Raw genomic sequence first — 66,703 nt, 5'->3', positions numbered from 1 at the left:
CTGGGAAGGAAGGGGGTGAGAGTGCCCGGGAGGTAAGGGGTTAATATACATTTTATGATGGAATATCGGGACCGGTGATCTCACAACTCTGATTTCGGGAGGAAGTTTTTTCTTTTTTTTAGTCTTTCTGGTCAGACGTGTTCTGACGCTGAATACTGTTGTTACGGCAGAAGTGAGCGGCCACAACCCCGGTATTTCAGAGACGGCGGGCGCTTCTCTTTACCATAAAACTGGTCTCTGCCGCAGATTTGCCCCAAGATTACCTTTTATCAGGGGGGGCAGGAGAGGCCCTCCCACCGCGCTGCGGAGCCGTCAATACCGGCGGAGACGATCCGATGTTCTATTCTCAGAGGCTGGAAGTGGAGGGAGGGACCGATGGCTCCTCCCACTCGGCTCCATCCCATTGATGACGGAGGCGACGTCAAACGTCACTTCCGCCCAATGGTCCTAAAGGGGACATTATTATTTTATTGCATTTTAGTGTAAATATGAGATTTGGGGTCTTTTTGACCCCCCAGATCTCACATTAAAGAGGACCTGTCATGATTTCTATTACAAGAGATGTTTACATTCCTTCTAATAGGAATAAAAGTGACACCATTTTTTTTGATAAAGACAGTGTCAAAGTAAAAAAGTTAAATTAATCAGAAAGAAAAAAAATGTAAAGCGCTCCGTCCCGCCGAGCTCGCGCTCAGAAGCGAACGCATACGTGAGCAGCGCCCGCATATGAAAACGATGTTCAAACCACACATGTGAGGTATCGCCGCGATCGTTAGAGTGAGAGCGATAATTCTATTCCTAGACCTCCTCTGTAACTCCAAACACGCAACCTTGTAGATTTTTTTTTAAACGTCGCCTATGGAGATTTTTAAGTGTCAAAGTTTGTCGCCATTCCGCGAGCCGGAACAATGTTGAAGCGTGACGTGTGGGTATCAATTTACTCGGTGTAACATCATCTTTCACAATATAAAAAATTGGGCTAACTTACTGTTGTCTTATTTTTTAAATAAAAAAAAAAGTGTATTTTTTTTCCCCCAAAAAAATTTACGCTTGTAAGACCGCTGCGCAAATACGGTGTGACATAAAGTATTGCAACGACCGCCATTTTATTCTCTAGGGTGTCTGAAAAAAAAAGAAATATATATATATAATGGTTGAGGGTTCTAATTCATTTTCTAGCAAAAAACAAACAGATTTTAACTTGTAATTAAAAAAGTCTCAAAAAAGAGTCTCGGGGGGTGAAGGGGTGAATTGTGTCGGGTGGACTCCCTTGGTCATCGGGGACAGGAAGTGATAGGAAATCCAGATTTTAGTTGTCACGGAAACGGATGGTGACGATCGATCTTTCAATGGAGAAACCTGTTTTGGTGACAACTGATCGGGGATTTCTTCTCGTCTTCCTGTTGTGTCTCTGGGACAGGAAGTGACTGGAGATACCCAGAAAAAGCACACAGCGGGGGGAGGGGGATTACACCAGGGGGGAGGCAACCAGTAGCCCTCCAGCTGTTGTAGAGCTACATTTCCCATGAGGCATTGCAAGGCTGGCAGGTACAATGACTCCCAGAGGCATGATGGGACTTGTAGTTCTGCAATAGCTGGAGGGTCCCGGGTTGCCTCCCCCCCCCCTGCCCTTCACTATCCACAGCCAAAAAAAAAACATTTCCCAATAGAGACTTTATCTGCAGTGTGGTGTGCAGGGAGGTCCGGGGCCTTGGTTCACGTATCTACATCCGGGCATTCCTCCTCCTACGCCTGGCTATACTGTGCTGGGACCTGTAGCTCCTCCCCCTCCCCTCCTGATTGGTCAGTCCTCCTCCCTGAGCCAACGGGATCTCCAATCACAGCTGCCTCTTGTTGTTGTCACACTACTTCCTGGTTTCCATGGAGATGTCACATGACAGTGAAGTCTCCGCCCCCTCACTGTCCCCCCGGCGGCCATCTTTGTTAACAGTCATGCCAGTCTGAGCTTCTAAATCTCCTCATGATGTATAATAATATAATGTGATCTCATGGAGTCATCTATAGTGTGTGTACCCCGGAGAGCCACCATGGGGGGATATTATATTCTCATCACATCTGTACACAACATTAACACAGATCTCTATGGGGAGAGCGGAGCATGCTGGGAGATATAGTCCTCCATACACACAGAGCCCCCTGCTGGCCGAACTGGTCCATCGAGGGGAGGGGCTTCTGCAATCTGCTCCCTGATAGGTCCGATTCATCACATGGATGTCATAGAAGTTTTGTGTTCTGTGGAGAAAAGAAGATCTACAGAGCGGAATTCAGCTAAAAACATTTATTATACTTTAATGATTATTGATAATATTCTTCTTATTATTACTAATATTATTAGGTGTATTTATATTTACAATAATACAATTCACAATGTAAAATCACAGCCCCCCCTGTCACAGTGCCCCTAAAATCACAGTCCCCCTTCACAGTGCCCCTAAAATCACAGCCCCCCTTGTCACAGTGCCCCTAAAATCACAGCCCCTTGTAACAGTGCCCCTAAAATCACAGCCCCTCCCCCGTCACAGTGCCGCTTGCAATCACACACCCCCCTGTCACAGTGCCCCTAAAATCACAGCCCCCCTGTCACAGTGCCCCTAAAATCAAAGCCCCCCCTGTCACAGTGCCCCTAAAATCACAGCCCCCCGTGTCACAGTGCCCCTAAAATCACAGCCCCCCGTGTCACAGTGCCCCTAAAATCAAAGCCCCCCCTGTCACAGTGCCCCTAAAATCAAAGCCCCCCCTGTCACAGTGCCCCTAAAATCACAGCCCCCCGTGTCACAGTGCCCCTAAAATCAAAGCCCCCCCTGTCACAGTGCCCCTAAAATCAAAGCCCCCCTGTCACAGTGCCCCTAAAATCACAACCCCCCTTCACAGTGCCCCTAAAATCACAGCCCCCTGTCACAGTGCCCCTAAAATCACAGCCCCCCTGTCACAGTGCCCCTAAAATTACAGCCCCCCCCCTGTCACAGTGCCCCTAAAATCACAACCCCCCTGTCACAGTGCCCCTAAAATCACAGACCCCCTGTCACAGTACCCCTAAAATCACAGCCCCCCCTGTCACAGTGCCCCTAAAATCACAACCCCCCCTGTCACAGTGCCCCTAAAATCACAGCCCCCCTGTCACAGTGCCCCTAAAATCACAGACCCCCTGTCACAGTACCCCTAAAATCACAGCCCCCCCGTCACAGTGCCCCTAAAATCACAACCCCCCCTGTCACAGTACCCCTAAAATCACAGCCCCCCCTGTCACAGTGCCCCTAAAATCACAGCCCCCCTGTCACAGTGTCCCTAAAATCACAGACCCCCTGTCACAGTGCCCCTAAAATCACAGACCCCCTGTCACAGTGCCCCTAAAATCACAGACCCCCCGTCGCAGTGCCCCTAAAATCACATCCCCCTGTCACAGTGCCCCTAAAATCACAGCCCCCCCCTGTCACAGTGCCCCACTAGGGATTGCAAGGGGCATTTCAGTGAGAGAAAAACAAAAACATCATGGGTCTCAGTGGCAGCGATTTTTGTTTCTTTTATTTAGTTGTTTGATTAGATTTTTTATTCATGTATTTGTGTTTGTTTTTTTTCTTCTTTGATTTTCTTCTTTTATTCAGTTGATTTTTTTTTTTTGTCGTTTTGTTCGTTTCATTCTTTTACTTGTTTGATTTTCTTTTTTTTTAGTTGTTTGATCATTTATTTCCCGTCTTTTGGCTATAGCGCGGGCCTACTTTGCCGGGAGGGCGTCCATAGACGTCCTCCCGTGCTCGATCGGCCTGCGCGCCCCCCCCCCCCTGCAGGGCGCATGCGGCACGCTCTGTGATCAGCGAGTCTATGAGACTCGGCTGATCACAGATCGGAGTAAAGGGTCGATCCCGGACCCTTACCATGTGATCAACTGTCAGCCAATGACAGCTGATTGTGTGATGTAAACAGAGCCGGTAATCGCCTATTTTTTCTCCTCATGCTGGTAGCGTGAGAAGAAAAAAAAAAAGCCGATCACCGGCGACTGTGAGAGGGACATCGGTCCCGATCAAGAAGAGCCTCTGCAGAGGCTTCTGTGACCACCTGTGCCACCTAACAGTGCCCACCCATCAGTGCCCACAGTGCCACCTATAAATGTCACCAATCAGTGCCTCATCACCAGTGCCACCTATCAATACCACCCATCAGTGCCCGAGTGGCGATTAAATACCACCAAAAGAAAGCTCCATTTGTGTGAAAAAAATGATAAAAAGTTCATCTGGATACAGTGTAGCATGACCGAGCAATTGTCATTCAAAGTGTGACAGCTCTGAAAGCTGAAAATTGGTCTGGGCAGGAAGGGGGGTATAAGTGCCCGGTAAGCAAGTGGTTAAACCTAAGATCGAGGAATGCCGGGGAGCTGCGACATGCACCAGGGCCCTCCCCTCTCTATTTTACCATGGGGGGGGACTCGCTGAGGGTTGATGCTGCGCCCCCAGGACGAGAAGGTGGCGTCATTCATGATGCCGCGCGCCGACACGTTGTTTGCCTAACCGCATGCCGACCAGCCGCCTCAGTTGTACTGCGGCAGCATTGTTCGGCTGCGCGAATCGCCGTCATGTTACGTCAGTAACATAGACGGCCACTAGGGGGCGCGTGCGCGCCGCCTGCTCGCCAACGGAGCCGATGCGAGTGCCCGGCGGTCGCGATCACACACAGTCCCCTCCCCTTCAGTTAGAACACGCACTAGGACACACTTAACCCCTTCACTGCCCCCTAGTGGTTAACCCCTTAACTGCCAGTGACATTTTTACAGTAATCAATGCAATTTTATAACTTTTTTGCAAACCATGAATATACGCTTATTGCGAATTTTTTTTACCAAAAATATGTAGAAGAATACGTATCGGCCTAAACTGAGGAAAAAAAAAGTTTTTTTTATATTTTTTGGGGGGATATTTATTATAGTAAAAAATAATGCGTTTTTTTCAAAAATTGGCGCTCTATTTTTGTTTATAGCGTAAAAAAATAAAAACCGCAGAGGTGATCAAATACCACCAAAAGAAAACTCTATTTGTGGGGGAAAAAGAACGTCAATTTTGTTTGGGAGCCACGTCGCACGACCGCGCAATTGTCAGTTAAAGCGACGCAGTGCCGTATCGCAAAAAGGCTTCCGGTCTTTGACCAGCCAAATGGTCCGGGGCTGAAGTGGTTAATCTGCATACACCACGAGGAGGTTTGAGCGCCAATTGCCGCCTCCCCCTTTTGATTACGCTGCGTGACATTGGTGGTCATCTGTGGCTCATCGCTGGTACTTATAGTTCACCTTCACTCAGCTGACACTTCGGCTTGTTTTCATTCCTGAGACACTGCTGAACCTTCCTGGAGCATTCCCCGATCTTATGTTTAATGTACCTTGTGGTTTATCTCACCAGTCTCTATACTGACACTTTATTCTCATTACATATTCTTGGTGAGACTTAATATTGCCTTCATTCTTTTCATTGCTACATGTTTTTTTTGGGTCACCATTCTTTTTCTCACTCTGCTGCCACCTTGTGGATATACACTGGTGGTGCACCCCCTATATTACCATACATACATCACCATCACTCTGCTGCCACCTTGTGGATATACACTGGTGGTGCGCCCCCTATATTACCATACATACATCACCGCCACTCTGTTGCCACCTTGTGGATATACACTGGTGGTGCGCCCCCTATATTACCGTACATACATCACCGCCACTCTGCTGCCACCTTGTGGATATACACTGGTGGTGCGCCCCCTATATTATCATACATACATCACCATCACTCTGCTGCTACCTTGTGGATATACACTGGCGGTGCTCCCCCTATATTACCATACATACATCACCGTCACTCTGCTGCCACCTTGTGGATAAAACACTGGCGGTGCTCCCCCTATATTATCATACAGACATCACCGTCACTCTTCTGCCACCTTGTGGATATACACTGGCAGTGCTCCCCCTATATTACTATACATACATCACCGTCACTCTGCTGCCACCTTGTGGATACACACTGGCGGTGCTCCCCTATATTACCATACATACATCACCGTCACTCTGCTGCCACCTTGTGGATATACACTGGCGGTGCTCCCCCTATATTATCATACAGACATCACCGTCACTCTGCTGCCACCTTGTGGATAAAACACTGGCAAAGCTCCCCCTATATTATCATACAGACATCACCGTCACTCTGCTGCCACCTTGTGGATATACATTGACGGAGCTCCCCCTATATTACCATACATACATCACCGCCACTCTGCTGCCACCTTGTGGATATACATTGACGGTGCTCCCCCTATATTACCATACATACATCACGGCCACTCTGCTGCCACCTTGTGGATAAAACACTGGCAAAGCTCCCCCTATATTACCATACATACATCCCCGTCACTCTGCTGCCACCTTGTGGATATACACTGGCGGTGCTCCCCTTATATTACCACACATACATCACCGTCACTCTGCTGCCACCCTTTGGTTGAACCTGGTATGACATTAATGAATTTTCATACACATTTCTGTTAGACCCTTTTCACTGGGGCAGTTTCCAGGCGTTTTAGTGATAGAAACAGCCTCTGCTAAGCACCTGAAGACGGCCTCTCATTCACTGCAGTGTGTTCTTTCACATCGGGGCGGCACTCTTGTGGGATGTTCCGAAAAGTTCTGCAAGCAGCATCTTTGGGGCAGGTCGGGAGCGCTGTATTAAGTGCTCCCAAAACCCCCTGCCCATTGGAATGAGTTTTTAACCTTTTTTTCGGGTTAAAAGTGCCCCGCTAGCGGCCGACAATCAGCGCTTTAGCACTAACAGAGGGATGGCTCCGTATGAAAGGGATCTTACTCTGCTGCCATCCAGTGTTCGGAGGTGGAAGGACTCCCCTGTATTATATCATACACATAATAGTACCAGCACTGTGCTGCCATCTGGTGGTTGTGATTGGTCAGAGTTGAGGACAATAAATAATATGGAGGGAGTGCTGAGTATATTTAATAGTTGTGTAGAAATGGTCCACCCTGGCCGTCATTTGTTGAGGACCGCAGTGGTTTTCTTCTATGTGATTGGACAGCAGAGCGGGACACGCCCAGAAAGTGAAGATTGAGGATTGCAGCATTTCTCTCCTCTCTGTAGTCACAGCAGAGATGTTCTCTATGGCTGCCATTATCCGGAGGACCAAAACAACTTTCCCCATTGGAGAACGGCGGCGGACTAGGTTGTAGCGATGCATTTTGTAGAAGAGAAAATATGCTACGGTCCTCAACAAAATGGTAGCCGTCCAAACCCCCCCCCCCCCCCCCCCCCCCGAGTAACCTTTATGATGAGACATCAGCTGAGCTCAGCATTTTAAGTGCGATTTTCTCCACTCCAAAATGGCAGCAGAATGTATTGTGCAACGTACATCCACCATTGTGTTCAGGATCGCAGCCCATATTCTGCCACCTTGAGGTTAGAACTGGTATGACTCCCCCTATATTACCATACACATAATATTACTGGTACTCTGCTGCCACCTTGTGGTTAGAACTGATATGACTCCCCCTATATTACCATACACATAATATTACCGGTACTCTGCTGCCACCTTGTGGTTAGAACTGGTATGACTCCCCCCATATATTACCATGCACAATATTACCGGTACTCTGCTGCCACCTGGTGGTTAGAACTGGTATAACTCCCCTTATATTTTCATACACATAATAGTACCATTACTCTGCTGCCACCTTGCGATTAGAACTGGTATGACTCCCCCTATATTACCATACACATAATATTAATGTCACGGTGCTGCCACCAATGGATAGAAGTGGTAATTACCATAATACCAGGTAATCTGGGGACTGGGGGCAAACAGCAGTAACCAACAAGCAGCAAGAATGCAAACCTATAAAAGAGGTCACCTGACAGGTTGCCATGGGTTACCGCTCTCTGCTCATAATCTGGCCAGAGCCCGAACATCTCTCCACCATTTATAATTCATTTCTAATAACAGAAACAGAAAATATCCCGAGACAGAAATCATCTTTGATTCACAAACTTTATTCCCGGCAATACTGACCCAAGTCCAGCCTGACATTCGGCTCAAACCATGACGGGCTACATGAGGACCCGGATCTTTATTTTCAGTCATGTGACGGTAATTCTCACCTCTCATTGGCTGAGCTCAGCTGAAAATACGATCACTTCTCTGGAAATAATATCTTCCTCCGGGTCTTACCTTTGAGAATTGAACCCATTGTGCTTCACTGATTAAAAATATAAAATATTTCCATTTCCCGAGTTTCCTTATCAATAAAAAAAGTCAATAAAACTGAAACAGAAAATGATTCTTCTCTGCAGAGCGCAGCGATGGCGGGAACGGCTTTCGGACACCTCTGTATAAATACCGATCGTAAACCCCGCCTCCTGACGCTGAGAATTCTGGGTAGAATACTGACCTTCACCCATAAAACCTGAGCAAGCATGGCTGACCCATAGGAGCTGATACTTCATGAATAAAAACCCTTCAATGTGGTAAAAAATAAAACCTCATTACCACTAACTGCTTCTCGTCTGTGCCCGCCCCCTCCAGCACCAGCAACCAATAGTGCAAAGCCCCTCCCAGACTGAGGAGGCGATACCCTTTCCATAATGCCATATGAAAGAATACCAAATGGCGCTGGAAGGAAGGTCTCTCCTCCCACACCCAGCGTGTGTCGCCCTCTACAGGAGAGCCAAGGGAGGGCAGTCTAAGGCACTCTGCAATGTCTTCGGGCCATGACCAGAAATCAGCGCACATTTCACGCCTCATCTGGGGGCTGCGAGCCGAGTGCTGGTTCTGAGGAGTCCAGGGTGTAATAGGGGTGAAACAGTCTCTGATGGCTACATAAGCGCATGAGAAGGTAAGTGTGCAGCAAAAGTCCTGAGAATTGGGAGGTAAAATAGTGGACAAAGTCGTCAGGGATGCCCCCAGAGTATCCTGCACCTCGGGCGGTAATTCTCTGTAGTTATGTTTCTGGAAATAGAAGAAGGGAGGAGAATTATTCCAGCAGCTCACCTTCTACTCGCCGTCCTCCACCCCCTCTGACCACCCCTCCCCCGGCTCTGACGGCCACTCACCTTATCACGTAACGTCCACAGAGGATCCCTCACCGATCGGTCCTTGTAACTGCGGAACTTCCTGAGATCTACAACAGAAGAGAGCTTATCTACTGGATATCGGCAATGACTGTTCACTTCCTACCTACCTCTAAGGTCAGTCATAATCTTGTAGAGTCGGGCCCTGTACTATACTGCAGAGCTGGTAGAGTCGGGCCCTGTACTATACGGCAGAGCTGGTAGAGTCGGGCCCTGTACTATACTGCAGAGCTGGTAGAGTCGGGCCCTGTACTATACGGCAGAGCTGGTAGAGTCGGGCCCTGTACTATACGGCAGAGCTGGTAGAGTCGGGCCCTGTACTATACGACAGAGCTGGTAGAGTCGGACCCTGTACTATATGGCAGAGCTGGTAGAGTCTGGCCCTGTACTATACGGCAGAGCTGGTAGAGTCAGGCCCTATACTATATGGTAGAGCTGGTAGAGTCGGGCCCTGTACTATACGGCAGAGCTGGTAATCTTGTAGAGTCAAGCCCTGTACTATACGGCAGAGCTGGTAGAGTCAGGCCCTGCACTATATGGCAGAGCTGGTAGAGTCGGGCCCTGTACTATACAGCAGAGCTGGTAATCTTGTAGAGTCAGGCCCTGTACTATACGGCAGAGCTGGTAGAGTCGGGCCCTGTACTATACAACAGAGCTGGTAGAGTCGGGCCCTGTACTATACCGCAGAGCTGGTAGAGTCTGGCCCTGTACTATACGGCAGAGCTGGTAGAGTCAGGCCCTGTACTATATGGCAGAGCTGGTAGAGTCGGGCCCTGTACTATACAGCAGAGCTGGTAATCTTGTAGAGTCAGGCCCTGTACTATACGGCAGAGCTGGTAATCTTGTAGAGTCAGGCCCTGTACTATATGGCAGAGCTGGTAGAGTCGGGCCCTATACTATACGGCAGAGCTGGTAATCTTGTAGAGTCAGGCCCTGTACTATACAGCAGAGCTGGTAGAGTCAGGCTCTGTACTATATGGCAGAGCTGGTAGAGTCGGGCCCTGTACTATACGGCAGAGCTGGTAATCTTGTAGAGTCAGGCCCTGTACTATACAGCAGAGCTGGTAGAGTCAGGCCCTGTACTATATGGCAGAGCTGGTAGAGTCAGGCCCTGTACTATATGGCAGAGCTGGTAGAGTCGGGCCCTGTACTATACAGCAGAGCTGGTAATCTTGTAGAGTCAGGCCCTGTACTATACGGCAGAGCTGGTAGAGTCAGGCCCCGTACTATATGGCAGAGCTGGTAGAGTCGGGCCCTGTACTATACGACAGAGCTGGTAGAGTCTGGCCCTGTACTATACGGCAGAGCTGGTAGAGTCAGGCCCTGTACTATATGGCAGAGCTGGTAGAGTCGGGCCCTGTACTATACGGCAGAGCTGGTAATCTTGTAGAGTCTGGCCCTGTACTATACGGCAGAGCTGGTAATCTTGTAGAGTCAGGCCTGTACTATATGGCAGAGCTGGTAGAGTCAGGCCCTGTACTATATGGCAGAGCTGGTAGAGTCGGGCCCCTGTACTATACGGCAGAGCTGGTAGAGTAAGGCCCTGTACTATACAACAGAGTTGGTAGAGTCGGACCCTGTACTATACGGCAGAGCTGGTAGAGTCAGGCCCTGTACTTATAGGCAGAGCTGGTAGAGTCGGGCCCTGTACTATACTGCAGAGCTGGTAGAGTCGGCCCCTGTACTATACGGCAGAGCTGTAGAGTCGGGCCCTGTACTATACAACAGAGTTGGTAGAGTCGGACCCTGTACTATACGGCAGAGCTGGTAGAGTCTAGCCCTGTACTATACGGCAGAGCTGGTAGAGTCAGGCCCTGTACTATATGGCAGAGCTGGTAGAGTCGGGCCCTGTACTATACGGCAGAGCTGGTAGAGCCAGGCCCTGTACTATACGGCAGAGCTGGTAGAGTCAGGCCCTGTACTATATGGCAGAGCTGGTAGAGTCGGGCCCTGTACTATACGGCAGAGCTGGTAATCTTGTAGAGTCAGGCCCTGTACTATACGGCAGAGCTGGTAGAGTCAGGCCCTGTACTATATGGCAGAGCTGGTAGAGTCGGGCCCTGTACTATACGGCAGAGCTGGTAATCTTGTAGAGTCAGGCCCTGTACTATACGGCAGAGCTGGTAATCTTGTAGAGTCAGGCCCTGTACTATATGGCAGAGCTGGTAGAGTCGGGCCCTGTACTATACGGCAGAGCTGGTAATCTTGTAGAGTCAGGCCCTGTACTACACAGCAGAGCTGGTAGAGTCAGGCTCTGTACTATATGGCAGAGCTGGTAGAGTCGGGCCCTGTACTATACGGCAGAGCTGGTAATCTTGTAGAGTCAAGCCCTGTACTATACGGCAGAGCTGGTAGAGTCAGGCCCTGTACTATATGGCAGAGCTGGTAGAGTCGGGCCCTGTACTATACAGCAGAGCTGGTAATCTTGTAGAGTCAGGCCCTGTACTATACGGCAGAACTGGTAGAGTCAGGCCCCGTACTATATGGCAGAGCTGGTAGAGTCGGGCCCTGTACTATACGACAGAGCTGGTAGAGTCGGGCCCTGTACTATACCGCAGAGCTGGTAGAGTCTGGCCCTGTACTATACGGCAGAGCTGGTAGAGTCAGGCCCTGTACTATATGGCAGAGCTGGTAGAGTCGGGCCCTGTACTATACGGCAGAGCTGGTAATCTTGTAGAGTCAGGCCCTGTACTATATGGCAGAGCTGGTAGAGTCGGGCCCTGTACTATACGGCAGAGCTGGTAATCTTGTAGAGTCAGGCCCTGTACTATACAGCAGAGCTGGTAGAGTCAGGCCCTGTACTATATGGCAGAGCTGGTAATCTTGTAGAGTCAGGCCCTGTACTATATGGCAGAGCTGGTAGAGTCAGGCCCTGTACTATATGGCAGAGCTGGTAGAGTCGGGCCCTGTACTATAAGGCAGAGCTGGTAGAGTCGGGCCCTGTACTATACTGCAGAGCTGGTAGAGTCGGGCCCTGTACTATATGGCAGAGCTGGTAGAGTCGGACCCTGTACTATACGGCAGAGCTGGTAGAGTCTGGCCCTGTACTATACGGCAGAGCTGGTAGAGTCAGGCCCTGTACTATATGGCAGAGCTGGTAGAGTCGGGCCCTGTACTATACGGCAGAGCTGGTAATCTTGTAGAGTCAAGCCCTGTACTATACGGCAGAGCTGGTAGAGTCAGGCCCTGTACTATATGGCAGAGCTGGTAGAGTCGGGCCCTGTACTATACAGCAGAGCTGGTAATCTGGTAGAATCAGGCCCTGTACTATACGGCAGAGCTGGTAGAGTCAGGCCCTGTACTATATGGCAGAGCTGGTAGAGTCGGGCCCTGTACTATACGACAGAGCTGGTAGAGTCGGGCCCTGTACTATACCGCAGAGCTGGTAGAGTCTGGCCCTGTACTATACGGCAGAGCTGGTAGAGTCAGGCCCTGTACTATATGGCAGAGCTGGTAGAGTCAGGCCCTGTACTATACGGCAGAGCTGGTAATCTTGTAGAGTCAGGCCCTGTACTATATGGCAGAGCTGGTAGAGTCGGGCCCTGTACTATACGGCAGAGCTGGTAATCTTGTAGAGTCAGGCCCTGTACTATACGGCAAAGCTGGTAGAGTCAGGCCCTGTACTATATGGCAGAGCTGGTAGAGTCGGGCCCTGTACTATACGGCAGAGCTGGTAATCTTGTAGAGTCAGGCCCTGTACTATACGGCAGAGCTGGTAGAGTCAGGCCCTGTACTATATGGCAGAGCTGGTAGAGTCGGGCCCTGTACTATAAGGCAGAGCTGGTAGAGTCGGGCCCTGTACTATACGGCAGAGCTGGTAGAGTCGGGCCCTGTACTATACGGCAGAGCTGGTAGAGTCAGGCCCTGTACTATACGGCAGAGCTGGTAGAGTCGGGCCCTGTACTATACGGCAGAGCTGGTAGAGTCGGGCCCTGTACTATACGGCAGAGCTGGTAGAGTCTGGCCCTGTACTATACGGCAGAGCTGGTAGAGCCAGGCCCTGTACTATATGGCAGAGCTGGTAGAGTTGGGCCCTGTACTATACGGCAGAGCTGGTAATCTTGTAGAGTCAGGCCCTGTACTATACGGCAGAGCTGGTAGAGTCAGGCCCTGTACTATATGGCAGAGCTGGTAGAGTCGGGCCCTGTACTATACGGCAGAGCTGGTAATCTTGTAGAGTCAGGCCCTGTACTATACGGCAGAGCTGGTAGAGTCAGGCCCTGTAATATATGGCAGAGCTGGTAGAGTCGGGCCCTGTACTATAAGGCAGAGCTTGTAGAGTCGGGCCCTGTACTATACGGCAGAGCTGGTAGAGTCGGGCCCTGTACTATACGGCAGAGCTGGTAGAGTCGGGCCCTGTACTATACGGCAGAGCTGGTAGAGTCGGGCCCTGTACTATACGGCAGAGCTGGTCGAGTCGGGCCCTGTACTATACTGCAGAGCTGGTAGAGTCGGGCCGTGTACTATACGGCAGAGCTGGTAGAGTCGGGGCCTGTACTATACGGCAGGGCTTGTAGAGTCGGGCCCTGTACTATACGGCAGAGCTGGTAGAGTCGGACCCTGTACTATACGGCAGAGTCGGGCCCTGTACTATACGGCACAGCTGGTAATCTGGTAGAGTCAGGCCCTGTACCATAGGGCAGAGCTGGTAGAGTCGGGCTCTGTACTATACGGCAGAGCTGGTAGAGTCAGGCCCTGTACTATACTGCAGAGCTGGTAGAGTCAGGCCCTGTACTATACGGCAGAGCTGGTAGAGTCGGACCCTGTACTATACGGCAGAGCTGGTAGAGTCGGGGCCCTGTACTATACGGCAGAGCTCGTAGAGTCGGGCCCTGTACTATAGGGCAGAGCTGGTAGAGTCGGGCCCTGTACTATAGGGCAGAGCTAGGAGAGTCGGGCCCTGTACCATAAGGCAGAGTTGGTAATCTGGTAGAGTCAGGCCCTGTACTATACGGCAGAGCTGGTAATCTGGTAGAGTCTGGCCCTGTACCATACGGCAGAGTTGGTAATCTGGTAGAGTCAGGTCCTGTACCATACGGCAGAGCTGGTAATCTGGTAGAGTCGGGCCCTGTACTATATGGCAGAGCTGGTAATCTGGTAGAGTCAGGCCCTGTACTATACGGCAGAGCTGGTAGAGTCAGGCCCTGTACTATATGGCAGAGCTGGTAGAGTCGGGCCCTGTACTATACGGCAGAGTTGGTAATCTGGTAGAGTCAGGTCCTGTACCATACGGCAGAGCTGGTAATCTGGTAGAGTCAGGCCCTGTACTATACGGCAGAGTTGGTAATCTGTTAGAGTCGGGCCCTGTACCATATGGCAGAGCTGGTAATCTGGTAGAGTCAGGCCCTGTACTATACGGCAGAGCTGGTAATCTGGTAGAGTCGGGCCCTGTACTATACGGCAGAGCTGGTAATCTGGTAGAGTCTGGCACTTTGTACGCTCCATGTCCCGTATGGCACATCTGGTACCTATGGTGGTGGTGTGGTGGAGTTGGTTACCTGTCTGCAGTGGAAGGGTGATGTGCTCTCTCCAGTCCAGCCTCACCACGTCTCTTCCTCCTCTCTCCAGCTGTCTGGCGATCGCTCGATTCAGAGCCTCTTTCTCTATTCGGTTGCTGACGTCCTGCAGGAAGTGGAGAGAATGAATCTATTTTTGTTACAGACGAGTCACCGAGAGGCGACACAGCATTGTCCCGGTGAGCTGTGTCCAGGGAGACCAGTAATGGCCGCTCATTGGATCCAACATTCCACCAAATAGGGGGGCAGCGAGACTCCAGAGCTGGGGAACCCACAAACTTCGATGGATCAGATGTACACAATCTAATACTAGCGCGCTCCCTCTGCCCAGATCTATACATACGGGGGTGGGGGGTGTCACACATACAGCTTCTTCTCCATGGTCAGTACAGTGGCTGCACTTTGCTGCTCCTCTGTTAGAGTATATTACAATATTATTTCTCATTGCAGTCAATCAGCAGAGATTCTCTCACACCTACTAATGGGAGAATCTGTGTAGGTGACCAGTCATGGTGACAGAGAACAGCGCGTATATACAATGTGAGCGAGTGGAGCCTGGCTGTTCTGTGATGGTAGGACGCTCTGAGTAGGGCTCCTCGGGGGAGAGGGGGTGGGGGGGCGGCGGACGGGTGTGTCTGAGGGTCCTTGTCAGTCATCTGCTGGATCAGGTGATGTGCTACAATGACAGGAAACAGCCATGTGATCAGATGGGAAGACCCCTCCAGCGTGGTGCCCTCACCCTTGGGTCAGGAGTGGTGGAACTCACCGTGGTTGTCTAGGCTCAGACAGTCCAGGTTTGAAGCTCCCAGTAGAATGTTGGCTTGCCGCTGCAGGGACTTGCCAAAAGGGCGTTTCCCCTCTGAGACCACACAGCCAGCAGAGAAGATATACACAATATAAGTCTGAAATAAAGACACCACCTATAGTCACAATAAACACTAATGGAGTCCGCTCAACGAGGACCTGATAATAGAGGACTCTACTCACCATACATTCCTCTTCTTCACTGAGTGACACAGGAGATCTATTTTTCAGTCCTGTCCACTGAGAGACAACAAAACCCTAAAAACAGGTTCACCGAGGACAACAGGACTGGGACTGCCTACAGATCAGAGCCAACCGAACGATCTTGCACCAGAAGCTGGCATCAGATGGGGCCACAAGCCCACCGGGGAGAACCTGGAAATCATGAACAAAGAACCAGGTGGCGGTCTTACACATCTCTTCTTCACTGAGTGAAACAGGAAACCATTAACTTCTGGGTTGTACTGCCTCCTACAGGACAACTGGACAAAAACAAAAAAGAGAAGGCTGATCCAAGATGACCCCTCCTGTACCCAGCATCCCTCAGCCTGGAGGGAGCTGTACCGAAAGCCCAAAAACCAAGGTGGAACCTGTGTCCCTCAATGTACTCCAAAAACAGAATTTTACATTCAGTACTATATTCTATTTTTCAGTCCTGTCCATTGAGAGACAAGAAAATCCTAAAACAGGTTCACTGAGGACAACAGGACTGGGGAAAAAAATCGATTTTAATCTTGAATCGAGTTGAGAGGTCAAATCGATTCAAAAATTTCAGCAAATCGATTTTTTTAGATTTTTTTTTTCCACCAGCACCAGGACCGGCGCTGACACCGCGCCAGTCCTGAGGACAGGATTTTTTAGTTGAGGCCGCGGCTTCTGCCTAGTCTGCGGCGTCCGGACTGGCGGAAGCCGCAGACTAGGCCGAAGCTGCGGCCTCGCCCAAAAACTCCGGGCCGCAGCTCCTCAGGACCCACGCGGTGTCCAAAAAAAAAAACACTCGATTCGAATCGTGAATTGAGTTTGTTTTAAAAAAAAAAAAATCGCATATTTTTTTTTTTTTGAGAAAATCTCCCAGCCCTAGCTGGGACTGCCTGCAGATCAGAGCCAACCGAACGATCTTGCACCAGAAGCTGGCATCAGAGGAGGCCACAAGCCCACTGGGAAGAACCTGGAAATCATGAACAGAGAACCAGGTGGCGGCCTTACACATCTGGGAAGAGCAGTGTGATGCTAAGAGCCCAAGAAACACTCAGATCTCATAGAGACCCCTGGATGGTAAACGAAGGAACCCGATTCATAGGATCAGAAGCCCGGATAATGGACTGTATGAGCCACCAAGGACCGGTTCACCTTCCCAAGGATCATCTGGAATGACCAGGAGAGAGTCAGTCTGAAGTAAGCAGTGGACGCTAGAGCTATCTCCCGCAGACTGAATCACATCCAGACAAGGAGGAGGGATCCTCTCGAAGAACCGGAGTTGGACCTCAGAAAGTTGCTGGCAGAAAGGATCACCACCATGTGGGTGAGAGGCTAAAGGGGAATACACCCCAATGGGTTCAGTGGGTACCACAAACCAGACTCAGATCCCTTGGATCACAAGGGAGAGAACATATAGGTCTCTAGAACTGGTGAGAGCAGAGCCTTGACATTGCTGAGGGCCAAATGCTGGTCCAAACTCATCTGTAAAGGAGGTAAAGATCCTTCCCATGGAGAATTTACCTCACGTCAATCCTTCTATGTATGGTGATAGTCATGGTGAGAAGGAGAATTCCTGGCTTACAGCATCAGGGAATGAAGACTTCAGAGATGTCCCTCAGGACTTGGGCTTAGAATTATGGTTACCCCAACCCCATGCCATTGAATCCAGCAATCCCGAAGCAGGATACAAAAATTGGTCAGTAAGAAAAAAGACCCAGGCAATCCGACCAAATCACAGTGTCCTCCTTTTCAGGTCAGAGTACTACATCCACAAGGGTCAGTCTAAGACAATGAGGATCACCAGAATATCCTCCTTCCCCTTCCTGCAATGCAAACTAGGAAGGAGTCTCAGGGAGGAGAGGCATAGATGTGGGTATACTGATCCCACCGAGCCACCAGAGCATGCACTCTACTCTACTACACCATTCCTGGAATTGGAGATAAACCTGTATAGTAACTTGTTCAACTGTGAGGTTATGAGGTCTAATCCATCCTCCTCCTCCAGGGACACCCCCAGGTCCGGGGACACCTCCAGGTCCGGGGACACCTTGGGGACACCTCTAGGTCCGGGGACACCTCTGGGACACCTCTAGGTCCGGGGACACCTCGGGCACACCTCTAGGTCCGGGGACACCTCTAGGTCCGGGGACACCTTCAGGTCCGGGGACACCTCTGGGACACCTCTAGGTCCGGGGACACCTTGGGGACACCTCTAGGTCCAGGGACACCTCGGGGACACCTCTAGGTCTGGGGACACCTCGGGGACACCTCTAGGTCTGGGGACACCTTGAGGTCCGGGGAAACCTCTAGGACACCTCTAGGTCCGGGGACACCTCTAGGTCCGGGGACACCTTGGGGACACCTCTAGGTCTGGGGACACCTCTAGGACACCTCTAGGCCCGGGGACACCTCTAGGCCTGGGGACACCTCTAGGTTCGGGGACACCTCTAGGACACATCTAGGTCCGGGGACACCTCTAGGTCTGTGGACACCTTTAGGTCCGGGGAAACCTCTAGGACACCTCTAGGACACCTCTAGGCCCGGGGACACCTTTAGGCCTGGGGACACCTCTAGGTCCGGAGACACCTCTAGGACACCTCTAGGTCCGGGGACACCTCGGGGACACCTCTAGGTCCGGGGACACCTCTAGGACACCTCTAGGTCCGGGGACACCTCGGGGACACCTCTAGGTCCGGGGACACCTCTAAGACACCTCTAGGTCTGGGGACACCTTGAGGTCCGGGGAAACCTCTAGGACACCTCTAGGTCCGGGGACACCTCTAGGTCTGGGGACACCTCTAGGACACCTCTAGGTCCGGGGACACCTCTAGGTCTGGGGACACCTCTAGGACACCTCTAGGTCTGGGGACACCTCTAGGACACCTCTAGGTCCGGGGACACCTCTAGGTCCGGGGACACCTCTAGGTGCAGATAAATGGTGGACAATCCTGGAACATGAACGTCTGCCCAGAACAGGGTTGGCTCTATACCTCTCTTACCACAGCGAGATTTCTGGTGTGTGTATATATTATATATATTACACACACACTAACTCTCCTGTATGCCCTGCAGGAAGAGCTGTGTGGTATATAGTGGGGGGAGGGGAGTATACAGATAGTATATAGGTGGGGAGTATATAGATAGTATATAGTTGGGGGAAGGGAGTATATAGATAGTATATAGTTAGGGGAAGGGAGTATATAGATAGTATATAGGCAGGCATGGGAGTATAGATAGTATATAGGTGGGGAGTATACAGATAGTATATAGGTGGGGGAGGGGAGTATACAGATAGTATATAGGTGGGGGAGGGGAGTATATAGATAGTATATAGGTGGGGGAGGGGAGTATACAGATAGTATATAGGTGGGGGAGGGGAGTATACAGATAGTATATACGTGGGGGAGGGGAGTATACAGACAGTATATAGGTGGGGGAGGGGAGTATACAGATAGTATATAGGTGGGGGAGGGGAGTATACAGATAGTATATAGGTGGGGGAGGGGAGTATACAGATAGTATATAGGTGGGGGATATATATACTGACTCTTGAAGGCCTGCAGGAAGAGGCGGTGTGGGATCTGCTCCATCTTGGTCCCCCGGGGGTGGTCCGGTGTTGGAAGGGCTGTCATGTTTCTTATGTGCCATGGGGGGGGTCACTCTTTCTCCTCCGCGACACTCATTGGCCGTCAACCTGCTCCTCCGCGCCGCTCATTGGCCGACAACCTGATCCTCCGCGCCGCTCATTGGCCGCCATGCTGCTCCTCCGTGCCGCTCATCGGCCGCCACGCTGCTACTCATTAGCTCGCCCACCTGTCCGTCACCCGCGGGCACGCTCTAAGCTTCATTATAGCAACTGCGGGAAGAGGAGCGTGAGGCATGCTGGGAGAAAGGGGCGGGGCCGAGTAAAGAGCGCAAATCTGACAGACTCCTCACAGGATTTCCCGGATATGGAGGTGTGACGTATGTACTCTGTATATACTATATATCCACAGTCCTATATATATCTCTATTTCCACTGACACCAGTGCTGGGGGTTAATAGAGCGTCCGCTGACACCAATGCTGGGGGTTAATAGTGCGTCCGCTGACACCAATGCTGGGGGTTAATAGTGCGTCCGCTGACACCAATGCTGGGGGTTAATAGTGTGTCCACTGACACCAATGCTGGGGGTTAATAGTGCGTCCGCTGACACCAATGCTGGGGGTTAATAGTGCGTCCGCTGACACCAATGCTGGGGGTTAATAGAGCGTCCGCTGACACCAATGCTGGGGGTTAATAGTACATCCGCTGACACCAATGCTGGGGGTTAATAGTGCGTCCGCTGACACCAATGCTGCGGGTTAATAGTGCGTCCGCTGACACCAATGCTGGGGGTTAATAGAGCGTCCGCTGACGCCAATGCTGGGGGTTTTAATAGAGCGTCCGCTGACACCAATGCTGGGGGTTAATAGTGCGTCCGCTGACACCAATGCTGGGGGTTAATAGTGCGTCCGCTGACACCAATGCTGGGGATTAATAGTGCGTCCGCTGACACCAATGCTGGGGGTTAATAGAGCGTCCGCTGACACCAATGCTGGGGGTTAATAGTTGTTAGAGAAATTATACTTTAAATGTCAGTTATTAAAGACGCCATTTGTTTATCATGGCCTAGAAATAAGCTATGAATCTAGGATTGAGCTAAAACTAGTAATAAATGGAGTCAGCAATATAATATGCTTGGATATGCAGTTTTCTGAATATATCCTGTATTTTTGTGTTGGCTTGGGGAGTTTTCAAGTCAGTATCCTGTAACCATTGTTAGATGAAGATAACAGTCTGTAACAGACACTTCCACCTTTCCTGTTCTGTCCAGAATAAAGTTGAAAATACATGAGACTGGGCATGTTTTATGACAGGAAAGGGGGGTGTCCAGGGCTTATAAAAAAAGACATGTACCACAGTATTTTCCTTAGAAATGACAATGACAGCATGAAGATGTAATGCTATTCATTTCTCTTGCATATGCAATAAATATTACCTTGATGCCCGAGGACGGTCTGAGATGGTGAATTATTTCGCTAACAATTTGGTCCTTCGAGGAGCCGGGAGTCCCCCGAGAAGCACTGGCCAACAGTGACCGATGACCGTACGGCAAAACTGTAAGTCCTCCGTCTTAAATTAGATGTTAAAAAGAGGCCGGTCCGCTGAACTAGTGCCTCCCGGGCAGCAACTTACCGGATCAGCACAAGAGACCGCTCTCGGGACAAGGTAAGATTTTTATTTTTATTTTATTATTAACCTTTTGTGTTAGACTTGATTAGGAATTTGATGAATAAGGGATCTGAATATATACATACAATATAGAGATTGATTGAATGTTTATCTGTTTCTGTCCTATCTGCTTTACTCTTGTTGAGGGGAAATAAGTGGTCACGTATTCCCCATATAGATCCGTCTGTGGCCATCCTGGATGGGCAGACCTAGTGACTAGCCCGCGTTTTGGGAAGACGCGCTCAGGGCGACCTGGCGGCAGTCGAGCACTGCGGGTGTTCTCTCTTGTGTGTTCTTGTTTCTTCTGGTTAATTGTCATTTGATATAGGGGTATGGTCCCATACTAATATCCGGGTGCAGATAAAGGAAATTTGTCGATTGGATCTTAGATCCAGACAGCCTTGTAAACTGCAGAAAATCCCTTGGGGACACATAAATACTCCTAGATCAAAATCTAAAGAAGCCCCTGTTGATACAAGGGTGTGGCCTGATAGATTTCTAGGCATATAAATACCCTTGGATCAAAAATACTTCCAGATAAAGAACCCCCCGTTGATACAAGGGTGTGGCCTGATAGCTTTCCAGGCATATAAATACCCTTGGATCAAAAATACTTCCAGATAAAGAACCCCCCCCCCCGATACAAGGGTGTGGCCTGATAGATTTCCAGGTAACAAATAGAGGACATTTGGCGGACCGCAGTGTTCATGCCAGCCTCATATGTTGTATTAATCCTGAGCAGGCACATAAATACCCTTGGATCAAGGACTGAAATATTAAATGTTTTGATAGGATGAAAGAACAGTCGGGAGAATTCAGTCTCCTCGTAATTCTGTAAATTCTCTCTACAAGTTAGTGAAGTAACGATGAAGGAACAGTCGGGAGAATTCAGTCTCCTCGTAATTCTGTAATTCTCTAAGACACCAGTGTTTTAGCAATACACAAGATCAGTAATCTAGAAGTGATATATCATGACTAGAAAGTCTGTGAGTGATTGCAAGTGATAAGATACTGTGTGCGTGTGTTGTGTCATTGTGAGAAGACATTAACAAAAAAAGAGCTCCGTGTGCACGATAAACAAAGTAGGTATGATCCATGGAAAATCTGTTGGTGTGAATGAAGATGTTAAGTATATGTGTAGTCTAGACAAAGAGAATGTGACATTTCTTTAAATGTGGAAAACAAAGTATGATTTTGATGCGTTTTTAAATAAGGATTATTGTGTAATACTGTGTAGAAAGCTTAAAAATGATGCCGGCATGAAAATAAGAAAACAGAAGAAATTAAGCCTTTCCCAGGCAAAGAAATGGCTTGAAGAGGCTAACCATAGCAAAGAGGAGGACAATAATATGACCGTCCTCTGAAGTTTAGTTCAGCAAGTATTGACTGAACAAAACGTAACAAACCAAATGCAACCTGACTCTCCACTGTTTGTTGTTCCCCCATGGTCACCTGGGTCACCCGCAGATGCAACCGATTCTCCTATGGCTGCAGCTAAACCCCCTCTCAAGATGACTCTTGCTGTCCAGAGGAGTCCACAAGGGACCCCCTTTACAGCAACTGTTACAAAATTTTTCGGGGACCTGGTGAACCAATTGATATCCCCCTCAGCAGGGGAACAAACAGAATGTGGAGAGGAAGAATTTCCACTAATTGAAGTTCCCAACCCTAGGGCAGGACAAAATGTAGGTGGTATAGTAGTCCCCAACACTATGATGGTATATCGCCCCTGGACCCTCGAGGATGTTAAAAAAAAACTACTGAAGGGGTACCACATCCCAAGGTCAACATAGCTCAAATCAGGGATGGTATCATGGGAATGATTGCTAACTATCATCTTATTGGGAGGGAAATAGAGCAGAATATCAGACAGATCCTGGGTCCCGACTGGCATCATGTAGTGGGAGAATTGGAGTGGATTAAACAATCAGGGAGTTGTGTTGCCTCATGATGATGCAGCACTAGAAAACAGGAGAAATGTTCTTATAACAAGGATAGAGAACAGAAGGATGGGAAACACCTGAACAAGGCCCCGCATTCAGGACTATGAAAACAAAAAAAAAACAAAAAAAAGAGAAGGGAGTGTTTCCTGTGAGGTAAAAGAGGTCATTTGGTAAAAGAATGTAGGTCAAACAGAGAGGAAGAAGCATGACTAGAAGATGTTAGTATGTCTGCAGAGAGAGATACAGAAGAAAATGATGAGAAAGAATCTGAAATTTTGGATGTGTGCGCTGTTGAAACTTGTTTGCATGCTAAAGTCAAGTCAGAAATAATCTTGGTTGTGAAGGGTAGATGGCTAACATTTCTCTGTGATACTGGGGCTTGTAGGACCCTAATACACCCGCTGGATATGAAAAAGGTAAAGAAAAAGGTATAGTATATGTAGAATCTGCAAAATGGGTTGATGCACCAGGAGGTCATGTCTGAAGGCCTTACTGTGGAAGATCCACAGACAGGTAAATAGGCTCAGTGAAAAATTGTCATTATGACTAAATGTCCTGTTAATTTGTTGGGTAGAGACATGTTGCACGCTCTTGATATTTCTGTCGTACCAGTGGAGGGAGGTCTCAGAGCCCATCGGCTGTGTGAAAAACAAATCACAGCCGTGGATAATGAGCCCTGATACTGGTACAGCCTGGAATTTGCAAACTGAGGGATTAAATATACCCAAAACCCTGGCAGAAATAATTGATGAAGAGTCTGTGAGGAAAAGGTATAAGGTCCAGGCAAACCTCTATTGCACCATGTACTACAGAAAGATCTCTGGGCCTGATAAGTTCTATGAGAAACAGTTAATGAGTCTCACTAACACTGAAGTTCTATTAAAATGTCTGTACTGTGATAAGGAAGGAAATAGCGTGGCTACTTGTCTCCTACCATAGCCTATTCTGCAAATATACAGGCAGGATACTGTACCTCATGTTTCGGTCACCCGGAACCCCAAGGTATCATGGCATGAGCTAGGAGAACTTATCACGAACTGGGTCCAACTGACAGATGAGAAACTAAAATCCAGAGGGATTCAGAGGTATAGGAGGCATAAGGGAGAGAAAGATGGGTGGAGACTCGTGCAGGATTTACAGGCAGTCAATGGGGCCATATTACCGAGGGCCCCGGTGGTCCCAGACATGCATGTCCTCCTGAACAAGCTCTACCCAGAGAACGAGGTATTTTCTGTCATCGATAACAGTAATCCTTCTTTTCCATTCCCTTACACAAAGACAGTCAGGTCTGGGTTGCATTTATGTACATGGAAAAAAAAAAGAGGTACACATACACTAGGTTATCCCAGGGATATTGTGAAAGTCCAACTATATTCTCACAAAGAATGTCCAATAATTTGTCTCGGTTTGTACCTCCCAGTGTGAGTTAAATTCTCTTGTATGTGGATGACATTCTGGTAGTAATGTATGTAAAATTACCATGGTTCTGATGCATTTCCTCGCAGACCAAGGTCAAAAGGTCAGCAAAGACTAATTACAACTGTGGAAAGAAAAGGTGAAATGCCTGGGTTACATTTTATCTCAAGAAGGTAGACTTTTGCATGAGATCCGAAAAGAGGCCATCCTTCAAGTCCCCAAATCACATACCAAAAAATAAATGATGTCATTTCTTGGCATGGCAAATGTCTGTAGAGCATGGATAGCAAATTATGCTATGGAGGTGTAGCCTCTTTCTGATCTCATCTATGGTTCACTAATGTCTGCAAAAGATTCCATTCAGTTGAATGTGTAAGCAGAGGATGCATTTACGAAGGTAAAGCACCTCATTGTGGGTTATGCTTAGCCTTCCTAATTAAAGTAAAACCTTTTATCAGACTGTAGATTGTAAGGAAGGATCTCACGGATGTTCCCTTTCTAGATGCTGACATTACCTTTTGTGTTGATGGGTCTTGTAAAAAGGACGATAAAGGGGTACATCAAACGGCATACGCTATAGTAACACATGACCAGGTCATTGAAGCCAGACCCCTTCCCAGTTCCTACTCTACACAACAAGCTGAAATTATTGCCCTATCCAGGGCCTGTAGTCTAGGGGAAGGGAAGAAAATAAATATTTATACAGACAGCCAATACGCTTTTTCTACTATACACATATTTGCCCAGCAATGGAAAAATAGGGGTATGATTAAGTCCACAGGTAAACCAATCTCACATAGAGATCTTATCCTGGCCCTTCTAGAAAATGTACAGAAACCAACACAAGTGGCTATTTGTAAATGTACAGCACACAGAAAGGCAACAGATCCAATTACTCTAGGGAATGCACTAACAGACAAAGATCGCAAGGGAAGCTGCTACAGGACCGCAAAAAAAACACACACATATACTATACAGGTCCCCAAGAAAATGGTGAGGTACGGAAAGCTATTGATAAAACATGGTTATCAGAAATGCAGAAAACATCACCGGCAGGTGAAAAACAAAAGTGGTTATCTAAAGGGGCAACGCTGGTCAATGGTATATACACAAGTACAGAAGGTAAACCCATCTTACCTACATCACTATTTAGATATGCTGCGTTATTGAGCCATGGGCAAGCCCATATCTCAAAAGGAGGGATGGTGCAGGTGATCAATAAGGTGTTCACAACATATGGGTTTATGAATGACTCTAGAGATTTTTGCCTCACATGTCCGCTTTGTACCAGATACCATGCTCAAGGTGCCCTAAGACCCTTAAGAGGTCATTTCCCACAACCCTCTTATCCCTTTCACACGATATGCATGGATTTTATGATTATTGTTGTTTATAAAGTGGGCGGAAGCTTTTCCTATGACACACCCAAATGGGCAATCAGTAGCCAAAGTACTTATTAAAGAGGTGATTCCATTTCATGGGATCCCCTCTGTGATTTACAGTGACAACGGCTCCCATTTTGTAAACCGAACAATACAACAAATTGGTAAATGGTACAATATTGACAAAAAAAAAAAAAACAGTGTCTACCACCCACAATCTGTGGGCACAGTGGAGAGACACAATGGTACCGTAAAGAGTAAACTAAGAAAATTGTTGAAGGAAACAGGGAAAAATAAATGGGTTTAGTGTTTGCCAATGGCATTGTTGAGTATAAGAATTACCCCTACTGCTAAGGACTAACACCGTATGAAATGCTGTATGGTAAACCTTATTATATTCCACAACTAGCCACCGTTCCTCTCCCTAAAGAATAGACTTGACTTGTATAATAAGAATGTTTTCATAAAATATTACTGGGTCAGAATGTGTAAATGAGAAAAAGAGCTACTCTAAGACTAAAATGCAAAGTATACCCCCATCAGTACAAGCATTACCAGGAAATTTTACTTGTTTCTCTAACAATGACAGTAATGGTACAAATGTTGGCACCCTATCCCCTGAATATTGTGTAATTACAACCCTTACTACAGACATTAAGTACCAACTAAAATGGTTTCAGGAACAGAAACGGCAATTGGCTGATGTTTGGTATTTGTGTGGAGATAAGAGTCTAATGCCGCGTACACACGGTCGGACTTTTCGTCTACAAAAGTCCAACGGACGCTGACGGACTAAAGCTGGCTGGTAATCCGATCGTGTGTGGGCTTCTCCGGACTTTCAACGGACTTTTTCAGCCTCAAATCCGACGGACTTTAGATTTGAAACATGCTTCAAATCTTTCCGACGGACTCGAGTCCGGTCGAAAAATCCGCTCGTCTGTATGCTAGTCTGACGGACAAAAACCCACGCTAGGGCAGCTATTGGCTACTGGCTATCAACTTCCTTATTTTAGTCCGGTGTACGTCATCACGTAAGAATTCGACGGACTTTTGTGTGATCGTGTGTAGGCAAGTCTGTTCGTTAGAAAGTCCGCCGCAAGTCCGTCGAAAGTCCGTCGAAAGTCTGTCGGACAGGCTGTCGGACTTTTGTAGCTGAAAAGTCCGACCGTGTGTACGCCCCATAAGGCCCAGACTGCCACCTAGATGGGAGGGTAGTTGTGCCCTTACCCGATTGCTGCTTCCCTTTTATATAGTTCCTATGAGTGATAAATCAATGAAACTACCAGGTAAATACTTTTTTAAAGGAATTAAGCGAGAAACACCACAAGGATCATTTGACAACCGAGTGTATATAGGTGTTCCATGAGGAGTTCCAGATGGAATTAAAGCGCAGAATCAAATAACAGCAGGACTCACCTCACTCTTCATATGAGTCCAGCCCAACAAGAACGTCGACTGGATAAACTACATCTACTACAACCAGCAGAGGTTTGTGAATTACATTAGAGATGCTATCAAAGGTATAGCAACACAATTGGACGCCACCTCTTTGACAGCGTGGCAGAACAGTATAGCGTTGGATATGTTGCTGGCAGAAAGGGGCGGGGTATGCAAAATGTTTGGCACCTTCTGCTGCACTTTTATTCCAAACAATACGGCACCTGATGGAAGTATCACCAAAGCCTTACAAGGCCTACAAATGCTATCCGAAGAATTAGCTGAGAACTCTGGTGTAGAGAACCCCCTGACAGGACTCTTTGAAAAATGGTTTGGTAAATGGGGTGATCTTGCAAAAAGTTTGCTTATCTCTATTGTCATGGCAGCCGCAGTTCTTACATTGTGTGGATGTTGCTGCATTCCCTGTATTAGGGGAATTCTTCAGAGACTGATTGACACATCTTTAACAAAAACTATGCTCCTCCAGAGCGACACGGAACTATACTCGGAACCTGATGATGAATTTACAACTCTCGCTAAGGACTTATCTGTCTAAATGATAATACCTGGTAAAATGAAAAACCTGGATATTTGAATTATTGACATTATTAGTATAAAAGGGGGGAGATGTTAGAGAAATTATACTTTAAATGTCAGTTATGAAAGACGCCATTTTGTTTATCATGGCCTAGAAATAAGCTATGAATCTAGGATTGAGCTAAAACTAGTAATAAAATGGAGTCAGCAATATAATATGCTTGGATATGCAGTTTTCTGAATGTATCCTGTATTTTTGTGTTGGCTTGGGGAGTTTTCAAGTCAGTATCCTGTAACCATTGTTAGATGAAGATAACAGTCTGTAACAGACACTTCCACCTTTCCTGTTCTGTCCAGAATAAAGTTGAAAATACATGAGACTGGGCATGTTTTAAGACAGGAAAGGGGGGTGTCCAGGGCTTATAAAAAAAAGACATGTACCACAGTATTTTCCTTAGAAATGACGATGACAGCATGAAGATGTAATGCTATTCATTTCTCTTGCATATGCAATAAATATTACCTTGATGCCCGAGGACGGTCTGAGGTGGTGAATTATTTCCCTAACAATAGTGCGTCCGCTGACACCAATGCTGGGAGTTAATAGTGCGTCCACTGACACCAATGCTGGGAGGTAATAGTGCGTCCGCTGACACCAATGCTGGGGGTTAATAGAGTGTCCGCTGACACCAATGCCGGGGTTAATAGAGCGTCCGCTGACACCAATGCTGGGGGTTAATAGAGCATCCACTGACACCAATGCCGGGGTTAATAGTGTGTCCGCTGACACCAATGCTGGGGGTTAATAGAGCGTCCGGTGACACCAATGCCGGGGTTAATAGTGCGTCCACTGACACCAATGCTGGGGGTTAATAGAGCGTCCGCTGACACCAATGCTGAGGGTTAATAGTGCGTCCGCTGACACCAATGCTGGGAGTTAATAGTGCGTCCGCTGACACCAATGCTGGGGGTTAATAGAGCGTCCGCTGACACCAATGCTGGGGGTTAATAGAGCTTCCACTGACATCAATGCTGGGGGTTAATAGTACATCCGCTGACACCAATGCTGGGGGTTAATAGTACATCCGCTGACACCAATGCTGGGGGTTAATAGTACATCCGCTGACACCAATGCTGGGGGTTAATAGAGCATCCGCTGACACCAATGCTGGGGGTTAATAGTGCGTCCGCTGACACCAATGCTGGGGGTTAATAGTGCGTCCGCTGACACCAATGCTGGGGGTTAATAGAGCGTTCGCTGACACCAATGCTGGGGGTTAATAGTGTGTCCGCTGACACCAATGCCGGTCACTCCTCTGACATACACCTGGATGACAAACCCCCAACAAGCATAGCGCCCCCCATTGATTTCCGTGCATTACCCTATGCCCCACAAGCCTGACAAAGTATCTCATGATGCGTTCCGCTTTTTTTATTTCCCGTGCATTTTGCCACATTTCTTGTAATGGGGTTCTCACATTTTGGGGGGACATTTACAATAAATGGCACTACAAGCGTGAGGCAGATATTTTTGCGTGTTCCGGGATTGCGTGGAAACGGGCATTTCTGTGTGCATTAACGGAACGCATAGATGTGACCGGAGACTGATATGGTGGAAAGTTGTCACCGCGGCATGCCGTGTTCCACCATATTTACATTTATATTCCTTTGTTCCCTGTTCCAATTTTTCCTTTTCCCCAAGTATGGGGCATGAGTGATTGTCCATACAGAGCAGGAGATCTATGGGGGAGGGGGGTGGTCAGTAGATCAATAGAGCATATGACTGGAAGCAGGGGGCCAAGACAAGAGGGGGGTCACATGACCCAGGCATTATGCTCGGGGGCAGGGCACAGGTGACAGGCTCCCTCTCCTAGCACCTCCTCCACAACATTACATCATACTCCTTTGCCCCGCCCCTAACTATTCTGCTCCACCCACTCCTCAGTCTGAATTCTCCTACACCGAGAGATTAGATGAGTCTCCCCCACATAAAGTCCCTGGCTCCGCCTCCTGCACAGGCTGATAGGTTCATGGAGCCTTCACTAACATGGTGGACCGCCCATAAGTCCTGGTCCATTGAGCAGCAGTCATTGGTTGCTAGAGATGCCGGCATGCCTAGCAACCAATGACTTCACGTGCCTGCCGTGTGCCCTGCAGCACATTTCTCTTGCCAGCTCCCACCTTCTGCCTGCCAGGCTATAGGGAGTTCTCCTACAGGTACACTGAGCTCTGTGATGGAGGCAACTAATCTATGGGGACACGATGATGAGGCAACTAATCTATGGGAGCAGTTTGATGGGGCAATTAATCTATGGGGACACTGATGGGGCAACTGATCTATATATGTACTCTGATGGGTGCAGCTAATCTAAGAGGACATTCTGATGGGATAACTCATCTATTGGGGCACTCTGATGGGGCAAGTGATTTGTGGGGGTACACGGATGGGGCCAACTGATTTATGGGGGAATCCGAAATACAAAAATGTACTATACTTCAGCTGAGCAGTCCTTAGATATGGTGGCTGCATTTGTTTTCTTTTCCCTTTGTCTTTGATCCTGCCAGTAACTTCCTGTCCTAGGGTGACAACACTCGCTGTACTGAATCTATGTTGTCACCGTAGGACAGAAAGTGTGTTTGGACTACAGAATACTCCCCCATGTCTATAACATAGTGAGGTGATGTTTTGTAGTCCACATAGAGAACTGGGACTGAAAACAGTCCAGAGACAACAAGAGCAGAAAGTTCTGAGCTCTGTATATTTCCGGCAGGATGAAAAGTGACATTTTTGCACTTGTAGAAGGGATAGAAGAATACGGTATATTCTATTTCTTCATGCAGACGTAAAGTTGCTGAGAGGTCCACTTTAAGGTCTGCCTGGAGTCCTGCTATGAAGCCTTGATTGCTGAGCTCTTCTTGTCCAGGATAGGGATTCTTACATCTTCCCTTCTTCTTGTCACAGGAAGAATACCTCAGCTCCTTGTTAAGTGAATATCAAGAGAAAGATGAAGTGAAGCAACAAAGAGCGCTGTGTGCCAAAGCCTGCCGAAGATCCTCCAAGGGTAAGTACTAGCAGATAACAGCCCCTGCTTCACCACAGCGACACACTTTAATCACCTTGCCTTAAGTGTGGACCCCCGAGCAGAGGAAATATTTTAGCACTTACTGGGCATGGACACGCCGTGGCCTCCCCTTTCCAACCCTCTAACCACCCTATTGGTCTGTGTAGCTTCCTGTCATACACGTACTGCATTATGACCACTAGATGGAGCTGAGGATCATCCTTATTTTCTTATTCCTGCTGGGGGGATGTCAGTGTCAGGATGGGGGGTGTCGGTGTAATATTCCTGGGGGGACGTCAGTGTCAGGATGGGGGTGTCGGTGTAATATTCCTGGGGGGTGTCAGGATGGGGGGTGTCGGTGTAATATTCCTGGGGGGGACGTCAGTGTCAGGATGGGGGGTGTCGGTGTAATATTCCTGGGGGGGACGTCAGTGTCAGGATGGGGGGTGTCGGTGTAATATTCCTGCTGGGGGGACGTCATTGTCAGGATGGGGGGGTGTTGGTGTAATATTCCTGCTGGGGGTTATGGGTGTAATATTCATGTTGGGGGTGTCGGTGTAATATTCCTTATGGGGGAGTATGGTGTAATATTCATGTTGGGTGGATATGGGTGTAATATTCATGTTGGGGCTTGTCGGTGTAATATTCCTGATGGGGGAGTATGGGTGTAATATTCATGTTGGGGGGGGTATGGGTGTATTATTCATGTTGGGGGGACGTTTGTGCAGGAAGTTCTTGTCGTATGATGGACACGGCGAGGATTTGGTCACACCTAGGTGTTCTGGATTCCCGAATCGGTGCAAAACGCAGCACACGCTTGCGATCCCTTTACTTTCAATATCACCCTAATCGAGGCCTGATTTTGCCGCGATTGTTGCCTGATGGCCTATGGGAAATAGGCGTCCCGCAATTTTTTTTGTGTGATTTGTCAGGTTACAATATTGTCCCATGATTGGTGTGCCATTGAAAATAACTGGATCACAATCTGGAATTCCGCCCGCGATCCGGAAGGCCTAGGTGTGATCGCAGCCTAAGCGTCTTCTATCAGTTGCTGGGTTCACCTTCTATAGATTCTGGGGGAACATTTTCTTCCTCAAACATTCCACACATTCGCTTCATTCTTCATTCCACCCTTGTATAGCGCTTTTCTCTCTGAGGACTCCAAGTATTGGAGAAGGCGTTGGCCGGGAATCGAACCCGGGTCAGCTGCTTGAAAGGCAGCTATGCTCACCACTGCACCACCAACGCAAGGTAGCATGTCTTTGTAGTGTGGGAGGAAACCGGAGTACCCGGAGGAAACCCACGCAAGCACAGGGAGAACATGCAAACTCCATGCAGATAGTGTCCTGGTCAGGATTTGAACCATGGACCCCAGTGCTGCAAGGCTAACCCCTAAGCCTCTGTGCTGCCTGTATGCGGCCTCTGTTCTCTAAGGCCCGCCCCCGCTGAACGGAGTTCATCAATTATGTCCACTCAAAGCGCCTCCAGAAGAAATCCAAACTTATCCTAAACTGCAATCTATGTATACAACACTCCAAAACACACCCAAAGAATACCGGCCTCCAACCTCCCCTTAGCCGGTCCAACACACGCCTGAGGGGGAGTATGGAAGAGGGAGAGAGGGAGGAAAGGAAGGGGGAGGTTAGGGGTAAGGAAGGGGTGTGGGGGTTCCCCCCAACCCTCACCCCCTTCTTTCTCCAACCTTCCCCCCCCTTTTCCTCCCTCTTTCCCTCTTCCATACTCCCCCTTCTTCAGGTGATTATGTTTTGGCGACGTATTGTCGAACCTTAAAGCTTCTGCAGAAGCTGCAGAAAGGTAAATAGAGGGCTGATGGGAAGACCCTCCGGTTACTGGAGTGGCAGCTCGCACCAGTGTAGGGACCTGTGTTGGTACAGCCGTACCTGGTCCCAGGGAGGCTTCCTCAGACTTTTTGTTGAGTCTTCTTCTAGGAACAGCCAATTGTCTTGTTTGTCCAGCTGCATTGATAGTTGGCGATTCAGAAGTTCCAAAAACGAAAATGGAGGGCTGATGGGAAAATCCTCTGGTTACTGAAGTGGCAGCCACCAGTGTAGGGACCTGTGTTGGTACAGCCATACCTGGTCTCTCTAGAGGGTTCCTTAGAATTTTTGTTGAGTCTTCTTCTAGGAACAGTCAATCATCTTGTTTGTCCATTTACATTCATAGTTGGTGATTCAGAAGCTCCAAAAAGGGAAATAGAGGGCTGATGGGAAGGCCCTCTGGATACTGGAGTGGCAGCCGCCACCAGTGTAGGGACCTGTGTTGGTAAAGCCGTACCTGGTCCCTGGGAGGGCTCTTCAGACTTTTAGTTGAGTCTGTGATTCAGAAGCTGCTGATGAACGTCACATTCTGCCAGAGTCTCAGTGGTAATGCCACAATCTGCCGGTGTCTTAGTGGGAAAGTTACATTCTGCCCGAGTCTCAACAGAATCGTTGCATGCTGGAGGAGTCTCGATGTGAATGACACGTGGTTGATTTAACATTTTTTCCACCCTCTTGGTTATTTTCTTTCCCAACAGAGCTGCACCCTGCTCATTTAAGTGCAGTCCATCCCTGCTGTAGAGCAAGTGACCAATTGAAAAGTCAGTCCAGGTCTCCATGAAGCCAAACCCCTCCTTCCTGCACCAGTTCTTCAGCCACTTGCTAAGCTCCCTAAGCTCCTGTTGCCTCCTTGGTGTGGCTCGAGGTACAGGCAGTATTTCTGAAAATGCTGCCTTGGAGGTCCTTTTCTTCAATATAGCCCCTAAGTCCCTGAAATCATTTTGTAGGGTGCTCCATTTTCTTCTAATGTTGTCATTGGTTCCAATATGTACCATGACAACTGGATCCTCCCCAGCCCCATCCAACAATCCGTCCATCCGATCTGCAATGTCCCGAACTCGTGCGACTGGGAAACAATATACTCTTCGTTGATCGCGGTCATTCTGACAGATTGCCCTCTCTGTCCCTCTAATAACAGAGTCCCCTACCACCAGGATCTGCCTATCCTTTTCTTTAGGCTTGCCCTCATCTTCATGGGAGGAGATATTCAAATGGCTGCCCTGGTATTTTGGTGGGTTCTCAACATAAACCTCACATTGTGCTGTAGTCTCAACATGAATGTGACATTCAGGTGGTGTCTCAATGTGAATATCACATGCTGGTGGAGTATCCGTGTGAATGTCACATGCTGGTGGAGTATCCGTGTGAACGTCACATGCTGGTGGAGGCTCCATGTGAATGTCACAAGCTGGTGGTGTCTCCATGTGAACGTCACATGCTGGTGTCGTCTCCGTGTGAACGTCACATGCTAGTGGAATCTCCATGTGAACATCCCATGCTGGTGAAGTCTTCATGTGAACGTCACATGCTGATGGTGTCTTCGTGTGAACGTCACATGCTGGTGGCGTCTCCGTGTGAACGTCACATGCTGGTGGTGGATTTAACATTTTTTCCACCCTCTTGGTTATTTTCTTTCCCAACAGAGCTGCACCCTGCTCATTTAAGTGCAGTCCATCCCTGCTGTAGAGCAAGTGACCAATTGAAAAGTCAGTCCAGGTCTCCATGAAGCCAAACCCCTCCTTCCTGCACCAGTTCTTCAGCCACTTGCTAAGCTCCCTAAGCTCCTGTTGCCTCCTTGGTGTGGCTCGAGGTACAGGCAGTATTTCTGAAAATGCTGCCTTGGAGGTCCTTTTCTTCAATATAGCCCCTAAGTCTCTGAAATCATTTTGTAGGGTGCTCCATTTTCTTCTAATGTTGTCATTGGTTCCAATATGTACCATGACAACTGGATCCTCCCCAGCCCCATCCAACAATCCGTCCATCCGATCTGCAATGTCCCGAACTCGTGCGACTGGGAAACAATTTACTGTTCGTTGATCGCGGTCATTCTGACAGATTGCCCTCTCTGTCCCTCTAATAACAGAGTCCCCTACCACCAGGATCTGCCTATCCTTTTCTTTAGGCTTGCCCTCATCTTCATGGGAGGAGATATTCAAATGGCTGCCCTGGTATTTTGGTGGGTTCTCAACATGAACCTCACATTGTGCTGTAGTCTCAACATGAATGTGACATTCAGGTGGTGTCTCAATGTGAATGTCACATGCTGGTGGAGTATCCTTGTGAACGTCACATGCTGGTGGAGTATCCTTGTGAACGTCACATGCTGGTGGAGTCTCCGTGTGAACGTCACATGCTGGTGGAGTCTCCGTGTGAACGTCACATGCTGGTGGAGTCTCCGCGTGAACGTCACATGCTGGTGGAGGCTCCGTGTGAACGTCACATGCTGGTGGAGGCTCCGCGTAAACGTCACATGCTGGTGGAGTCTCCGTGTGAACATCACATGCTGGTGGAGGCTCCGTGTGAACGTCACATGCTGGTGGAGTCTCCGTGTGAACGTCACATGCTGGTGGAGGCTCCGTGTGAACGTCACATGCTGGAGTCTCCGTGTGAATGTCACATGCTGGTGGAGGCTCCGTGTGAACGGCACATGCTGGTGGAGGCTCCGTGTGAACGTCACATGCTGGTGGAGTCTCCGTGTGAAGGTCACATGCTGGTGGAGTCTCCGTGTGAACGTCACATGCTGGTGGAGTCTCCGTGTGAAGGTCACATGCTGGTGGAGTCTCCGTGTGAACGTCACATGCTGGTGGAGTCTCCGTGTGAAGGTCACATGCTGGTGGAGTCTCCGTGTGAACGTCACATGCTGGTGGAGTCTCCGTGTGAACGTCACATGCTGGTGGAGTCTCCGTGTGAACGTCACATGCTGGTGGAGTCTCCGTGTTAGCGTCACATGCTGGTGGAGTCCCCGTGTGAACGTCACATGCTGGTGGAGTCTCCGTGTTAGCGTCACATGCTGGTGGAGGCTCCGTGTGAACGTCACATGCTGGTGGAGGCTCCGTGTGAACGTCACATGCTGGTGGAGGCTCCGTGTGAACGTCACATGCTGGTGGAGGCTCCGTGTGAACGTCACATGCTGGTGGTGTCTCCATGTGAACGTCACATGCTGGTGGGGACTCCTTGTGAACGTCACATGCTGGTGGAGTCTCAATGTAGCTTTCATATTCTGTCTCGCTCACTGGGGTAGTCCTGCCTTGTGAGCTGTGTCTGCAGTAAATACCGCGTACATCTGCAATAAAAAAGAATCAGATTTAGCACCTTCACCTACATTTTATATATATATATATATATAACATAAAATTATGGAGAGAAAAGTTCAAAATTCCAGTGCAAGGGACAATAAATAATCCCAACATGACAGGGACACAGGGATGACTAATGGCCTTCATATAAAAATTTTGGTTGCTTGGCAGTTATGCCAACCCACTAAAATGAAAAAGGGGTCTGATTCTTCACTTTCGGGTGCGGTGGAGTAATCTGCAGTGCTTCTGTTTATTATTATTAAACACCCGTGATGATGAATGCGGACATATTTAATAAATAGCATCCCCCAGGACACCTACAGTGTCCCATCTGATAACAAATAGAGATCATACACCCATCAGCATGACCAACATACACATAAGAAGGGCCTGAAGATCAAACCTACCATGCGTATCCTCAAAACTCACCGTATCTGTCAGAACAAAGACATAGCAGCCACCTCCTGCTCCATGGCCGGCTCTGTGGCTGGGGCCACCAGTCCCGTCTGGCCTGGTGGCCGCTATGTCTTTGTTCTGACAGATACGGTGAGTTTTGAGGATACACTTGGTAGGTTTGATCTTCAAGCCCTTCTTATGTGTATGTTGGTCTTGGTGATGGGTGCATGATCTCTATTTGTTATCAGATGGGACGCTGTAGGTGGCCTGGGTACCTCTTCTTACATCAGTTTTGGACCCTTTAGTAGTGTGCATTAGCTTGATTACATTCTATATACATGGTGAGTTTTATGTTCATGTTGTGTGCTTCTCTGTATAGTGCTGACCCTCATTGATATTCATTAGGGGTGCAACGGATCAAAAAACTGACGGTTCGGATCATTCCTCAGATCAGGAGTCACGGTTCGGATCAACAAAAAAAATCTCCCCCACTGTAATATCCACAATCTCCCCCACTGTAATATATTAGCAGGGTATGGCAGAGTATTGCAGGGTATTGGCAGGGTATTGGCGGGTATATTGGCAGAGTATTGGCAGAGCATTGGCAGGGTATGGAAGAGTATTGGCAGGATATGGAAGAGTATTGGCAGGGTATGGCAGGGTATGGCAGAGTATTGGCAGGGTATGGCAGAGTATTGGCAGGGTATGGAAGAGTATTGTCAGGGTATGGCAGAGTATTGGCAGGGTATGGAAGAGTATTGTCAGGGTATGGAAGAGTATTGTCAGGGCATTGCAGAGTATTGTCAGGGCATTGCAGAGTATTGGCACTGCTGCCATCCGAACTCTCCCCTACACTGTACAGATCAGTACACAGAGGGGAGAGAGGAACCGGCCTCAAGACATAACGCCGGTTTGTTACAAGTGATCGCTCTGTCATTTGACGGAGCCATCACGTGGCAAACGGCCGCCAGGTGTACCAAGATGGCCGCCGCTCCTGAGCTAGGCTGAAGCCGCAGCCTTTCCTATGGCCGAGGCCACAGAGCGCTCTGCGGATCGCGGGTGTCCCGATCCACGGAGGTTGATCCGTACGGATCACGGATCAATGATGATCTGTTGCACCCCTAATATTCATTGAACATATTTATGTTGTTATATCTTTTTGATACACATTTACTTTGATAACAGAAATGTTAATTTACGGTCATGCATAATTACTAAAAATTCTTTATGCAAATTTTTGGAATTATTGTTGTTTATTTTTTATTTTGATTGTATTTGTCTTTTTGTAGCTACATATTGCTTTATAAGCTCCTGAAGAAGCTGAAAAGTGAAACATGTCAAGCAACAAGCATCATGCTGGTTACAGTAACTACTTTATGTGTATATTGTACATGTGCACTGAATTGTCTTCATGAAATGTGGACAACATTCATTGTCCCCCCGTTTCTTTTAAAACTTTGGACTCCCATAACAATGTTTTTATAAAAAAATATATTTTTGTGTGTTTTTTTGCACCATTAAAGAAGATCCTGTTCCTTTAAAGCCTGTTATAGAGCACAGTGCTTGTGCTGAGTATGAAATAGTTGGCTGATCCTACCAGTTTCTACCATCCCCCCTCTGCGCTGACTCCCATGTATCAGGGCTGCAGAGCACTGACACCGGAGTCCTGACAGAGGCTTCTTACCACGTGATCATTGCGTAAACCTGGAAGTGCCAGGAAACAGCATTCCTCGGTTCGCGCTGACAGGGAGAGCCAATCGGCAGCTCTCTCTATCAGAGGGGGGTCTGTGCTGATAATCAGCACATTGATTATCAGTGCAGCCCCCATGAGAGGTGCCCAACAACTGCCAGCAGTGCCCCCTCAAAGTCTCTCAGTGCCCACCACAGTGCCAATCAGTGCCCACCACAGTGCCAATCAGTGCCCATCACAGTCCCCACCACAGTGCCAATCAGTGCCCATCAGTGCTGCCTATAAGTGTCCATCAGTGCTGCATATCAGTGCCAACTCATCAGTGCATCCTTGTGCCTGTGCATTATTTATAAATAAAACGCTTTCTACTTGGATTAAAGAGGAAGGAATCCCATTGATTTTAACAGTTTCAAAAAACATTTCTATTTCTGGCATGTTGGGAATGCTAACTGTCACATTGGTTGCGCTCTCAACCAAACTGTCAAACCATCCAATGGCTGGTGTCATAACGGATCACATGTGCAGCATTATGGCAGTTGAAGATTCACCACTTCAATACCGGCACTTCCCCCCCTTCCTGCCCAGGACAATTTTCAGCTTTCAGCTCTGTCCCACTTTGAATGACAATTACGCGGTCATACAACACTGTACCCAAACTACATTTTTATAATTTTCTTCCCACAAATAGAGCTTTCTTTTGCTGGTATTTCATCACCTTGGGGTCTACAAAAGACCCAATTTTTGAACAAAAAAACTTTTTTCTTATTTTGTCATAAAATGTTGTTTTCTCCTTCACTGATGTGCACTGATGAGTTGGCACTGATATGCAGCACTGATGGACACTTATGGGCAGCACTAAATGGGCACTTATAGGCAGCACTGATGGGCACTGATTGGCACTGTGGTGGGGACTGTGATGGGCACTGATTGGCACTGTGGTGGGCACTGAGAGACTTTGAGGGGGCACTGCTGGCAGTTGTTGGGCACCTCTCATGGGGGCTGCACTGATAATCAATGTGCTGATTATATTATTGGAGTGATCTATATCTATCTATATATATATATATATATAAAATATAAATGATTGGGGTGATATATATAATTATTATTGGAGTGATCTATATACACATCAGGAGTCCGCTGCTGCCTGATGTCATCACTGGACTCCTCCCCCTACTGCCTTATATGGACTTGTTTACTCCTTATATGCAAATGAGGCATCTGGCTGGGGCTACGTCGCCATGACAATAACTGACATGACTGCACTGGACCTCCTATGAGAAGGATTGTGTATGTGACGTTTCTATGGTAATATCTCCATCCCATAATAATACCATCCATTCCTTCATGTCTAAAGACTTCATTCACAAGGCCGGAAGAGCTGGATATTGTGATCCCCAATAAATTATTGGGGTGATATATATATTATTATTATTGGGGTGATCTATATATATATATATATAGATCACCCCAATCATATATATATATATATATATATATATATATATATATATATATATATATATATATATATATAGATCATCCCAAAAATAATTTTATATATATATATATATTATTGGAGTGATCTATATATACATCAGGAGTCCACTGCTGCCTGATGTCATCACTGAACTCCTCCCCCTACTGCCTTATATGGACTTGTTTACTCCTTATATGCAAATGAGGCAGCTGGCTGGGGCTGCGTCGCCATGACAATAACTGACATGACTGCACTGGACCTCCTATGGCAAGGATTGTGTATGTGACGTTTCTATGGTAATATCTCCATCCCATAATAATACCATCCATTCCTTCCTGTCTAAAGACTTCATTCACAAGGCTGGAAGAGTCGGATATTGTGATCCCCCAATAAATTATTGGGGTGATATATATATATATATATATTATTATGATTATTGGAGTGATCTATATATATATATATATATATTATTGGGGTGATATTGATGAGATATTAGTTATGAATGTGCAATCATTGTGTTTTGGGGGAGATAACTGATCAGTATGACTCCTCCTCCTCCCCTCCCCCATTAATAAAAAGCTTTTTTTGCTGCAGTGGACAAGAAATCCAAATAAAAAATAAAATAAAGAAATGTTCTCTTTGTGGGGTGCAGAGGTGACATTTGGGGGAAGTCTTTAGACAGGAAGGAATGGATGATAGTATTATGGGATGGAAATATTACCATAGAAACGTCACATACACAATCAGACTGTGATAGAGATCGGAGGGAGAAGGAAGGAGTTTTGTATTCTCTGCAGTTTTGCTCATTATTTGATAATATAATAATGGGGATGATTTGGATAAAGAATGTTTATCAGATACGGAATCTTCTGAACACCAACAAAGAAGGAAATGTATTTGTTATACTGGGAGTCTGGATCTTCCAGCACCTGAAATTCCCACCGAGCTTTATCTGACAGAGGAGATGATATAAAGATCAGATTGTGGCTTATCAATCACTTTAATATCTCCTTTTGTTCTATAATTCTATGAAAACAAATAATCAATAATTTGATCGATGAGTGTAGGTGACTTATCCAGAGTACTTTTTGTATCTATCACTATCCATAACACTTACCAATTTTGGTGTCTGTATATCGGTGATGTCCATTGACTTTACAGCCGGAACCGAAACATCCAACAACGGCTCTGAAACAGCCGCGCACAATCCTCTTCATTTTGGGGGGCTTTTTGGTTGGGGTATCTGCAGGCTGGTCACTGATACCTCCTACCATTGCCCCTCCTTTGCTGGCTTTCTCTTTGGTGTTTTTCAGAGAAAGAAGCCGATTACATTTAAATCGGTTCATTATTAGGAATAAAGAAACTCGCTTTAAATGTATGATAATAGAAATCGCAATGAAATTGAATTGAACAAAATCAAATCCAATAAAATCGCAAGAAATATCTCAGGAGAGATAAGAAGCACGTATTCACTGGTCAGTGATCTCTGAGCTTCTGAGAGCTCACTGACCTGCGTCTGGCTATATAGAGACTCAGCCGATGACATCATAGGCAGAGGGACCAATCAGATCGCAGAGTGCAGTCAGGTGACCTTTTTTTTTTTTTTTTTTGAAAAATAACTGACGATTTTTCTTAAAGGAGCCACGTCCTTATTTGTGAGCTTTGTGAATTCAGCCTGTAGGATCAGTATACGGATCTAATAGGGATATACGGCTCCTGGAAGAACATGTTATTGTGAATGAGATTTAACCCTTACAGTCCCATGGCTGAAATAAAGATCTCTATTCTTATGATAACATTGTGAATGGAGCCTTAGAAATCCTCCATCAAATATTTTATTTTATTTTATCATTATTACACACCAATTATTTCTCCATGTTTAACCCTTTCACTGCCAAATCAAATGTTTTCCCTTTCATTTATGAAACCAATTCCCCTCCCCCTTTTGTTTTTAACCCTTGCACTACAAAATCATAATTTTTTAAATTTTTAACCCTTTCTATGAACCATTTTTTTTCAAAACACAGATTTTTGTAAGTTTTTTTTTTTTTAACCTGTTCAGCGCCAAACCAACTTCTTTTCTTTTTTATACCCACCCCTCCCCCCCTTTTTAATCCTTTTACCGACAAAACCAAAATGTGTTTTTTACATTTCTTGCCCAAATGTAAAATTATCACTAAAGGAAAACTTGTTTATTGTTAGTGTTGGATGGAGTGGAGAGGGATTAGAGCCCCTGTCAGGTTTGTATTGCTGTCTGCGCCCCCTTTAGGAAGATTCATTCTCTTCAACTGCCTAATTCTTTCAGTTTTTAACCCTTTTACTACCAAACTATATTGTTCATTTGTTTCAACCCTTTAACTGTCAAACCAAGTAACCCCTCCCCCTCCCCTTCCCCTACACACACACACATTTTAACTGCCACTTTCACTGCCAAATCAGTTTTTTTTTTTTTTCATTTCTCCCCCATATGTTTCATTAGGAAAATGTTTTTATTGTTGGTGTTAGATGGAGTGGAGAGGGATTAGAACCCCTGTCAGGTTTTTATTGCTGTCTGTGCCCCCTTTAGGGAGCTTCATTCTCTCTATTTACCAACAAAAGTGAAAGAAACATTCCAGATTTTGGGTTGTCACCAGAACAGGAAGAAGAGGGAAAATCCTCCAATGGGGACACTAGTTCTGGTGACACCCAGGGATGATGTCACTTTGGGAGGATTTCTCTCACTTCCTGTTGTATCCCGGAGATCTCCTGTATCGGTTCTTTATATTTATCATTATATAGAGAGATTTCAGAATAAATGGCCTTTTTTATAAAACTTTACATATTAAGTAAATTATATATCACTCCTTTTTAAGGTCATTAATCGATTAATCTAAACAATAATCAGCAGACTAATCGATTATGAATATAATCGTTAGTTGCAGCCCTAGTGTGTGTGTATATTATATATATATATATGTGTGGGGGGGGGTGACATGCATTGTGATATATGTATGTGTGTGTATATTATATATATCACAATGCATGTCACCCCTTCCCCCCACACACACATATATATATATAATATACACACATACATATATCACAACGCATGTCACCCCATCCCCCCCACACATGTGATATATGTATGTGTGTATATATTATATATATCACAATGCATGTCACCCCCTCCCCCCCCACATATATATATATATATATATATATATATATATATATATAATATATACACATACATATATCACAACGCATGTCACCCCCCCCCCCACACACACACACACACACACACATACACATTAGTGATATTTATATATATATAAATGACCAATAGCGAAGCTCGGTGGGAATTTCAGGTGCTGGAAGATCCAGACTCCCAGTATAACAAATACATTTCCTTCTTTGTTGGTGTTCAGAAGATTCCGTATCTGATAAACATTCTTTATCCAAATCATCCCCATTATTATATTATCAAATAATGAGCAAAACTGCAGAGAATACAAAACTCCTTCCTTCTCCCTCCGATCTCTATCACAGTCTGATTGTGTATGTGACGTTTCTATGGTAATATTTCCATCCCATAATAATATCATCCATTCCTTCCTGTCTAAAGACTTCCCCCAAATGTCACCTCTGCACCCCACAAAGAGAACATTTCTTTATTTTATTTGTTATTTGGATTTCTTGTCCACTGCAGCAAAAAAAGCTTTTTATTAATGGGGGAGGGGAGGGGGAGGAGTCATACTGATCAGTTATCTCCCCCAAAACACAATGATTGCACATTCATAACTAATATCTCATCAATATCACCCCAATAATATATATATATATATATAAATAGATCACTCCAATAATCATAATAATATATATATATATATATATATATCACCCCAATAATTTATTTAGGGAAACACAATATCCGACTCTTCCAGCCTTGTGAATGAAGTCTTTAGACAGGAAGGAATGGATGATATTATTATGGGATGGAGATATTACCATAGAAACGTCACATACACAATCCTTGCCATAGGAGGTCCAGTGCAGTCATGTCAGTTATTGTCATGGCGACGTAGCCCCAGCCAGCTGCCTCATTTGCATATAAGGAGTAAACAAGTCCATATAAGGCAGGAGGGGGAGGAGTCCAGTGATGACATCAGGCAGATATATATATATATATCACAGTGGTGCAGTGGGTAGCACTTTCGCCTAGCAGTAAGAAGGGTCGCTGGTTCGAATCCCAACCACGACACTACCTGCTTGGAGTTTGCATGTTCTCCCTGTGCCTGCGTGGGTTTCCTCCGGGTACTCCGGTTTCCTCCCACACTCTAAAGACATGCTGGTAGGTTAATTGGATCCTGTCTAAATTGTCCCTAGTATGTATGAATGTGAGTTAGGGACCTTAGATTGTAAGCTCCTTGAGGGTAGGGACTGATGTGAATGTACAATGTATATGTAAAGCGCTGCGTAAATTGACGGCGCTATATAAGTACCATAAATAAATAAAAATATATATATATATATATATATATTACCCCAATATTAATGATATATATATATATCAGTGGGGGGGGGTGGTAAATATGTTATGAACGATGATGAGTTGTTTAATTTATTGATCAATTTTGGATTGGAGGATTGGATATTATAGCGCCCTGTACCCCATTATTTCTATGATTTATATTGCTGGGGGGGGATGGTACAATTACCATCATATATCAGTGATTGGGAGGGGAGGGGGGGTCACCTATTTCTGGTATATAGTATATATCCATTACCCAACCATTCCTCACCATACACACCTCTGATTGTCAATAGAACTATCAATCACCCCTCCATATAATAAATGTCACTTTATTACACCCCCCATAAGAAAGCTACATCTGTCTGTATGATCACTGGGGGAGAGGGGGGGTGTAATGATCACTGGGGGGAGAGGGGGGGTGTAATGATCACTGGGGGGAGGAGGGGTGTAATGATCACTGGGGGGGAGAGGGGGGGTGTAATGATCACTGGGGGGGAGAGGGGGGGTGTAATGATCACTGGGGGAGAGGGGGGGTGTAATGATCACTGGGGGAGAGGGGGGGTGTAATGATCACTGGGGGAGAGGGAGGTGTAATGATCACTGGGGGAGAGGGGGGGGTATTTAGAAGTAAAAAAACAAAATAGTTTGATTTCCAATATTTCATCATAGAATCCATTCAATCAATAATCGTTTATCATCGTCATGGTGATGGGAATAATTGGTGTCGGTCCAGCACAGGATTTATAGGGAGATTTATGAAGCACCCCGTGATGTGTGGGGTACCGTACCCCGCATTTCTATGGGGGATCTAATAAAGGGGGTCCGACCCGCTACTAGCAAGGGGGAAATAATAAAGTGGCCGGTGAGTGTACAGTATATATACAGTATCTGACAAAAGTAACTGCACCCCTCAGTCACATGTATGTAAATCTTTTCTTCTATCTTCTCATGTGACAACACTGAAGAAATGACACTTTGCTACAATGTAAAGTAGTGAGTGTACAGCTTGTATAACAGTGTAAATTTGCTGTCCTCTCAAAATAACTCAACACACAACCATTAATGTCTAAACCGCTGGCAACAAAAGTCAGTACACCCCTACGTGAAAATTGGGCCCAAAGTGTCAATATTTTGTGTGGCCACCATTATTTTCCAGCACTGCCTTAACCCTCTTGGGCATGGAGGTCACCAGAGCTTCACAGGTTGCCACTGGAGTCCTCTTCCCCTCCTCCATGACGACATCACGGAGCTGGTGGATGTTAGAGACCTTGCGCTCCTCCACCTTCCGTTTGGGGATGTCCCACAGATGAACAATAGAGTTTAGGTCTGGAGACATGCTTGTCCAGTCCATCACCTTTACCCTAATGGCTGTGTGTTGAGTTATATTGAGGGGGCACCTAATTTAACACACCTGCTCCCCATTCACACCTGAGACCATGTAACACTAACGAGTCACATGACACCGGGGAGGGAAAATGGCTAATTGGGCCCAATTTGGAGATTTTCACTTAGGGGTGTACTGACTTTTGTTGCCAGTGGTTGAGACATTAATGGCTGTGTGTTGAGTTATTTTGAGGGGACAGCAAATTTACACTGTTATACAAGCTGTACACTCACTACTTTACATTGTAGCAACGTGTCATTTCTTCAGTGTTGTTACATGAAAAGATAGAAGAAAAGATTTACAAAAATGTGAGGGGTGTACTTACTTTTGTGAGATACTGTGTATACGTGATCCGACACACAGCTGCTGCCCTTGTAGCCGTAAAACTGGTAACTGGTCAAGTTTAAGGTATATTACAAAAAAAAACATACAGTGGGACAAAAAAGTATTTAGTCAGCCACCAATTGTGCAAGTTCTCCCACTTAAAAAGATGAGAGAGGCCTGTAATTGTCATCATAGGTAGACCTCAACTATGAGAGACAAAATGTGGAAACAAATCCAGACAATCACATTTGTCTGATTTTTGAAAGAAGTTATTTGCAAATTATGGTGGAAAATAAATAAATTTGGTCACCTACAAACAAGCAAGATTTCTGGCTCTCACAGACCTGTATCTTCTTCTTTAGGAGGCTCCTCTGTCCTCCACTCATTACCTGTATTAATGGCACCTGTTTGAACTTGTTATCAGTATAAAAGACACCAGAAGCAAAAAATTGTAGACCTGGACCAGGCTCCTACATCTTTCAGTTCTCCTCACAAAAAAAGGTGAAGGGAAAATTCTTCCAATGGGGACATCTCTGTTTATAATACCAGAATCAGTTATTTCCTCTCTCTTTGGAGAAATGTTCTCTACTTCCAGTTTTCTCTATAACTGGATATGTGAAATGATATTCGGTGAGCAATAGGTCTCAAACGTTTAAAAATACATGTGTCCCTTTATAAGCTCAGATATCCTATTTATACATGATTTGGACAAAGGTATGTGGCCTGCCCTCCAAATGATGGAGTTCAGGTGCTTCTAGTGAAGGGTACTGTTAGTACCCCCCGTGTACAAAGCCAGCTCCACAAAGACATGGTGTGATTAGTTTGGTGTGGAGGAACTCAAGTGTCCTCACCTCAACCCTACTAATCACCTCTGGGAGAAATTGGAAGACCAATAGTGATCCAGGTCTTCTCATCCAATATCAGTACCTGACCTAACAAATGGGCACAAATTCCCACAGACCCTCCAAAGTCTCCCCTGATGAGAGGAGGATGTTATAGTCACAAAGGAGAAGGCAGCTCCAGAATGGTGTGGAGGAACTCGAGTCTCCCTGACCTCAACCCTATAAGTCATCTTTGGGAGGACTTGGAAGGCCGATGGTGATCTGTGGTCTTCTCATTCAACATCAGTACAAATTTCCCCTTCCTAGAACAGTAGAGGATGTTTTCCATATTAATGGTTTTAGAATGGGATGTCCATATAGGTGTGATGGTCGGGTGTCGACATCCTCCTGGCCATATAGTGTCATTTTTGTATTATTAAAAAATGTAAAAAGACAAACAGTGATTTTTTTTTTTTTTACCAGCTTTATTATAAAACAAAATTGTAACATTCTACAAAAGTCGTGAAATGTATATTCACAACAGAATTGTATTGTATAGAGGAAGCCATAGAGACAGGCAGGATAGTTACTGAGGAGTCATTGGATTGGCTGCTCTGCTGTGATGAGTTAAACCACTTCATCTCTGGAAGGTTTTACCCCACTTCATGACCAGGCCATTTTTTTGGCTATTCAGTACTGCGCTACTTCAACTGGCGGTCATACGACACTGTACACAAATTACATTTACCGTATATATTTGAGTATAAGCTGAGTTTCTCAGCCCATTTTTTAGGCCTCGGCTTATACTCGAGTGAATGTCAATTTAAGAGAAAAATGTCCCGCAATGAAGGCGAAAAAGGGGCGGGGCTGAGAGCTCTGTGCCGCTGGGCTGTCACCATGGGATGTACACTGAGTGCTGAGGACAAGGCGGTGGTGGAGAGGAGTAAGATGATCGACCGGAACCTGAGAGAGGATGGAGAGAAGGCGGCCCGGGAGGTCAAGCTGCTCCTGCTCGGTAGGTGTGCCGGCCGGGATGTGCATTCCTGTACCCCTTCATTGTGATCTGCGCTCCGTCATTGTCTGCCCAGACCTCTCTGTCCATGTGCCCGTCACTGGGTGTGGTGACCGGAGGATGAGCAACCGATCACTGATCGATCAGAGCGCTCTGCAATCCCAGCCCCTCCATCATGTCTGACTATCCACTCACATGTCACACCTCACCACTTCATTGGATGGAGGCCTCATCAAATACACATCGATGAAATCCATCTTCCTATCACATTGTAAAATGAATTGTACAGAGATTGGAACATGTATGGGGATCCTTAGGCTGTCCAAAGAAAAGACAGAATGGATTGTCCTGTCTACACATTGGAGGTGGATAGAGGAATCCTCCCCGCTGTCCTATTGTATTATCAGGGAGAACTGTCACTACACACTGATCAGCACTGCAGGCTCAGATCCAGACAACATTTACAGACAGCCCCCAATCATTAGATCGGACTCCTCCAACAGGAACCGCCATAGATGAATCAATATTATGGCCAACTTTCAATCCATCCATGGGCAGATTTAATCTGACCGCACACACAGCGGGACATCATGACATCTACCAGGAACTGGTAAGGCTGCATTTCATGGGCACTGGCATTTCCCACCCTAGGCTTATACTCGAGTCAATACGTTTTTTTGTGGTAAAATTCAGGGTTGTCCCGATACCACTTTCTTAAGACCGAGTACAAGTACCGATACTTTTTTTCAAGTACTCGCTGATACCGATTACCAATACTTTTTTTAATGTCATGTGACAGTGGCACGTGTGTCAGTAGTTTTTTGTTTTTACAATTTTATTTTTTACAATTATTTTTTTTAATTATTTTTTACAATTTATTTTGTTATGTTTTTTTACAATGCTTTCCTTTTTTTTTTAAGGGGGTGGGGGAGTGGACAGTGTCAGTGTGTTTTTTAATTTTATTTTTTAAAATTAATTTCTTTTTATTATTTATTGCAATTTTTCTTTTTTTTAATTATTATTAGCCCTGTTGGAGGGCTTTGGTAAGATATCATGGGTCTTAATAGACCCCTGACATCTCCCCTTTGAGACAGGGAAAGGGACTGAGGACACAGATTCCCCAGTTCCCTTCTCAGCAGCCTCAGCTGCACTGAAAATGAATGGAGAGGAGACAGAGGCTCCTCTCCATTCATAAACTGAAGCACCGTAAACACAGGAGATTACAATGTTTCAGTTATGTAAATGGACAGAGTCAGTTATCACTGACTGTTCATTCGGAAAAGGAATGAGCCAGATTTACTGGCTCCTATCTCCGCTCTCCATCCTGAAAGATCGAGGGGGCAGAGGAGGAGAACGGAGGGGGACAGCAGCACGGAGGGGGCAGAAGAGGAGAACGGAGGGGGACAGCAGCACGTAGGGGGAAGAGGAGGAGAACGGAGGGGGACAGCAGCACGGAGGGGGCAGAGGAGAAGAACGGAGGGGGACAGCAGCACGGAGGGGGCAAAGGAGGAGAACAGAGGGGGACAGCAGCAGTGAGGGGGCAGAGGAGGAGAACGGAGGGGGACAGCAGCACGGAGGGGGCAGAGGAGGAGGAGAACGGAGGGGGACAGCAGCATGGAGGGGGCAGAGGAGGAGAACGGAGGGGGACAGCAGCACGGAGGGGGGAAGAGGAGAAGAACAGAGGGGGACAGCAGCACGGTGGTGGCAGAGGAGAAGAACGGAGGGGGACAGCAGCACGGTGGTGGCAGAGGAGAAGAACGGAGGGGGACAGCAGAACGGAGGGGGCAGAGGAGGAGAACGGAGGGCGACAGCAGCACGGAGGGAACAGAGGATGAGAACTGAGGGGGACAGCAGCACGGAGGGGGCAGAGGATGAGAACGGAGGGGGACAGCAGCACGGAGGGGTCAGAGGAGAAGAACGAAGGGGGACAGCAGCACGGAGGGGGCAGAGGAGGAGAACGGAGGGGGACAGCAGCATGGGGTTGGCAGAGGATGAGAACGGAGGGGGACAGCAGCACAGAGGGGTCAGAGGAGAAGAACAGAGGGGGACAGCAGCACGGAGGGGGCAGAGGAGGAGAACTGAGGGGGACAGCAGAACGGAGGGATGAAGCCAAGGGGAAAATACTGGGAGTATGCTATAGGCCCCCTAACCTGAGGGAGGAAGGGGAGATAGACCTCCTATCACAATTTGGATTAGCAGCAAGGATGGGAGGTGTTATCATAATTGGGGGTTTTAATTATCCAGACTTAGACTGGGCGGAGAGAACCACGCATTCGTCTAAGGCTCGTCTGTTCCTAAATGTCTTGCAGGACAATTTCATGGGTCAGATGGTAGGCGCACCAACTAGAAATAAAGCGTTACTAGATCTACTGATTACCAACAATATAGACCTGTTCACGAATGTGGAAATACGGGGCATTTTAGGAAACAGTGATCACAGGTCAATTGGCTTCAGTATAAATCATACAAATAGGAAACATAAGGGGAATACAAAGACACTGAATTTCAAAAGAGCCAACTTCCATAAACTTTTGAGCCTTGCTAGAAGGCATGAATTGGGATAAAATCTTAGGAACAAAGAACACGGAGGAGAGATGGGTTTGCATTAGGAGCGTATTAAATAAGGGCATTAGCCAATGCATCCCATTGGGTAATAAATTTAAAAAAGAGCGAGCAAAAGTCCTGGATGGCTTAACTCCAATGTAAAAATGCATATAAAAAGCAAAGGAGAAGGCCTTCAAAAAAATACAAGGTTGAGGGATCATTATCAGAATTCAGACTTTATAAAGAATGCAACAAGAGATGTAAGGGTGCAATAAGGACGGCTAAGATAGAACGCGAAAGACACATAGCGGAGGAGAGCAAAAAAAATTCCAAGAAATTAAGTATGTAAACAGTAAAAAAGGGAGGACAGACCATATTGGCCCCATAAAGAATGAGAAGGACATCTGGTTACAAAGGATGGTGAGATGGCGAAGGTATTGAATTTATTCTTCTCCTCAGTCTTCACGAGGGAATCGGGGGGCTTCAGTAACCAAAACGGCAGTGTTTTTCCTCATGACACATCACAGGAAGCACCTCCATGGTTAAAAGAGGACAGAATTAAAATTAGACTTGGGAAACTTAACATTAATAAATTACCAGGACCAGATGGCTTGCACCCAAGGGTACTTAGGGAACTCAGTCAGGTAATTGCCAGACCATTGTTCCTAATTTTTACTGACAGTCAACTGACTGGAATGGTACCAGCTGATTGGAGAAAATTCAATGTAGCACCAATATTTAAAAAGGGCCCAAAATACATCCCTGGGAATTACAGACCAGTTAGCCTAACATCAATAGTATGCAAGCTCTTGGAGGGGTTGATAAGGGACTATATACAAGATTTTAGTAATGAGAACGATATCATTAGCAGTAATCAGCATGGATTCATGAAGAATCATTCTTGCCAAACCAATCTACTAACCTTCTATGAGGAGGTGAGTTTCCATCTAAATAAAGGAAGGCCCGTAGACATGGTGTATCTGGATATTGCAAAAGCATTTGACACAGTTCCCATAAACGTTTACTGTACAAAATAAGGTCCCTTGGCATGGACCATAGGGTGAGTACATGGATTGAAAACTGGCTACAAGGGCGAGTTCAGAGGTGGTGATAAATGGGGAGTACTCGGAATGGTCAGGGGTGGGTAGTGGGGTCCCCCAGGGTTCTGTGCTGGGACCAATCCGATTTAATTTGTTCATAAACGACCTGGAGGATGGGGTAAATGGTTCAATCTCTGTATTTGCGGACGATACTAGGCTAAGCAGGGCAATAACTTCTCCGCAGCATGTGGAAACCTTTCCAGAAGATCTGAACAAATTAATAGGGTGGGCAACTACATGGCAAATGAGGTTTAATGTAGAAAAATGTGAATGCAATCTATACACTAGGGGGAGAACCTCTGGGGAATCTAGGATGGAAAAGGACCTGGAGGTCCTAGTAGATGATAGACTCAGCAATGGCATGCAATGCCAAGCTGCTGCTAACAAAAGCAAACAGAATATTGGCATGCATTAAAAAGGGGATCAAACCAGAAATAAAACTATAATTCTCCCACTCTACAAGACTCTGGTCCGGCCGCACCTGGAGCATGCTGTCCAGTTCTGGGCACCAGTCCTCAGGAAGGATGTACTCGAAATGGAGCGAGTACAAAGAAGGGCAACAAAGCTAATAACAGGGTCTGGAGGACATTAGTTATGAAGAAAGGTTGCGAGCACTGAACTTGCTCTCTCTGGAGCCACTCATTAAAATTAGAAGAAAAGAGGTTTAACCTTAAGCTATGTAGAGGGTTCTTTACTGCAAGAGCGGCAATGATATGGAATTCCCTTCCACAGGCGGTAGTCTCAGCGGGGGGCATCGATAGTTTCAAAAAACGATTAGATAAGCACCTGAATGACCACAACGTACAGGGATATACAATGTAATACTGACATATAATCGCACACATAGGTTGGACTTAATGGACTTGTGTCATTTTTTAACCTCACCTACTATGTAACTTATGGAACTTACAATACCAATATAATATTCTTTGGTCGGATGTGCACCTCCATATCTGGGTTAGGTACCTACTGGTCATTATGTGTACAGAGGGTGTTGTAATGATTTTATATCTATGTTTTTAACCATTGGAGAAATACAATATTATTATGTTTAATACAAGCTGCCTCATGTTGTGCCAATAAAGTCCGCCTTGTTTAAGAAATAGGTTTCCTATGTTTTTGTGATTAATTATAGCGTCTACAAACTATGTGATATATACTGGAATTTTTATTTATTTATTGTGTAATGTGTGCTGCTTTTTACTACAGATGGATTTGTTTCTTTTCCCTGCTTTGCAGGGAAAAGAAACAAAGCAATTGTTCCCTCTGTATAGAGCCCTGTGTTGATTGTCAACACAGGGCTCTGGGCTGTGATTGGGCACAGCTGATTAGCAGGTCCCAGCCATGAATCATTGGTCGGGATCTGCTGACAAACTCCTGCTGTCAAATCACAGGGGAGTAGGTGAGCAGGGGCGAGCACATGCCAGGGCGGCCCCTACGAATGGCTGCAGCTAATTGCAGCCATTCGTAAGAAAACTGGGTTTTGTGCCGAGTGGCTTCTTCTGCATAAAGATCACAAAGGGCATATCCACTATTCACAAAGCACAAAGGCCTTGGATGATTGGATGAAGGGAAGAGGCAGGGTGCATAGTTGCCAACAGTCCCGATTTGCCCGGGACATTCCCGGGCAAAATTCCAAAAATCAGGCTCCGTCACAGACATCGGGTCGTTTGGACACCAGATGATCCTCCCCTTTACCTCCTCTGATTGATCAATATTAACGAATGGGGGGCGTGGCAGATCATTTTTGCAAGCAGGAGCACGTGGAGAGGCAGCCGATGTTAGAGTAGGAGCTAGCAGCACTGATGAGCCCATGGATGGTGAGCGGAGCATGGCTGGTGTGCCCAGGACCAGGTAGGTCCTTCTCTGAAGCTGCCCTAAAGAGGCTGCATTGATGAGGCTGCACTGATGAGACTGCTCTGATGGGCACTGATGAGGATGCACTGATGGTAAAGGGGGGCTCTGATTGCTGACACCGTCACTAAGGCCCCTTTATACACAGAGGGTCTCATCAGGTCCGCCTGTCAGTTTTTCAGGCTGACCTGATGGGAAGGCCCATGCATCCCTATGGACAGGCGGATGTAAACAGACTCTATTTAACCACACACCACCTTTAAGCCATGCCTAATATTTAGTGTAATTTAAACCACGCCCATTTTCATTATTTTTTAAACACTGTTCATGCCCATAAAATGAATGCTCTGCCCCTAACATACTGGTTTGCTCCGTCTACACTGGCTTTCTGCAAAAAAGGGTCCTTAAAAATTTTTGGAAACAGTTGGCAACTAGGGATGAGCTTCGTGTTCGAGTCAAACCCATGTTCGACTCGAACATCGGCTGTTCGATCGTTCGCCGAATTGCGAACGTTATGGGCCGTTCGCGCTAAATTCGTGTGGCGCGTCACGGCCCATAATTCACTGCGGCATCGCAGTGCATTGCTGGCTGATGATTGGCCAAGCATGCACTATGACCCGCATGCTTGGCCAATCACAGCGCTGTCAGTAGAGAGAGCTGTAATTGGCCAAAGCCAGGGTGGCTTTGGCCAATTATGGCTCAGGGGATTTAGTACACACCCCACACTATATAAGGCCGCCTGCACGGCGGCCCTGTGTAGTGTGTGTTCCGGTGTGCTGAGAGATAGAGAGAGAGAGAGAGACAGTGTCATTTGATTTGAGTTAGATAGATTAGGCAGAACAGTCAGTCAGTTAGCTGCACTTACAGTGTATTGTGTATATATATGCATCCCAGGTGTTGCATATATATATATACACTGTATTCAGTTTAGCTAGATCCGTTCCTGTTATCTTCTATCTAGACTATTTACATTTAATGCAGTGCGTCCTGCTCACAGTGTTCAGCTAGATCCGTTCCTGCTATTTACATTTAGTGCAGTGCGTCCTGCTCACAGTGTTCAGCTAGATCCGTTCCTGTTATCTTCTAGACTATTTACATTTAGTGCAGTGCGTCCTGCTCACAGTGTTCAGCTAGATCCGTTCCTGCAATTTACATTTAGTGCAGTGCGTCCTGCTCACAGTGTTCAGCTAGATCCGTTCCTGCTATTTACATTTAGTGCAGTGCGTCCTGCTCACAGTGTTCAGCTAGATCCGTTCCTGCTATTTACATTTAGTGCAGTGCGTCCTGCTCACAGTGTTCAGCTAGATCCGTTCCTGCTATTTACATTTAGTGCAGTGCGTCCTGCTCACAGTGTTCAGCTAGATCCGTTCCTGCTATTTACATTTAGTGCAGTGCGTCCTGCTCACAGTGTTCAGCTAGATCCGTTCCTGCTATTTACATTTAGTGCAGTGCGTCCTGCTCACAGTGTTCAGCTAGATCCGTTCCTGCTATTTACATTTAGTGCAGTGCGTCCTGCTCACAGTGTTCAGCTAGATCCGTTCCTGCTATTTACATTTAGTGCAGTGCGTCCTGCTCACAGTGTTCAGCTAGATCCGTTCCTGCTATTTACATTTAGTGCAGTGCGTCCTGCTCACAGTGTTCAGCTAGATCCGTTCCTGTTATCTTCTAGACTATTTACATTTAGTGCAGTGCGTCCTGCTCACAGTGTTCAGCTAGATCCGTTCCTGCTATTTACATTTAGTGCAGTGTGTCCTGCTCACAGTGTTCAGCTAGATCCGTTCCTGTTAAATTCCTACTGACCGGCAGGCTTGTCTGGTTACAGTATATAAAGCTACCTGAAGAAAATTACAGGTGTTCTATTTGATCCTATTAGTACCACGGTCAGGCAGCTAGACTATTTACATTTAGTACAGTGCGTCCTGCTCACAGTGTTCAGCTAGATCCGTTCCTGTTATCTTCCTACTGACAGGCAGGCTTGTCTGGTTACAGTATATAAAGCTACCTGAAGAAAATTACAGGTGTTCTATTTGATCCTATTAGTACCACGGTCAGGCAGCTAGACTATTTACATTTAGTACAGTGCGTCCTGCTCACAGTGTACAGCTAGATCCGTTCCTGTTATCTTCCTACTGACAGGCAGGCTTGTCTGGTTACAGTATATAAAGCTACCTGAAGAAAATTACAGGTGTTCTATTTGATCCTATTAGTACCACGGTCAGGCAGCTAGACTATTTACATTTAGTACAGTGCGTCCTGCTCACAGTGTTCAGCTAGATCCGTTCCTGTTATCTTCCTACTGACAGGCAGGCTTGTCTGGTTACAGTATATAAAGCTACTTGAAGAAAATTACAGGTGTTCTATCCCAGCTTAGTGCAGCTACAGGCCATTAGTATGTCTGGAAGGCCAAGAAGGAGAGGCAGACAGTCACAAGCCAATAAGAGAGGGCAAGCAGGCTCTGTGTCTAGTGCTGGTCGTGGAGACGGTGCATCCTCATCAGCACGTGGCCATGGGACACGCTTGGCCTTTTTTTCGGCAGCTGGCCATGTTGAGCCGCAACATGCGGAAGACTTGGTCGAGTGGATGACCAAGCCGTCCTCATCCTCCTCATCCTCTCTCACCCATGCCCAGGGTGCTTTGTCTGGCAAAGCAGCGGCCTCTTCCCTCAGCTCAATGTCATCAGTGACTCCTTCCCTAGCTCCACCATGTCCTCATGAGGATTCCCTCGAACTGTTTGACCACAGTGTTGGGTACATGCTCCAGGAGGATGCCCAGCGTTTGGAAGGCTCTGATGACGATACTGAGCTCGATGAAGGCAGTAACATGAGCGCGGACAGAGGGGGTGCCCAAGAAGGACAGCAATCTGGCAGTCATGCTCCCCCTGCTGCAGCATACTGCCAGGTTTGCTCCAGTGATGAGGAGGGAGGGGATGATGAGGTCACTGACTCAACGTGGGTGCCTGATAGGAGAGAGGAGGAGGAGGAGGAGGAGGAGGAGGAGGAGGAGGAGGCGGCAGCACATCACCAACGAGGCAGGATGCCCTCCAGGGGCCAGCCTAAGGGCAGCACATTGACTGCATCACACCCCAAAGCTCCACATGTGCAGGGCGCTGCAGTCTCTGCGCGTTATTCAAAAAGTTCTTTGGTGTGGGCCTTTTTTGAGACGAGTGCATCAGATCGCACCGCTGCTATTTGCAACATATGTCTCAAGCGTATCTCGCGTGGCCAAAATATCTCCCGCTTGGGTACCACATGCTTGACCAGACATATGTTGACCTGCCATGCAGTTCGTTGGCAAGCGTATCTAAAAGACCCACACCAAAGAACAAAGAGGATCTCTCCTTGCTCCTCATCAGCTGAGATTTCCAACCCCACTAGACCTTCAGTCCTCTCTGAGACCTGCAGTGAGAGGAATGAAGGTGTAGAATTAGGTGTGTCACAGCCAAGTACTTGTGGGCAATCTGCTTTTGGTACACCGACGTCAGATTGTACCAGGCAAATTTCCCTGCCCCAGCTGCTGCACCGCCGAAAGAAGTTTGCTCCCAGCCATCCACATGCCCAGCGGTTGAATGCTAGCTTGGCAAAATTGCTAGCACTTCAACTGCTGCCTTTTCAGTTGGTAGACTCTGCCCCCTTCCGTGAGTTTGTGGAATGTGCGGTTCCTCAGTGGCAGGTACCCAAACGCCACTTTTTCTCACGGAAGGCGATTCCGGCTCTCTACCGGCATGTGGAAGGCAATGTCCATGCCTCGCTGGACAGGGCGGTCAGCGGTAAGGTGCATATTACCGCTGACTCATGGTCCAGCAGGCATGGACAGGGACGTTACCTAAGTTTCACGGCGCATTGGGTGACTCTGCTGGCAGCTGGGAAGGATGCAGGACAAGGTGCAGTAGTGTTGGAGGTTGTTCCGCCACCACGCCTCCAAAATGCTGATTGTGACACACCTCTCTCCTCCACCCCCTCCTCTTCTTCTTCCTCCATGGCCTCTTCCTCGGAACCAGCGGTGCTCCGTAGGCGTTCAAGGGGCTACGCAAGTACGCAGGCCAAAAGATGCCATGCGGTGCTTGAGCTGGTGTGCTTGGGGGACAGGAGCCACACTGGGGCAGAGGTTCTGTCAGCTCTGCAGGGGCAGGTTCAGAGGTGGTTGACGCCACGCCAACTTAAGGCAGGAATGGTGGTTTGCGACAATGGCACCAACCTCCTCTCTGCCCTCCGACAGGGACAAATGACCCATGTGCCCTGTTTGGCTCACGTCCTTAACTTGGTGGTGCAGCGGTTCTTGGGCAGGTACCCGGGCTTACAGGATGTCCTGAGGCAGGCCAGGAAAGTCTGTGTGCATTTCCGCCGGTCATATAATGCCAGTGCTCGGCTGACGGACCTCCAAAAGGAGTTTAACCTGCCCAAGAACCGCCTAATCTGTGACATGCCCACCAGGTGGAACTCAACGTTGGCCATGCTGCAGCGGCTGCACACGCAGCAGAGGGCCATCAATGAGTACCTGTGTGACTATGGCACCAGGACAGGGTCAGGGGAGCTTGGTTTTTTTTCCCCACGCCAGTGGGCCATGATCAGGGATGCATGCACTGTCCTGTCACCATTCGAGGAGGCCACGAGGATGGTGAGCAGTGACAGTGCATGCATCAGTGACACTGTCCCCCTTGTCCACCTGTTGGAGCACACGCTGCGTGGAATTATGGACAGGGCACTTGAGGCAGAACAGAGGCAGGAAGAGGAGGACTTCCTTAGCTCTCAAGGCCCCCTTTATCCAGACAGTGTTCCTGCGTGCCCGCCGATCACACAGGAAGAGGACGAGGAGGAAGAGGAGGAGGAGGAAGATTGTGTCAGTATGGAGGTGGAGCCTGGCACTCAGCATCAGCAGCAGTCTTTAAGGGATCAGTCCCAAGAAACACATGGACTTGTACGTGGCTGGGAGGAGGTGGCTGCGGACCATGTCGTTCTTAGTGACCCAGAGGACTCCGGACCGAATGCCTCAGCAAACCTACGCTGCATGGCCTCCCTGATCCTGCAAAGCCTGCGTAAGGATCCTCGTATTCGTGGTATCAAGGAGAAGGACCAATACTGGCTGGCAACCCTCCTTGATCCACGTTACAAGGGTAAGGTTGCGGACCTTATCTTGCCATCGCAGAGGGAGCAGAGGATGAAACATCTTCGGGAGGCCTTGCAGAAAGGTCTGTGCAACGCGTTCCCAGAGACTGGGAGGTTACAAACTCCTGTTTCTGGACAACGTGTTGCTGAGGCTTCGGTCAGTCAAAGAAGGAGCGGTGGAGAAGGTGGCCGTCTGACCGATGCGTTCAGACAATTTTTTGGTCCGCAGCCCCAAGGTATGATCGGTTCCAGCAACCATCGCCAGCGTCTGTTTTACATGGTGCAGGAATACCTAGGGGCAAGATCAGACTTGGACACCTTTCCCACCGAAAATCCTCTGGGTTACTGGGTCTTGAGGATGGATCACTGGCCAGAGCTTGCACAGTATGCAATTGAGCTACTGGCCTGTCCTGCATCCAGCGTTCTTTCGGAACGCACATTCAGTGCTGCTGGAGGCGTGGTAACCGATCACAGGGTGCGTCTGTCCACCGACTCGGTCGATCGGCTGACCTTCATAAAAATGAATGAGTCTTGGATCACCACCAGCTACCAAACACCTGATGCTGATGTAACCGAATAATTTTTTTTGAAATCTCAGATCCCTTCAAAGACTGCCTATGCTGATGCTGAGTGACTATCCCTGAGTAATTATCCTCTTCCTCCTCAATCATCACGCTGATAGCTTGTAAGAACATTTTTGGTTCTGGGCGCCACCACCAGTGCCTAAGGCACAATTTTTCAGCCCCTGTTTAACAGGGGCGTGTAATTACAATTTTTGATGTAATACTTTGCAGCAGGGCTCGTTCCTGCATTCCAACTAGAGTGTCTGTGAGGGGTTGCAGTGTTGTGGCACCAGCACCAGTGCCTAGGGCCCAATTTTTCTGCCCCTGTCTAACAGGGGCGTGTAATTACAATTTTTGATGCAATACTTTGCAGCAGGGCTCGTTCCTGCGTTCCAACTAGAGTGTCTGTGAGGGGTTGCAGTGTTGTGGCACCAGCACCAGTGCCTAAGGCCCAATTTTTCTGCCCCTGTCTAACAGGGGCGTGTAATTACAATTTTTGAAGCAATAATTTGCAGCAGGGCTCGTTCCTGCGTTCCAACTAGAGTGTCTGTGAGGGGTTGCAGTGTTGTGGCACCAGCACCAGTGCCTAAGGCCTAATTTTTCAGCTCCTGTTCAACAGGGGCATGTAATTACAATTCTTGATCTAATATTTCACAGCAGGGCCCTGTGAGGGCTTACAGTGTTGTGGCCACAGCAACACCTAAGGCCCAAATTTCTGCTGAGTATATAGGGCAGGACCCTACTTTCAAACATCTAACTTACAAACGACTCCTACTTGCAAACGGAAGGAGACAACAGGAAGTGAGATGAAATCTACCCCTAGGAAGGGAAATTCTCTCCTGTAAGAGTTAATATGGGAAAACAAGTTCTCCTTTCCACTGATGCTTTCCAATCCTTGTTCCACAAAAAAACCCAAATTTTCAAAAAACATTTTTCATTGGGACAAAAAAGTGAGGTGAAATCTTCTGAAGAGGAGGAAAGACAGCAAAACAAATGTCACAGGGGTGATAACCCTTCCCTATGTTTTCCAAAAAGCTTAGAAAAGATTTTTTGGCTGGAGCTAAACACGTTAAAAATGTTCAAAATTACAAACAGATTCTACTTAACAACAAACCTACAGTCCCTGTCTTGTTTGCACCGCCTGTATACTGCTGTTCAGAGTATATAGGGCCTGGTGGCCCCACACCTTTCCTTATTTTAATTTGGGTGCGGGGTTCCCCTTAATATCCATACAAGACCCAAAGGGACTGGTAATGGACTGGGGGGTACCCATGCCGTTTGTCTCACTGATTTTCATCCATATTGCCATGACCCGACATGACATTAAACCCGCAAGCAGTTTTAAATGAGATTTTTTCCTTTAAAAATGACATTTGGTGCAGGGACTGTTCTAAACATGGGAAACACGCGTCACTTTACAGGCATACTATAGACACCCCCCAGGTACGATATTTAAAGGAATATTTCACTTTTTTTTTTTTACTTTAAGCATCATTAAAATCACTGCTCCCGAAAAAACGGCCGTTTTTAAAAGTTTTTTTTGCATTGATACATGTCCCCTGGGGTAGGACCCGGGTCCCCAAACCCTTTTTAGGACAATACCATGCAAATTAGCCTTTAAAATGAGCACTTTTGATTTCGAACGTTCGAGTCCCATAGACGTCAATGGGGTTCTAACGTTCGTGCGAACTTTCGGTCCGTTCGCGGGTTCTGGTGCGAACCGAACCGGGGGGTGTTCGGCTCATCCCTATTGGCAACTATGAAAGTGGTGATGTCGCAATCTCAACCTTGTCCAATCAGGGAACTCCTCGTATTCACTTAAAAAAATCCAACGCCTTCTGTGAATGGCAGCGATGCGGAGTCAACAACCCCCTCAACAATCACTATGCAGAAGAGAAGCCACTCGACCCAGGACTGGGAAGGTTGTGGAGATTGCTGTAATAACACCGGCTACTACCCTGCCCTGATATCAGGGAGAGGATCTGTGGCCCTCAAGTATTTTTTCTCTTCCCAACCGGGGGTCTCTCTTTCCCTTCACTGGGTACCTGAAGAACCAGCTTAAGCAGGTCCCTAGGGAGCGGGGACCAACTGTCTTCAGCCTGGATAGACCATAGTATGTGTTGCCCCTGTCAGGAGCCTTACAGAGGCTTGCCCCACAGAGCTCCATGAAAAAAAAATGTAACTGTGCAAAAAAGATCTTAACCGGAATTCGTATTTATATGGAGCGCCTTACTTCTACGTGAATGGTGCCATGGAAATTACAAACATCTTTGTGAAGCTCACAAAGTAGTTTCTGTTGACACTGGGCCAGAGAAGTACTGATGCCATCATTTACCGGTTCTGGAGGCTGTACTCTTATGGCAGTTGTATATCCAGGTAACTGTTCCCCTAGACCAGGGGTCATCAAACTTTTCTAAACAAAGGGCCAGTTTACTGTCCTTCAGACTTTCATGGGTGCCAGACCATGGCTAGAGGGAATAGAAATCATCCTGGTGTCAGTAGGAGTAAATGTCCCATTGTTGGTATTAGTGGGAGGAATAGTGCCCCATCATTGGTGTCATTAGGAGGAATAGTGCCCCAATCATTGGTATAGGCGTTTGTAACAGTGCCCCATCTTTGGTGTCATTAGGAGCAAATATTGCCTCATCATTGGTATAAGTGAGAGGAATATTGCCCCGTCATTGGTATAAGTGGGAGGAATAGTGCCCCATCATTGGTGTCATTGGGAGGAAAAGGGCCTGTGACGGAACCACCCAGCACGCAGCTTGGGTACCTCCGTCAAGATATAGCTTCTTCCACTCTGGAACCAGGTATTATCGATGAGCATTGCACCCAAGATCTAGACGACACTAGCTTAGGTGCAAACTGGAACTCACTTTATTGTAAATTCACACAAAATATTTAGTACACCAGATGAGGTAAGCCTGATCACATTACCCTATCAATGCAAACTGTAAACAGAAATATAATTAACATAGCTAAGGAACAGCCAAACAACATTAAGCTAATTAAACAGTAAGCTATTTAACAACTAGTCACTTAAACAAGCCTAGGTGCCCAGGCTGTCTGGCAACAAGCCCACAAACCTGGATACACACAGTACATTACACATTATCATAAGTATAAACACAAACATCCCACAATGGTTCAATAATAAGGTAAAGTGGACACAATATTAATCACATCTCCAACAGATGAGCAGACAGACAGAAAGAATAGGTGACTCAATTAACAAAGGGAATTCACACCTAGGAGGCACACAATGGGGAAATGATACCATGGGAGAAAGACACCAGATTAAACAGATTATAGCAGGAGGCCCCAGCATCAGGTTGCTTTGAGCGGATTATATTAACATCTGCTCTGAGTCTCACAGTCTAAAGCAGTCATTGCTGGTTTGGGCACAAAGACCCCAAATCTGTATCCGGGTCCTAGATTCCCAGAGTCGGTGTGTTTCGGGGAGACATGGATCCAAATTCGAAGCAAGACCACTTCAAGGGTTCCCCAGGCACATAACTCCCAAGAATAGAGCCCCCTCAAAAGCCAGGGCCCATAGTCAGTAAGCAAGAGGATACTCTGCAGTCCCCTCCAAAAGCCCCCATCCTGGTTTGGTCTGTCACAGTGCCCCATCGTTGGTGTCAGTGGGAGGAAAAGTGTCCCATCGGTGTCAGCGGGAGGAATAGTGTCCCATCATTGGTGTCAGCGGGAGGAATAGTGTCCCATCATTGGTGTCAGTGGGAGGAATCGTGCCCCATCATTGGTGTCAGTGGGAGGAATCGTGCCCCATCATTGGTGTCAGTGCTGGAATAATTGCCCCATTGTTGGTGTCAACGGGAGGAATAGTGCCCCATCATTGGGAGGAATTTTGCCCCATTATTGGTACCAGTGGGAGGAATAATACCCCATTGTTGGTATCAGTGGGAGGAATAGTGCCCCATCGTTAGTGTTAGTGGGAGGAATAATACCCCATTGTTGGTATCAGTGGGAGGAATAGTGCCCCATCGTTAGTGTCAGTGGGAGGGAAAAAATCCCCATTGTTAGTGTCTTTGGGAGGAATTGTGCCCCATCATTGGTGTCAGTGGGAGGAATAGTACCTCGTCATTTGTATCAGTGGGAGGAAAAAATCCCCATCGTTCATGTCTTTGAGAGGTATAGTGCCCCATCATTGGTATCAGTGGGAGGAATAGTACCCCATCACCTTATTAAAGCCAGAGAAAGACACCAGCAAATGTATTTATTATATTTTTTCTCAGTGCTGGTTTTCTTCTAAGACCAGGGCTATGTTATCGTTCCTCTAGACCCGGGGTCTCCAAACTTTTTAAACAAAGGGCCAGTTTACTGTTGTTTAGGCTTTAGGGGGCTGGACTGTGGCCAGTGGGAGGAATAGTCCCCCCCCATCATTGGTATCAGTGGGAGGAATAGTCCCCCATCACTGGTATCAGTGGGAGGAATAGTTCCCCCCCCCCCATCATTGGTATCAGTGGGAGGAATAGCCCCCCATCATTGATGTCAGTGGCAGAAATAGTACCCCATCATTGGTATCAGTGGGAGGAATAGTCCCCCATCATTGGTATTAGTGGGAGGTATAATGCCCCATCATTGGTGTCAGTGGGAGAAATAGTCCCCCATCATTGGTATCAGTGGGAGGAATAGTCCCCCATCATTGGTGTCAGCGGGAGGAATAGTCCCTCATCATTGGTGTCAGCGGGAGGAATAGTCCCCATCATTGGTGTCAGTGGGAGGAATAGTCCCTCATCATTGGTGTCAGCGGGAGGAATAGTCCCCATCATTGGTGTCAGTGGGAGGAATAGTCCCCATCATTGGTGCCAGTGGGAGGAATAGTCCCCATCATTGGTGCCAGTGGGAGGAATAGTACCACGTTATTGGTGTCAGTGGGAGGAATAGTCCCCCGTCGTTGGTGTCAGTGCTGGAATTATTGCTCCATTGTTGGTGTCAGTGTAAGGAATAGTGTCCCAAGGGCCGGATAAAAGGCATCAAAGGGCCACAGTTTGGAGGCCACTGTCTTAGCACATCAGTAAGCTTTGATTCAAGGCTATTTTTCCTTTTTGCTGACGTACCTTGTCCTATCTGCCATTTCCTGTCACTTTTGAGGCGATTCCTCTTTTTACATTAAATAACGTTGCTAAATCAGATCCATGTACTAAATGAAACATCTCTTATATAGATGACAGATACCTCTATATGACAGACGAGCGATCATGATTCCCCATTAGAGCTGTGCTTGTAACTGTCACTTAGGATAACGCTTCCTTGTAATCTAGTCTGACGAGTCGCTTATCACCTCACTTTGTAGACCCCAGGGGATTCACACCCCCGAGGAAGACAAGACGTCTGAAAGCCACAATGTCATCTCTGTTGGCAACTCAGAACTTGTATGACCACATTTCAAGAGTATCTGAAGCGGTTTTAAAAGGCAAAGGGACCATCCATCCTAGAGAACCAGAAGCACAGAGTATTTTGCCACTTCTGGTTTTGCTGGATGTAAACAGCTCCATTTTTTGGCTTGGGAAAGCATCTGATTACATCGATCTTGGTGTGATCAGAGGCTTTTAAAGGGCAGATGAGAGATCTGGGGTCTAATAGAGCCCAGATGTCTCAGTAAAGAGGACCTGTCATTGTTTTTTGCTATCACAAGGGATGTTGTGAGAGCAATAAAATTCATTTAAAAAAAAAACAATTTAAAAAACTGTGTGAAAATAAAAAATATAAAATAAAATACAATACATAATCAAATGAAAGCACCCTCATCTTACCGTGCTCCCATGCAAAGGTAAACAGACGTATCGTTACGAAACAGCGATTGCACCACACATGTGAGACATCACCGCGAATGTCAGATCGAGAGCAATAATTCTAGCACCAGACCTCCTGTTTAAACCTAAAGTAGTAACCTGCAAAGGCTTTTAAAATTCAGGCCAGTCAAGTTCCTTCACAGAGGAAAGTACACTATATTGTCAAAAGTATTGGGACACCTGCCTTTACACGCACATGAGCTTTAATGGCATCCCAGTCTTAGTCTGGCATGCAATTGAGATCAGGATTCTGTGCAGGCCAGTCAAGTTCCTCCACCCAAAACTCGCTCATCCATGTCTTTATGGACCTTGCTTTGTGCACTGGTGGGCAGTCATGTTGGAACAGGAAGGGGCCGTCCCCAAACTGTTCCCACAAAGTTGGGAGCATGAAATTTTCCAAAATGTCTTGGTATGCTGACGCCTTAAGAGTTCCCTTCACTGGAATAAGGGGCCAAGCCCCACGCCTGAAAAACAACCCCCCACCATAATCCCCCCTCCCCCCCACACCACAATCCCCCCCCCACACCATAATCCCCCCTCCACCAAATGATTTGGACCAGTGCACAAAGCAAGGTCCATACAGACATGGATGAGCAAGTTTGGGGTGGAGGAACTTGACTGGCCTGCATAGAGTTCTGATCTCAACCCGATAGAATGCCTTTGGGATGAATTAGAGCAGAGACTGCGAGCCAGGCCTTCTCATCCAACATCAGTGCCTGACCTCACAAATGCTCTTCTGGAAGAATGGTCAAACATTGCCATAGACACACTCCTAAACCTTGTGGACGGCCTTCCCAGAAGAGTTGAAGCTGTTATAGCTGCAAAGGGTGGGCCAACTCAATATTAAACCCTATGGACTAAGACTGGGATGTCATTAAAGTTTGTGTGTGTGTATATAATAGCAGGAGTCCCAATACTTTTGGTAATATAGTGTATGTTTGGGGGTTTTAACTAATCTACAGTATAGGTCTAAAATGACCATTTTAATGGCAGGATTTCCTTTATTTTATTTTTCCTATGCAAGAATTTTCCATTTCCTTCCTTCTTCTGGCAGTAAAAAAAGATTAAAACATTACAACTGGGTTGTCCAAAAGCAGTCCAGATGAGGGTTGGGCAGCACAGCAAACACCACCAACAGGCCCATGTAACAAGAGCTCAAGAAAGGCTCAACAGACTCAGAAGGCAGCTTGTAGCGCCTTACAATTAAACTGGTATCAGGAGGCTTAACCACTTCAGCCCCGGAAGGATTTACCCCCTTCCTGACCAGAGCACTTTTTACAATTTGGCACTGCGTCGCTTTAACTGCTAATTGCGCGGTCATGCAATGCTGTACCCAAACGAAATTTGCGTCCTTTTCTTCCCACAAATAGAGCTTTCTTTTGATGGTATTTGATCACCTCTGCGTTTTTTATTTTTTGCGCTATAAACGGAAAAATACAGAAAATTTTGAAAAAAAAATGAGTTTTTTTGGATTTTTTTTATAACAAAAAGTAGAAAATATCAATTTTAGTCATACATTTTTGCCAAAATGTATTCGGCCACATGTCTCTGGTAAAAAAAAAAATGTCAATAAGTGTATATTTATTGGTTTGCGCAAAAGTTATAGTGTCTACAAACTAGGGTACATTTTCTGGAATTTACACAGCTTTTAGTTTATGACTGCCTATGTCATTTCTTGAGGTGCTAAAATGGCAGGGCAGTACAACCCCCCCCCCCCAAATGACCCCATTTTGGAAAGTAGACACCCCAAGGAAATTGCTGAGAGGCATGTTGAGCCCATTGAACATTAATTTTTTTGTCCCAAGTGATTATAATGACAAAAAAAAAAGAAATTACAAAAAGTTGTCACTAAATGATGTATTGCTCACACAGGCCATGGGCATATGTGGAATTGCACCCCAAAAAACATTCTGCTGCTTCTCCTGAGTACGGGGATACCACATGTGTGGGACTTTTTGGGAGCCTAGCCGCGCACGGGCCCCGAAAAGCAATCACCGCCTTCAGGATTTCTAAGGGCGTAAATTTTTGATTTCACTCTTCACTGCCTATCACAGTTTTGGAGGCCATGAAATGCCCAGGTGGCACAACCCCCCCCCCCCCCAAATGACCCCATTTTGGAAAGTAGACACCCCAAGCTATTTGCTGAGAGGCATGGTGAGTATTTTGCAGCTCTCATTTGTTTTTGAAAATGAAGAAAGACAAGAAAAAATTTTTTTTTCTTTTTTCAATTTTCAAAACTTTGTGACAAAAAGTGAGGTCTGCAAAATACTCACTATACCGCTCAGCAAATA

The 66,703-nt window shown here is 46.8% G+C and overlaps 1 protein-coding gene, 1 long non-coding RNA gene and 1 other non-coding gene across 3 annotated transcripts; 1 reads left to right on the top strand and 2 right to left on the bottom strand.

Annotated features, from left to right (window-relative positions):
• Positions 1-8,053: 8,053 nt before the first annotated feature.
• Positions 8,054-17,208, bottom strand: LOC141131176 (uncharacterized). The gene is made up of 5 exons (XM_073618218.1): positions 17,174-17,208; positions 15,868-15,925; positions 14,633-14,780; positions 9,117-9,184; positions 8,054-9,012 (listed from the first exon to the last, which is right to left on the bottom strand). The coding sequence occupies exons 1-5, from the start codon at positions 17,206-17,208 to the stop codon at positions 8,524-8,526; spliced, it is 798 nt and encodes a 265-aa protein (XP_073474319.1). The 3' UTR covers positions 8,054-8,523.
• A 2,242-nt stretch (positions 17,209-19,450) lies between these two features.
• LOC141134409 (uncharacterized) lies at positions 19,451-37,672 on the top strand. The gene is made up of 3 exons (XR_012243136.1): positions 19,451-19,615; positions 30,583-30,682; positions 37,502-37,672. It is a non-coding gene; the product is annotated as an uncharacterized lncRNA (long non-coding RNA).
• TRNAE-UUC (transfer RNA glutamic acid (anticodon UUC)) lies at positions 31,859-31,930 on the bottom strand. The gene has a single exon. It is a non-coding gene; the product is annotated as a tRNA-Glu (tRNA).
• Positions 37,673-66,703: the final 29,031 nt, after the last annotated feature.

The sequence above is a fragment of the Aquarana catesbeiana genome, linkage group LG03 (assembly GCF_042186555.1).
Source record: "Aquarana catesbeiana isolate 2022-GZ linkage group LG03, ASM4218655v1, whole genome shotgun sequence".
NCBI classification, from domain to species: Eukaryota; Metazoa; Chordata; class Amphibia; order Anura; family Ranidae; genus Aquarana; species Aquarana catesbeiana.
The sequence above is the reverse complement of the archived record's forward strand: the minus strand, read 5'-3'. Positions and strand labels throughout refer to the sequence as shown.

What these genes read in the sequence shown, in the direction of transcription:
- LOC141131176 (XM_073618218.1), bottom strand. Translation starts at nt 17,208, where the DNA reads ATGACTATCACCATACATAGAAGGATTGACGTGAG. An exon ending in CATAGAAGGATTGACGTGAG is followed by an intron (nt 15,926 to 17,173) that starts GTAAATTCTCCA and finishes GTTGTCCTGTAG; the next exon opens with GAGGCAGTACAACCCAGAAG. An exon ending in CACCCTTCCACTGCAGACAG is followed by an intron (nt 9,185 to 14,632) that starts GTAACCAACTCC and finishes CTTCTGTTGTAG; the next exon opens with ATCTCAGGAAGTTCCGCAGT.